At 39.3% G+C, this 72,089-nt stretch overlaps 3 protein-coding genes across 3 annotated transcripts; 2 read left to right on the forward strand and 1 right to left on the reverse strand.

Moving 5' to 3' along the window:
- Positions 1–6,035: 6,035 nt before the first annotated feature.
- LOC140232181 (uncharacterized) lies at positions 6,036–7,118 on the forward strand. The gene has a single exon (XM_072312320.1). It carries the CDS (start codon positions 6,036–6,038, stop codon positions 7,116–7,118), a length of 1,083 nt encoding a protein of 360 aa, XP_072168421.1.
- Positions 7,119–15,975: 8,857 nt separating this feature from the next.
- On the reverse strand, positions 15,976–42,148 carry LOC140231627 (uncharacterized). The gene is made up of 3 exons (XM_072311778.1): positions 42,069–42,148; positions 19,557–19,693; positions 15,976–16,313 (listed from the first exon to the last, which is right to left on the reverse strand). Exons 1-3 carry the CDS (start codon positions 42,118–42,120, stop codon positions 16,164–16,166), a joined length of 339 nt encoding a protein of 112 aa, XP_072167879.1. The 5' UTR covers positions 42,121–42,148; the 3' UTR covers positions 15,976–16,163.
- Positions 42,149–62,026: 19,878 nt separating this feature from the next.
- Positions 62,027–64,317, forward strand: LOC140232182 (uncharacterized). Its single transcript, XM_072312321.1, has 2 exons — positions 62,027–63,367; positions 63,967–64,317. Exons 1-2 carry the CDS (start codon positions 62,098–62,100, stop codon positions 64,311–64,313), a joined length of 1,617 nt encoding a protein of 538 aa, XP_072168422.1. The 5' UTR covers positions 62,027–62,097; the 3' UTR covers positions 64,314–64,317.
- Positions 64,318–72,089: the final 7,772 nt, after the last annotated feature.

Raw genomic sequence — 72,089 nt, forward strand, 5'->3', positions numbered from 1 at the left:
ATTGAAACAAAACACTTAACGAGAGTCAGGTAGTTGTTCATGTAATCTGTATACTCTTGCGCAGCCGTGAGCCTTCCACGGCATTATTTGCTATGCGGTGGAAATAAGCCCCACCACTGTAGAAATCATGAGGAAACACCGTTTGGTGGGGCCGTATTCACGAGTATTATACTGTGGAAAGAAGCCCCGCCGCAGTACTGAAGGTACGTTGAACACCATAAGGTGGGGCCGAATTCACGAGTATAAATAATACACTGAGAGTTTGATATCCTTGTTATACTGTAGTCTTTTATCTAGCGCCATCTGTTGAGCAGCTAGCTGATCGAGTGAATCGAGTAAATCTACGTAATCGATCATAATTCAGCGCTACGACTAACCGATCCGACCAAGGAGCTGGCATTGCCAGAGGTAGGTGGAGGGAAATAAGCCCCCCCATTACATGTAGTACAGTGGTGGGGCCTATATCACGACTGTTTCTCTTCGATTGTGATATCAATGTGTTCCCTATATGTTGATAATCATGTAACCATATTTCATTTATAAATCCTCTATCAGCTGCAACATGATATCGAGTTCCTACAAATATCTAGTTTTGACAAATGACGTTTCAGTATTGGGTTTTTTCGACCTTTATTTAGAATAAATAACACAAAATGAAGTACTATGTTTCTTTTTCTTTGAAATATCTCATCATGCCGTATTCCTCTGGGTTTTTTTTTTTTTGTACGATTCGAATATTTTTTTTTTCCTTCGCTCATTTGATTTTGGGATAGGTCTTCGAAGAGTTATGATTCATAGCTGAGAGTTTCAGATAATGTCGTCTTATTCTATGAAACACAATGACACTTTGACAAGACATTTGACGGGTATACTCGTTCTGGGGACTATTTTAGGACCACTTTTTAATCATCAGTTTTATTATCATTATTGCTATTTGCATGGTTCTCAAGGGTTTTTTTTTTGCGAAGGTTAATCAATCGTCGAAAGCCTGCGATGGTGGTGCGAGCTTGTCAATAATCTTCGCGAAATTAAGCCCAAGTCATATCTCACCTTTCACCACACGGCTACAACTTACTTAGTAATCAAGATATATATACCGACATGCATTGCATTGGGCAACCGTTGAACGAAGCATATCCTATCTCGCGATCATTAGCCCTGACAAAAACCAGAGCGGATGTTAGCTTTTAAAAAAAGGCGGCAGGCGCTAGTCGCATCGACGCAGAATTTTGGGCGGGAACGTACGTCCGAAGTATACAGGTGGCTTGGAAGGGACGTGCTGTAGCTGCTGCTTATCCCGTTCCTTTTACGGAAATCCTATACTACAAGCTGAAACATACACAGACAGGCAGGAAATTGTTGAGTCGATGAGCGGGTAGTGCACTCTCACTGACTTAACAACTGTTTTAAATGATCTCTGTAGAACGCCACTAGTAATAAAGCGCCTCTGTCACTTCCTTTATCGTACCTAATGTATTAGGCTTACATCGCAAGGGATTTTAGATGTTTTTTTTTTTTTTTTGGGGGGGGAGGGGGTTAGTCAAAATATTTAACCGTACATAGATTTAAAGAGGTATACAAATAAATAGTTATAAAAGCATACGATGATAAAATGATATGTTGGTGGAATAAGGATCAAATAAAACGCACTGAAAGATGAAATGCAGCGTTGCATGAGGAAGAAATCCAGATGTTCTCATTGTTTCGATATTTTGAGATCACGTTTGTATTCAATGACATTTAACCGAAGCATGATACAAAGTAGTAAAACAAAATAAATGGTTATACATGCATTTGATAATAAAATGAGATGTCAGTGAAATAAGGAATTGAATAAAACGAGCTGAAAACCCAGATACAATACATTTCGTTGTTTCGACATTCGAGATCACGTTTGCATGCAATGATGGGCTCTGATATTTAGGGTGCGTGTAACTTTCAACCCTCGTTCAGTATAGGTGTAATTGATTACAACGTTACTATTACGTCAGTTGGTATATTTCCCCATACCTTATTCAGGATGCAAAAGCAATACGTGCAGGACGTATACGTTTACATAATAGTACATGTTGTGGTAATGGCAATGCCCATATTTACAATATTCCGAAACATTGTGTTTTAAAAAGAATTCCGTATAGTCAAGCAGCGGGATAAGAATGATTTTATAGTTGTCCTTTACTCATGGCTGTGCATAAGATTAGCGAAGAAATTCTATAGTGAAATTAATCGGAGTCTCTTATTTGAAGGTGCCATGACAACTGAAATGTCGACAGTGCACCGTCTATTATAAAACAAGATTGACGACGAAAAAGAATACTAATACTACACTACCTCTCTACTATTGCTACTATATACTACAAAAACAACAACTAATACTACTATTACTACTACTCCTGCTGCTGTTACTACTACTGCTACTACTGTTGCTGCTGCTGCTACTACTACAGTGTACTACTACTAGTACTACTACTATCATACTACCACGACTACTACTACTACTACTACTACTGCTACTACTACTACTACTACTACTCCTACCACTACCACGACTACTACTACCACTACTACTACTACTACTACTACTACTACTACTACTACTACTACTATTACTACTCTTATTATTACTACTACTACTACTACTACTACTACTCCTATTACTACTACTACTACGATTACCCGAGATAACAGACAATAAATCTTTAATTGAGCATGTACGCCCATTGACGAGGATAGCCATAGCACCCCATGCATAACTCTCTTGTCTGTTTTACTTCCTGAGTGGTATTTTAAAGGGTTACTCGACTTCATGATCATAATATAGCGACTGAACTAATACTGTATACGAAAATCGAACGAACTGAATGGATTAAGTTTTATTAGATTGAACCTGATAAAATCAAGAAAGCAATGAGACTAGATCTCCGAGTTGAAAATGTGTCCGATAAACAGAGAGAGCAGTCGCAAAACGCATCATTTGTTTGCAAATTCACGCAAGTCTCATTCATACTTATACGCGCATAAAAATCTCACTAAATTTCCACTTATTACATGAAATTAAAATGAAAATCTTGCTTCCTTGTATCTCATTATCATTATTATTCATTTATCTATTTTTTTTTTATTTTTGCTTATGCTGCAATAGCTTGGAAGAGATATACGAAATGGTGAAAGTTTTGTAGTTACTGAAGTGTTTTACCAGAACACGTGTGTGTGTGTGTGTGTGTGTGTGTGTGTGTGCGCGTGGTGTATGTGTGTATGTGTATGTGTGTTGTGTTGTGTTGTGTTGTGTTGTGTTTTGTTGTGTTGTGTGAACACAAACCAATTGCGGATTTGTGAGTCATTGGTGGAGTATGGAATTACACTTTTTACAAGAGAGAAACAGGTGCAGCGTGCGTGCAAAATGTCACCAAACGTGAGCACACTTTTTCCTTTTCCCGTCAAAATATCGTACACCAAGGCTATAGTGTTGACATCGTCATTAAAAGAATGTGATAGAAAGAAAAAGGTCTATTTCAAAACTGCGTGGGGCACAGTGTATTTTGATGAAGCAAAAATGTTGTTGGAATGAAATGTTGCTACAATATTTTTCAACGATCTAAAAGTTATTCTCAACTCAATTCAATTCAATTCAAATTTCATTTCATTCTTTTTTCTCGAAAAGAACATGAGACATTTCACTTTCCTTGGTAACAGAGAATAAGCTTTCATAAGCAAAACAAAGTAAACTGAGAAAAGTATTGATTGTGGAGCCATTGTGACTCACATTTTTCTTACCTTATCTCTATCAAAACAAACAAACTAGAGAAGAATAATAATACGATGTGGTTTCGGAAATGCATAAACAATTATCTTGGTGAACAGAGGATACGTGTGCATAAAAACAACTAAATCTCTATTAGTTTTTAGGACAGGATTTCCGTTAGTCTGTCGCTTACCTTTGTTTATGCTGATGATATAAGGCATCGATGTGCACAGTGTATTGCAATTCATAATCGAATCAACGTTTTGCATGCTGACCGACATGTTAACGTAAAGTGTGATTATGAGACAGCTTACATTATATCAGGTTGAGTACTTGTAATTTTGAGCATACACGTGTATACTGAAAATACAGTCCTTGTACGAGTGATGTGAGAACTTTTCGATCACATATATCGTAGTCTTGTGCAAGCATCTCGACAATGTAACGCCCGTCTATATAACGAGTTGTACATATAATTTTAAACTGCAGCAGCACATTGCTTTCATCAATGAGATTTCACCGAAATCATCATATTTCAATCAAACATACAATTACATGTAATGAGCGATCACAGCGGAAGCAAGAGTTAATGACCATCTTCCAAACAAAATGGTTTCGTTAACGATGAATGCTCGTGTTATCTTCCACTGTCCTCGATTTCGTTTAAAGGACAAGTTCACCTTCATAAACATAAGGATTGAGAGAATGCAGCAATATTAGTAGAACACATCAGTGAAAGTTTGAGGAAAATTGGACAATCCATGCAAAAGTTATGAATTTTTAAAATGTTTGTGTTGGAACCGCTGGATGAGGAGACTACTAAGGATCGTGATGTCATATGAGTACAACAGTATAAAGAAAATGTAAAGAAAATTCAACATATTTTAACTTTTTTCGCATAATAAAAGAGCACTTGACTTGCCTCTTTCTAAAGGCAATGGGAATAATATTACCCATAACATATGTTAGTAACGAGTCAAGGGAATGTTTACTTTTTTCAAAAGATGAAATTTTGTGAAAATCTCTTTATATTTTCCTTATATTGTTGTACGCATGTGACATCATACACTGCAGTAGTCTTCTCATCCAGCGGTGACTGCACAAAAACTTCAAAAATTCATAACTTTTGAACGGATTGTCCAATTTTCCTCAAACTTTCAATGATGTGTTCTACTAATATTGCTACATTCTCTCAATCCTTATGTTCATGAAGGTAAACTTGTCCTTTAATTTTGTTTTGCCATCATTATACTCCTTTATCAAAACAACAACAACGAAGATGAAAAGCACATTAGCTCACATTAACAGAGATATCCAGGCACAGACATTTGTAAATAAGGTATTTCATGTCAGTTTTAAAAATGGTGTTGAAAAATGAAAAAGAAAGGATATGATTCACATTTGTGTCTTCTCTTTGCTGTCAATGATTACGTGCTGCCTTCTTTCTGTTCATCATGAAGAAAGACAATTTAGCGACATCCTTAAGACATATCAAGTCAGAAAGATATTCTTGGTGATGCTATGATCTTAAAAAAAGTTTCCTGTTATACGAGTCACGTTGATTTAAACTGAATCAGCAGCCATGTTGAGGGAGCTCCGCTTGTGTAAATGTTTGTGTTTATAAAGCTCAGCCCCTGCTACACGTCACCCCGTTGAATGACGAAAATTTCAGCAACACAACAAGCGCGTGGGGGTGTCAAGGCCCGCCTATAGATACGCTAGATATCAGTCAAAGTTTTACACGATTCCCCAGACGCAGAGCTTAGATCGGTCCATGACACCGACGACTAAGTCGAAGGCTGAATGTCAGCTGAACTACAACTTAATATTCAGCTGACATTTCGACGACATTATGGTATTACCCCTATGAGTGTATTTGCTGGAAGACAAGGAGACGTTTCAAATATTAAATTGTTTCGGTATAATGATGAGCTCTGACCTACCTATACTATCTATCACCACTCATACATTTTCATTATACATTTTATTTTATTACTTTTTTGTGTGTTTCATCCGGAAGTTACTACTTTTTTTATTCAAGGAAAACAACTAGCTGTAATAGGAAGTGTCTCTCCCCATGGTGATTTCCTATGTGAAACCTTAGGCTCTATTTTGGTTCGGCCATAACCTGCCCGGGTTTCCAACCATATTGCTGACGAATGTGATTCATCGCTTGTAAATTTGGTAGTTTTCTCTCTCTTTTTTCCCCCTATTTGAGAGCATTAATTTGTGAGTTACCCATATTCTAACCGATGGCACGGCTTTGTCCCGTTTCTAATTTCAGATGATGACAATGGCGGCAACAGACATTATCACAGAGATCGTTACCACCATGGACGCCACAGAAAGCATGGGACCCAACATCACTACCATTTCATCGACCTCTTCAGCATCCGCAATACCGGCTAACGATTTTGAGATCTCAAAAGTGGTCACCATAGTAACACTGGGCCTACTCACTCTGGCCATCATAGTTAATCTCATCGCTCTGGCCATCTCGATATTCGACCCACGCAGACAGTGCTCCCGGGCGAACATCTGGGCTGGTTCTTTTTTCACTGCCCAAGTTCTCTTCAGTCTGAACACCATGGTCTCGCTCTACCTGCGCACTTTCATGGACGTGACCGACTTCGACAAGCTCGTCACCCACGGACAACTCTTCGTAGAGTTCATCAGCCGTGGTGCCATGGTGATCGCCCTGGGAGGTGTGGTTGTGGACCGCTATCGCGCCATTTCGGACGTGAAGTCGTACTGCGGCAGACGAAGTCTCCGCACCAGCTGCTGCTGGGCTGTGGCGGGTTGGCTGCTCGCCGTGTCGCTGGCCGTCCCCGTGCTCGTGGGTCTGACGGACTACTGGTACGCTACCTACAACTCTCTGCGGCCTTTTGATATCTTCACAAGCATCCACACGGTCCTAGTCTACTTCATCCCCCTCGTTGTCTTCTCTTTCATCTACAACGGCCTGATGTGCCGCCTGATCTCCCGCTCGAGCCGTCGCTCTCTGGACAGCTACGCCGCCACCGAGGCCACAGAACGCCATCGCGCCACGCAGCGTCGCCTCACCGCCGGCATCATAGCCACCGTGGTCATCTTCGCCTTCAGCTGGCTTCCCTATCTCACTGTCCGTGTCGTCGCCGGCTACTTCCCCGATGCCGACTTCCAGCCACTGAACACAGAGGAAATGCGCCTGGTCGGGAACTTGGTTGCTTATCTGGGACTGGCCGTTTGTCCAGTTCTCGTGTGCGTGGTGTGCGCCAACTACAAATCACTTGAAGTAGGCAGACTTTGCTCTTGCTGCCCGGACAGTCCTGGCATTCAAAAGAAGAGCGAAAAGGTGTGGTCTTCAGTAAAGCAAAATCCATACTATCTATACTAGCGAAACTGGTCATATCGTTCCATATCATGTAGGGTGCACTCCTGCTATAACAAAGTCCTCGAGACCGGCAGTTTTCTTTTGCTAGACATCGAAATGTCATTATTACCAAAGACAATTTAAGTATATACTCATGTAATATATCAAACATTGATAATTTTGGGACCTGAATTTTTATTTCGTTGTAACGAGAACTTTGTTATAATCGTGGTCGTTGCAAAGCAAATGCACATGTGTAAATGTGAAACATGGAGTCTGAGCTTCAAGGAACATACGAATAACCGATATGTGTAGGAATTTTTTTATTTTTGTTTACAAAGCACGTTAACAACTACTGTTATCATAAATATTGCAAATTGTCACATTGTAGAAGTTGTACGCGGTATTGTCATGAAACCATATCAGTATAATCTGTCACGATATTGTAGTGCGGGCATGGAAGCAATTTACCATGTAGTGTTACACTGCTGGATTTGTTTTTGGTTGTTGTTTTTTTTTTTCAAAGGAAAGCAGTGATATTATTAATAGCAAAGATCTTTGACCTATTGCTGTGATATAACATGCTTTACAGGGATGCCAACTGTTTGATCGTGATGTGAAAATTGTAAATAGCACACAGTCTGTACAATATGTAAATAAGTAAATAAGTAAATTAATGTATATAGATACGGATGAAATCATATAGGTAGTACATTGCATATAAAAAAAATCATGAATATCATGTAAGGACTGTTCAATGATCCACTGATGTAGATTATGATGGAAAGGACTTGTGTATAAAATAATTTCCACATAATCAAGGAGCACAATACAATCTGGTAGTGTTCATGGACGGATGAAGTTGGATGATTATTGTCATTGTTTGATACCATTATAGCTATTATCATTGTTATAACCTTTATTGTACTATTTCATGCTTACTATAGTGCCAAACCCGAGGAACCTTGTCCCACTGTATAGGCCAAGAAAACGCATGATTATTATTTTAATGCTATAAGCATAAGGAAAAAAATGGCAACGTTTCATATTTTGGGGATTTCTGTTTATGTTTTTGTTTCTCACTGCCATTCATCACGATGTCTAACATTAACAAATGTGTTGCTGGTCGACAAGACAGTTTTCATAATATATCAAACTTTCGGGGTTAAAATAGTGATCACGTGACACAGAACGGCCTATCATAAACCATTATGCAATAATGATAAAAGCAATAATAATAATGGTAAAAGTAACAGTAATATAATGGTGCTCTTAAAGCGCATATCACTGCCACTGATTGCGTCTCTGTCTGCTTTTAAGGTGATGGTCATGAAATGTTTCCTCTGCAATACCGATACCGGTCGGAGAGCGAGTGTGTATAAGCCTGCCTCAAGTGCTGAAAATACATTATTGTACATAATATTTTTTTTTATTGTAATAATAAAACAAAAATACAGTCCTGAGACGCTACTTCTGGATGATGTCATCATTCTAATGTGTGTTTCAACTTGTACAGAGGAGAAATGATATTAATTGCAAATAATATATGCCTCATTACGAGTATTCCGTTTATGAGTTTATACATTATGCATAATACATACATTTAGGTTTAAAAAAAGCAGTCAAATATAATGTACATATATATATATATATACATTATATATATAATATATATATATAATATATATATCTATATATATATATATGTATATATATATATATATATATATATATATATATATATATATATATATATATATATACACTCAAGATTATATATACATACATACACCGGTATGTGAATCTCTTACACATACACATGCATTGATATCATATTGATATCATAGTGCATTGATATCATAGTTGATATGTCAGGACGTGCAGGACGTAAATTTGAACGATAAGGCGTATGAACGATAGCTACGCTGTATGTAGATTGTCTGATAGAAAGAGGCACAAGAACTTGCGTTTTTGTGTGACGTGGCGTGTGTTGTAAAAGAGCGAGAGTTGGCTTTATAGAGAAGGAAAAGACACAGACAAGTGGAGTGAGCAAATGCCAAATGGCAGAGGGGGGGGGGGGCAAGATAGAGTCACTCAGATGGGGAGAGAGTTAGATTTTGACTTTAGTATATACACCGTGAAAGATGCTGCTCTGATGACGCCACAACATACCTCGGCTATACCACTCAGAGATGCCAAGAAAATCCAATGGATAAGCCGGAGATTCTACCCGACAAAAAGGCATCGCACAACGTTCTTCACTCGTCATCCTTAGTCATAATGTTCATGCAAGGATGAAGACATACAAGTTAAGATTTTGAAAGCATTACTAACTCTTCAAGAGCCTTTCTGTGGCTTTTAACACAAATTTCGTTGTTTAGTTTAAACTTTATTTCAACTGTTCTGCTCGTTGACGAATGGTATGCAAACAAGGCAAGTTAAAAAGAAAAATGAGTCATTTTACTTTTTCTTAACAAATTGCGCCTGATTGGGGGGGGGGGGGCAAGTTTCTGCCTTTGCACTGCTTTCCTCGTATACATAGTCATTCTCACGCTCATTCAAAAGAACAAACCAACAACTAATACGAGCAGAAAATGTCATGAAAAACAGAGTTCTAAAGAGAAGAAACTATCTTGGCCCCTTGGCAGAACAGTACAATTCCGAATGAGTTGAAAGGGCTACCCTGCTAAAAGAAAATACATGGAGATAGATAGATAGATAGATAGATAGATAGATAGATAGATAGATAGATAGATACATAGATAGATAGATTTGTAGAAAGACAGATATATAGATATATATATATATATATATGTGTGTGTGTGTGTGTGTGTAGATAGATAGATAGATAAATAAATAAATTAATCAATTAATTAATCACTCACTCACTCAATTATTCAATCAAGGAGTCAAATGATTGCGACTTCGAGTTGATTGTGCAACAAAACCACACTTCAAAAGGATTCCTCATTTCAATTTTCCAGACATAAAGATACATTATAATATTATGTATGCAGGGTATTCGATACTCGTATAAGACATATTATCATTATCATTATCTATCTACAAAGAACATTTACTTGTTTAACTTGTTAGTTATTCTTCCATGCCCCGTGTGAGGCCGCTCAAGAACAAAAGTCATTGTCCTTGTCATAGTCACTGGCGGCACAACGATTCTCGGACGGACGGGGCGGTGTGATGCCGTCACGGTGTCAAAGTCTGTGGGTGACACCGCTGGTGGATGAAAACAATCCCAAATTAAGCCCCAATGTTATCTTGCCTGAGCCCTGCGTGAGCTTTGCGGGAGCCTTGCGGGAGCCTTGCGGGAGCCCTGCGGGAGCCTTGCGGCGGAGGCGTTGATCTGCGGACCATCTCGTATCGAATTGGACCTGAAAGGAAAACCACCATAACCTCTTCCATATCCACTGAAATAGACGTTAAATGTGACAAACTTCTATTTCAGCATAAGAGTGTTTCCGATGGATTTCTCCCATTTCCCTTCTGCACCAAACTGGATTCTTCAAGCGGTGTTCAGTTTCCCCACATTCTCCTTATAAGTCGGTGTTGTAAGCCGTTTTTATGGCCGAGCCACTCCTTGCCTTTTGACAAGGTTCTGGCGCTGAGCACATCACTGAAACCCCCTCCAAAAAGAGGAGCAACAACCACGCAACAAAAAGAGCAAGAACAACAACACCAATAACAAAACAAGCAGAACACATTGCGGATGGTGTTTCTTGTTAAAAAGTGCTGTTATTTTTTTTATTTTATTTTATTTATCTATTTATTTTTTTTTTTCTTGGGGGGGGGGGGGGGAGGGCGATTTTTAATCAACCAGAATTTGTACGTCAGGACCGTTATTGATGATTCGTTTTACAACTGTTTTAGTAAACTCTGTTCTGTGGCTTTTCCTTGTGATGTATTATTTGGTTGATACTCCTCAGTTCATACAGGGAGGTGATCTCTTCCCACCTCCCAGATTTATATCAGTGTTTAACTGATTTCTTTGCCCTGCCCCGAATCCTTCTCCAGGGCTAATACATGGAGGCATATAATTTTGCTGAATACGTAGGATATACTCTTGTTGTTGTCATAGTTTTTTTTTTTTCACTCTCTCTTTTTTTTTTTTCCAGTTACACTTTTTGTTATTTTCAGGAAGGAAACAGAGAGAAGTACTTCATAAAGGAAAAGGATGTGGTGGTGCCATAAAAAATGCCAACCTGTGTTTATTGTTTGTCTTTCTTCCTCTGAATTGCAAGAAAACGAAAGTAAGAGAATGAATGTGCGATATTAGCATTATTTACCGACCACAGCGAGGCAGGAAATGAAAAATACATGAGGCATTATTCAGCATACAGGAGAGATAACAATAATACCAAAAAGACAAAAGAAAATAGCAAACGTGAAAAGGTATTTTGAACTCGAAGATACATTGTGAAAACTACAGAAACCTGAGGGAACACTGATAGTTTTTGTTGTTGTTGTTGTTGTTGTTGTTGTTGTTGTTGTTGTTGTTGTTGTTGTTGTTGTTGTTGTTGTTGTTGTTGTTGTTGTTGTTGTTGTTGTTTTTGCTTTGATTTGTTTGGGGTATAATTTATTTCTCTGTTTAAATTTGGTATAGATGACAAGTATAAATCAATGTATTTGAGACACTTCCAGAAGAAAGGGCGATGACTTTGAGTGAAAAAGTTCAGTATAACACTGATTTTGATAAACAGGGTACAATCTTTGAATATACCATTAGAAGTAACATCAGTATTGGACACAACATGAGGAAGTTAAGGAATATTGCAAATTTCATACATTTTCACGAAACAGTAATATCCATGGCAACCACTCAAATCATGTAACTTAGCTGAGCTGATAATTTCCTTAAATTACAGATACAATTCTCTCCCGCTGGTTTATGCATTAAAAGTACCTATGAAATAATGATAATATAATATTTAACACTAGTAATCTAGAAACTGAACCTCTCTCCCTCAGAAATAATCAATGCTGTAGGTTATTACCATGTACAACTGTGGGCAAGCTCATGTGTGCAAGCCCATACATTGCTATAACAATATCGGCTAGATTTAACCCCTCTAGAGATTGATCCTCACACCCCCATCCTAAAATGGATGATCCTATTGATTTCTTTGCGGCCGCAGCCCATAGAACTCCAGAGTTCGGGGGGTGTTTCATCAAAGAGTTTGTCGGAGGTTTTCACCGACCCGCAGCCCACAGAACTCCAGAGTTCGGGGGGTGTTTCATCAAAGAGTTCGTCGGAGGTTTTCACCGACAAATTTGAAAAGCTACTGAAATCCTGGCGTCTGATTGGCTGATTGCAAAGTTGTCGGTGAAAACCTCCGACGAACTCGTTGATGAAACGCCCCCCTGTGCTGCAGCCCTTATCTCTTCCACGGGGGTGAAAGCCTTGCTATTCACCACAAAAAGTCTGCGATCTCTCTCTCAACATTGCCAGAGTTGGCATGATTATGCTTTCTGGCATGATTTTAGACGTTTCAGCATTTGGCATTATGCTAGGCATAATTTGACTGTTTTTAAGATAATTCTGGCATAATTTTTACAAAAATGAATTCTCCAGGTGGTTATTGTACTGTGGTACCGCGTTTTGATACTGGTGGTTTGTTAGTTTGTTTGCTAATTTTTAGACGAAATTGACACTAAAAAGACATGTGAAACAATGCGATCGGGCACCACAATTCAACTCTATTTTCATTATTATTATTATTATTTTTAATTCTTATTTTTTTTTTTTTTTAATTTTTTTTTTTTTTTTTGCTTGGCAGGCAATCGGGCACCATAATTTGTAGCAAAAGAAACGTGAGGACCTTTTTTTTTTTGCTTGTCAGCTGATGAGCTCCACAATTGGTCGACTTGATGTAACGTAATTTCATGGCAATTTAGCATAATTTTAGGCCGCTTCAAGCACAATCCCGTGTTTCCGCTGGTCACACTGCTCTTTCTATCATGATCTATAAGGTCTACAAGTGTGAACGAGCAAGAGGTGGGGCCACAAAACTCTCTTGTCATTTGTTGTGATGGATAAAATTGATTTCTTAAAATGTAAAAAAAAAAAAAAAAAAAAAAAAACCAAGAAGAAGTTTGTGCAGCAACTTGGTGGTAGATTTGTGGGGTAGTCACATGATCAGCTCACATGATCTATGAATGATTTTGAAAACAACTTCTACGTTAAAAAGAAAGACAAAAAACAAAAACATGTGAAACTTTTAACATCCAAAACCTTTCTCGTTTAATGTCCACGTAAATGAAAGCTCTGTTGCACTATTTCTTTCTTTTACTCAACAAGTTTCACTCAATAAATCAACGTAATCCATTCTTTCACTTTCACACACTATCTCTAAGCTGCTATTGCATAATGATTCCGCATCAATTTCTTTCGAGTAATAAATAGCCTGTAACATTTATCAGAATGCAGTGTATGATTCCTATCAATATACAGTGTATGTTTCTTTTTTCTCTCATTTTATTTCATAATCACATCAAGTACAGTAAACATGTATGTGTGTATGTGTGTGTGTGGGGGGTGTATGTGTGTGCGTGTGTTTGCATGTATCTGTCAGGATGACAGCCTGATAGAATTTGACAATTAATTATCTGATTGCAAAATGTGTACATTTTACACAATCCCCAATTTTCCCAATTTCAAAAACCTACCACAAAAATAAAACAGTAAGGAAGCCAGCAACCATATAACCATGGTTTTTCAAAATCTGTCTTAAAAAGTTCAGATGCAATCAGGCATGAAGAGTTTAGTTACAAAAGTAACTTTCTCAAAGCAACTGAGTCACCTGCTTCCTCACACTTTTTTTAATGCCTTCAGAAATTTTAAAACATTCTCAGACTCTTAAATGCTTACAAGAGGTAATAAAGATACCAAATCTTCATTTTCATCAATTCTTAATGTCATTTTTATTCTTTATATGAATATTTCATTCAGATCTCTTTATATGTCACTTTTTGCACTTAACAGATACCATCATGGTAACTTGTCACCTATACCATGGTCCATGGTTGTAACATTTTATTAGTATTAAAGTAGTCAGCTTCTGAGATGTACTGTGTATAAATAATTTAGATACATAACACTAGTCCGTATTCACAAAGGCAGATGAAAATCAACTCTATAGTTTGCAATTCAGTCCATTGTCTGAACCTAGAATGAAATAAGCATATTTTGTCCATGTGTGTTTTAGCATACTTTCACTTTCGGATCTCTTTTAGCACACATGATGTGTGACACACATTTACACCATCGAAATTTGTTCATTCCACAGACTAGATTCACACTACTCCACTGAAATCCGACCATCAAGTGAACTTTCTGCAGCAATCTCATAAACCTCCAACCTACACGACATGGTACATGTAAAATACAAATAATGAATGTTTATGAGTACAATGGACAGAATGTTTCACGAGCTGAAAGATGAAATGATCCATTCAACGAGGCGCAGCTGAGTTGAGTGGAACAATAATGTCGTCTTTCACCAAATGAAATATTCTGTCCATTGCTAGGAAAAAAAAAAACCAAAAAAAACTTTCCTTACAGTAGGACCTTGATTATCCGGCCATCGACTATCCGGAATCTCTATTATCCGGAAGCATACTGGCAATTGTATGAATGATGACGAGTTAGCAGTAAAATGGAACAAATGAGTTGACTTTTAACCCATTGAGGACGGTTTGATTTTGCTACAACATGCATTTCCCATAGATGCTTGCCCGAGTATACTCGGGACTCGTTCGCAACGGGTTAACAGATAATACTGTCTGAGTTAAGAGTCTGTCTGAAAAGAGTATAATTTTACAAGCACAACTGTGAGAATTTATCCAGATTGGATTACAATAGCAAATATATGAAATTGTGAAGTTTCACTTATTTTCACAAAACAGTACGTGAACTGTCAATACGAATGTGCAAAGAGTGTATTGATGTGTAGTGTGAGGTGTGTAGTGTATGCCATCGTCCTCACAACTTGAATTACAGCATGTTCACAAAATTGTGAAATTTTCTTCTATTTTCTTTTTGTTTAAATGAAAGTATGCCCCAGCCTCAAATTGTAAAACTCTTCTGGCAGATCTCTATTTTGAAATAATTCAGCCAAAATAAACATGTTGTACACTTTTATGGCAGAAGAATTTAATTTTCATCACTTTTATTGTTGCTGTTGTTGTTGGCAGAGCAATGGAAAATTGTGATGTGATGACATTATCCACTCATTTCCATATGAATATCACACCATTTGAGAAAGGTTTTGCAAAATTGGCAAATCATCATAATATCATATCTACCTCACTTTCAGTCCAATTTTGATCAATTTTTTCACTGTTGTGCTTGTAAAATGAACTCTTTTTCTTTTCACACTAACTTTAAACTGGTCGAGAATTCCCATTCAGAGAAGAACCTGTACCAACTACACACAGTGAAGTATTGGCTGAGACAGACGCATCAAGAGGCAATTGGCTGTGCAAGATCTCTGGTTCGTTATGTCTCTCTGCCCCCGTATTTTATTCTGCCACTACAAATAGGTGGTGCCTAAAATGGTTTCTCCTGTGCTTACAGTTCAATCACGTGATTTAAAGGGATTGTACAGTTTCGGTTGAGATGGGGCTACAGGTTTGCAATGTTTTTTTGATGATGATTTTTGAGATAATGAAAAATTTCTTATGACATATGAAAGAGCATTTAATTCTAGAGGAATTCAAAGTTTATTTGATGAAAATTGGTTTTGAAATGGTTGAGATATCCAAAACAAAGCAATCCTAATGAAAGGTGGGACTCACCATTTATTAGGGTCGCTTTGTTTAATTTGTTTTCTAGATATCTCAGCCATTTTAAAACCCATTTTCATCAAATGAATTTGGAATTCCTCTTAAAATTGTATGGTCTGTAACATTTCATAAAGTGGTTTCTAAGTATCTTGCAAAAAGTGAATGGCTAAATCTTCACCTCAACCAAAATTACACCATCCCTTTAAGCGTGTAATCAAAGAATTCCATCAGTGACCACAATATCATTCCATAGGTTGCCGACGGCGACCGTCATCGCTCACTCCCCTCATCCGCAATCATGGAGGGGAAGACTGTCGCTGCGTTCAGCACCACCCCGTGGGCCACACGGTAGAGGCGTGGGAAGCTCGGGTCAAGGGGGTTGGCCTCCTCAAGTAAGTCAAGTACTGCTCCACCAACAACCTAGATTAAAAAAATGAAAAAACAACAATAACAAATAAATTTAGATAATGATAAAAGAGAGACACTGAGATTAACCTGTTGTGGACAGGCTGATTTTGCTACAACACCCATTTCCCATAGACGCTTGCCCGAGTGTACTCGGGACTCATCCTCAACGGGTGAATAGCTAAGAATTATTACATGGGCAGTGATTAATTCTCACACAAAAGAAAATAGGTTTGAAAAGAAATTTATTCCTTCCTTCACTTCTTTTTTTTGGGGGGGGGGGGCAATACCAAAAAATAAGACACTCTCATCTTGTTCATCATATTATCATACATGCAGAGACACCACATGGTTGAGCATCATGTGACATATAGGTTAAACACGTGCAGGATTTTCTATATCAATCTCCTTCACCATGGATAGAAGGAGTATAATGCCACAGCCTAAAGATCCTCACTGAGACTACTCGTAAATCCTGATTTGCCAGGGAAAAAGGAAAAGGAAATGGCCCTGCTATTAAAAAATGAAACCAAAAACAAACAAAACATGAAAACAACAACAAAAGGCATACAGGATGTCTGACATATTTATAAACATGTGTTAACACTGCATACACATTCACATACGCATACGCACACACACACACACACAAGCACATAAAACATGAAAGCGGATGTATGGAAGCCATGTGGTAAAATACAATACAGCAGCATTGATTGTAGTAGCAGAGTACACTGTTATCACTATAATTAGAGTTAACCATTTCAATTTCTTTCAACCAAAACTACTGTGTTACAAACAGATAAAGCAAAAAAGGAAAAAAAAAAACAACTTAAAGGACTGAAAAAAGCTTCTGGATTAGACCCCATACAAAAGTGCCTTCAGTTATTTCATACACACTCACCTGAAACACTGTCAAATCAGTTATATTCTAGACACACACTACATGTACGAACAAACACACAGATGCACACACATACACATTGATATAACATTACAAGGAATCTTTTCACTGGCATAGATGGGGGGGGGGGGAGAGAATTGATATATACCCCTGCTATTTTGATTAGGGGATCTGTATTATCCTTCGGTTGCTTTTTGGGTTAAATGAAACAAATAAAACATATCAATACACATAACTACATATTAGCCTAATTCCATTTTAATCATTATTACCATTTAATGTTATCTCTACTGTTATCGATACCATCATAACCATTATCACTGCTCCTTCTATAATTATTATCGTCATCATCATCATCATCATTACCACATGATAATCATAAAACTCATCTAAGCACCAGCTTGCCAAGAGTTAGTGCAAATGGGCATAGTTTACTGAAATGCCTTCCAAAACAGTGGAAGAAGCAATGGGCGGAAAAAAAGTTAAACATTTCCAGGTAAATGGGGAAACCCACTACCCTTTCCTCCATTTCCTAGCAGATGATTCCTGTGATCGGCCTTCAACATTATAAAATGAAATAAGGTGGCAAATTTTGTCTGCAGGAAAACCGCAAGGAATCCGGTCTTCACGGTTACAGGGTTTTGCAAACAGATGACAGCAAAGACAAATTTTCATGCTAATTCTTTCCCAGAAATGCACACTCACAGCTCGGAAGCCAGCTTCTTGACTAAAACCAGGAGTTGTTTGGCCATCTCAAAGATCAACGAAAACCTTAGTAACAGCAAGCACACGTGTGTCTCAAGAAAGTAATTCAGGTAAAATCGCAACCTGTACAGGCATTCAGAAAAGCACCTCCTATGAATTTATTTTTCAGACTGATTGAAATAAAGGTTATGATAGTGTGATGCAACAGCAACATACGCATGACAAAGTATTATTATGTCTTAGCCAATAACTTGTCTTAAAACTTTCAAAACTTAAATAAATCATGAAAATCACTGATTTTTTTTCAGCACTTTTTAATCACTACTTCCAGGTAAAGGGGGAAACCCACTACCCATTCTTACACTTCCTAGCACATGACTGTGAATGGCTTCATTTTGTACTATAAGTCTTTGGGAAGTGGACCAAAGGGGAGGATGTGGTGCTTTTGCACTTCGGGGGGGGGGGGGGGGGGGAGGTTTTGCATATTTTCAATCGAAAAGTAAGAAAAATGAACATTCAAGGCAATGTGATAACCAATGTGGTATTTGTCACATCTTTTCCTCGTCTGCATCATACAGTGTAACTCAGTCTACAGAAATGAAAAGATGGTGGGGGGGGGGGGGGCGGGAGAGGTGATGCGCTGATGCGCCCTTCTATGACAAAGGCCCTTGCTTACTTAGTGTTAGTTTCAAGATTACAAGACAAGTAACAATAGAGAAAGTAATTAGAACAACAACAGTAAGACTTATGTATTTACTCCATCCCTGTTGCATACGTCTCTTGATAAACACTTAACGACACCGTCCCATAAGAGGCAGAAGAAAATTGTATTTAGGGATCAGACGTATGGAAATAAAGACGAAGTGACCATGACGAAGATGTCAAGAAGGATAATGACTATGATAATGATGATGATATTAGATGATGATGATGATGATGATGATAATAATAATGATAATAATAATATTATTATTATTATTATCATTATTACTATTATTATTATTATTATTATTATCATTATTATTATTATCATTATTATTATTATTATTATTATTATTATTATTATTATTATTATTATCATTATTATTATTATCATTATTATTATTATTATTATTATTATTATTATTATTATTATTATTATAGTAATAATAATCACAATAACAATAATGATGACAAGAATGATAATCACAAACACGATATAAAGAATGTGACTAATAAGATAAATATATATTTTCCCTGAAACTGGGGGTGGGGGATGATTATACATGTCATCAAACCACCTTGTGAGCTAGGGGGGATGCATACCCCCCTCAACCACTGTCTATGCCCCTGCCTGTTTACACTGTGAAATGAATACATTTTCACTGCCAATTCTGCACAGCAATTCTGAGAGACCCTAATCTTTAAATCCACTTTCCTGGGTTTTTTTTTTTTCCATGAAACTGCACCTCCTACATGTGACTCTCTCTTATGTTAAGCCCTGTTTGAATGGGTTAGGATGATTGAATCTGAACAAGCCATGTATCATTTCAAAACTCGGAACTTACTCATTTAAACCATGGAGAAAATCAAAAATTCATTTCGGCACACTCTTTGTGGGTTTTGCGCTGATCGGTCACACGTACCCCAACTGCAGAGAGTTTGTTTACCTTTTGTAGTCTCCTTTCAAGCTGTACTTGTTGTACCTGGTGCAGGAGTCTGGCCCAGTCTTGCAGGTCCCTCAGCGAGGAATACTGAAGAATGTTACCACCGGACAGGCAAAGAAGATCCTGGCTGTCAAGACTATCTACATTAACGGCAGTATGAGTAACAATAAAATCATTTACACACAATCACACAATATACATCTAAGATATGCACAGACAAACAGACAGACAGAGAGATAAATAGATAGATTGAGAAAAAGACAGACAGACAGACAGACAGACAAAAGATAGATAGATAGATAGATAGATAGATGGATAGATAGATAGATAGATAGATAGATAGATAGATAGATAGATAGATAGATAGATAGATGTAAAAGATGTTAATTTGTCGCATGAAATTTTCGCAAATTGGAGCCAATGGCTTTTTTCGCAGCATGAAATTTAACTGCCACTGGCATTCAATGCACACAGTGTAAACAAGAACTTTTGCAAGAGTTTTAATTTTGGCAATCTTATCTATCTACAAATCAACATGCATGAAAGCATTTCCTGTTTTACAGTAGACAGATAGATAAATAGATAAAGACATAAATATCATTATTTCAACATAAACATGGATTAATCTTTTCTTCATTCATTTCAAATTGACTTTGTCACATCTGCTTGATATTTTTTTTCTTTTCCACTTGGCTATATACAGATATGGATGCTTGTCTTGGCTGTTCAAAGTGAAATCCACTCCAGGTCTTTACGCTGACTCTGTTAGAGCAAATGGAACAAACTAAAACAGTGACAGTTTGATTGCAGACGAGCAGAAAATGTGGACCTTACAGAACTTCAGTTTCACGTGTCTTCCCAAAACAGCTATACTGCTATGCACATTCACGTAGTTCTGCAAATTTGGTGAGCTGATGATGTCATGGCCTCACACATCTCCCTTTAACTTGTAACCAAATTTGTCCACCATATCATTTCCAGTTTGACTTTGCCGGGAAAATCTGGTGAGAAGGTCACCTGCCAAACTCCACCTATGCATAGTTTTCCCTCATTTCAGCACATGGCAAATTTTGACTGGAACAGCAGCAGTAAGCGGCAAAAAATTAAATCTCACATTGTTCTCTTTTAAATGATTCTTTCTTCCTCCTCGCGTGATCAAAATCGTCTCACAGTCCTACTGAACATTCCCCATCCTTTGACCAGAAATTGCAATTTCCTTTGGGGGAAAAAATCATTACTTCCTGTTAATCTCCCATACATGTTGAGCAAAATCATGCCCTACATGTATGACCATTAAAGACATACTATACCATTTGCAGAATGAAAAACAAAAACAAAAACAAAAACAACCAGCATTTATGCTTCAAAGTATTTTTCAAATGTAAGGATAGAAACAACCAATGTAAGGATTTGAACCAGTATAGTCGACGTTAAGTATTGTTAAATATGTACAAAATGTGAACAATAGTTATAACTAGAAATGTCACTACAGCGACTGGTTATACCCCCGCCAAACAACATTTCATAAGCTTTGGTCAAAAAACTGAGGAAGTAGTTAAATCCGCAAGATCTTTCCTTGATCTTCTGCCATTAATATGCCGTTACCATGGCAACGTACTTTCGGGTAGTGTCGAAAAATGCGTCTTGCACATCTACAACCAAAGGCACACATCTGTACCAAGTTTCATGGAAATTGGGCAAAAACTGAGGAAGTAGTTTGCAACACAAAATTTTCCATCATTTTGGCTCATAATATGTGAGCTGTTACCATGGCAACATACTTTTTGTCACTGTCAAGAAATGTGTCATGCTGACCTATATCCTAAGACAAACATTCAATATGAATTCCATGAGAATTGGAAGAACACTGATGAAGCAGTTTTGCCATGAAGCATTTTGCCCTATATTTTACCATGGTAACGGCATGTTATTGGTAAAATATAGGGCAAAATGCTTCATGGCAAAACTGCTTCATCAGTGTTCTTCCAATTCTCATGGAATTCATACTGAATGTTTGTCTTAGGATATAGGTCAGCATGACACATTTCTTGACAGTGACAAAAAGTATGTTGCCATGATCTTCTGCCATTAATATGCCGTTACCATGGCAACGTACTTTCGGGTACTGTCGAAAAATGCGTCTTGCACATCTACAATCAAAGGCACACATCTGTACCAAGTTTCATGGAAATTGGGCAAAAACTGAGGAAGTAGTTTGCAACACAAAATTTTCCATCATTTTGGCTCATAATATGTGAGCTGTTACCATGGCAACATACTTTTTGTCACTGTCAAGAAATGTGTCATGCTGACCTATATCCTAAGACAAACATTCAATATGAATTCCATGAGAATTGGAAGAACACTGATGAAGCAGTTTTGCCATGAAGCATTTTGCCCTATATTTTACCAATAACATGCCGTTACCATGGCAACGCACTTTTTGCAACTGCGAAAATATGTGTCTTGCACATTAACATATTCAGATGAACATCTGTACCTAATTTCATAAAAATTGATCAAAAACTGTGGGAGGAGTTCGCGACGCAAGATTTGTACCCATTTTTGCCCATAATATGCCGTTACCATGGAAACGTACTTTTGGGTACTGTCAAAAAATACGTCTTGCACATCTACAACCCAAGGCACACATCTGTGCCAAGTTTTATGGGAATCGGTTGAAAACTGAGGAAGTAGTTCGCGACGCAAGATTTGCAACGGACCGACCGACCGCCCGACCGTCCGCTGATTCCTATATACCCCCTTCAAACTTCGTTTGGCGGGGGTATAAAAAAACAAACAAAAACAACCAGCATTTATGCTTCAAAATAGTTTTCAAATGTGAGTTAAGGATAGAAACAACCAATGTAAAAATTTGAACCAGTATAATGGACGCTAAGTATTGTTAAATATACAAAATGTGAACTATAGTTATGATAAAAATGTTTCCAGACTAAACCGTCTACAGTAACGGTTTAATAAGAAAAATAGTGATATCCCCTTATATTCTCCAAATAGGCTTTGTTGCAAAAATTTGATATGGTAGGATGTTCTGTGATACAACTGACCTACACAAATGTATCAAAAGTGATATCTTGAACATTTTTTAAATCACTGCTCCCAAAGGCAAACAAGACCTTTCATATTTTGACACTCCTGCAGGCTACGTACTGCATAATATCAGAATTGGATGGGACCATTTAAAGTGATCTATTCAAGGAATGTTTCATAGATCATCTTTCTGAATCAAAAACACCATCGCCTACCTGAATTTTATCAATTTCTTTCCGGGTCATTACAAATTCTTCTTCTTCTTCTTCTTCTTCCAGGTAGAGTGCAGCTTCAAGTTTTGAAGATTATCGCACTGTGAAATGTGTGTGAGTGTGTGGACCCCCACATACATCTAAGGCAGGATATTGTAGCTTTTGTGCAAGTGTGTATATACAACGTGTAAGTAAAAATTTGTGTCCTCTGGAGACAAAACTATTTCTTCTTCCCACTCAAGACAAGCCGGAAGGCGTCGAGAGAAGAAGAAGAAGCTGGGTCCTCTTGGAGGCTGTTCCAGTCCTTACAGGTCCTTGGGAAGAAGGAAGAAGCATATGCCTGATTGCTACATTGGATCGTCTGCAGTCGAGAGCCGTGTCCTCTAGTGGCTGATGTCCGTTCGCTGAGGTAGGACTGCCAAGCGATGTCAACAAGGTTAAAGCGGATGCGATACATCATAGCCAGGCGGCTGTGAAGGCGTCTGTCCTGTAAGGAATGCCACTGCAGGTTGTTAAGCATGGCTGTCACACTGGACGTTTGGTTGAAGTCATCTGTCACATAGCGGGCGCACCTTCGCTGGACCATTTCGATCTTGTTGATGTTCCGCTGAGTGTGTGGGTCCCATGCTGTTGCAGCATATTCCACCACTGGTCGGACATATGTGAAGTAAGTGGCCTGCTTGATGTGACGGCTACAGTGTTTGAAGTTACGACATAAGAAGCCAGTAACAGAGTTAGCCTTCTTCACTGTGGTATCAACGTGAGAGTTGAAGTTAAGCTTGCAGTCGATGTGGAGGCCAAGGTATTTTGTGGAACTCACCACTTCGAGATCATGCCCATGGATGTTATACTGGCCAGTAACTTGCTTCCTCTTGTTGGTCACGCGAAGGATCTGGCATTTAGAAGGGTGAAATTCCATCTTCCATTTGCTCTCCCATTCCTGTAGCCGGTCTAAGTCTTCCTGAAGATTGGTACAATCTTGGGCTGACCTAATGCGCCTGTAGAGCAGGCAGTCATCAGCGAAAAGGCGTGTTGTCGAGTGCTCAACGCTATCTTCGTTGATGTAGATCAAGAAAAGGAGTGGGCCTAGGGCACTGCCTTGCGGTACTCCAGATGTAACCTTGATCTCCTGACTGATCTGGCCCTCAAGTACGACTTGTAGGGTACGGTCGCTCAGGAAGCTTTTGACCCATCTGAGAGTAGTGCCGCGTATACCATAGTAGTCTGCTTTGTGTAGAAGTCGCCGGTGAGAGACTTTGTCGAATGCTTTCGCAAAGTCCAACAGTATGCAATCTATCTGTTCCTTGTCATTGAGCCCTTTTGCAAGGTCATTGATGGTGAGGATGAGCTGGGTTTCATAGGATCTTCGCTTTCTGAAGCCGTGTTGTGCGTCTGACAAGATGTTGTGTTCAATGAGGTGATGGATGACAGCACAATGCACCACATGCTCGCATAATTTGGACAGGATTGCAGTGAGTGAGATTGGCCGATAGTTCGCCTGGTAGGCGAGGTGGTTAGGCTATCATGTCAAATGCCTTTTTTAGAAAAATCTAATCTATAAACCTATATCTGTAACTCTCTATATATTCTTTATCTATAAATTCATAAAAGAGAAGAAATAACTTCTTTTGTATCAGCTTACTACAGGGTTAAAACATCTCAGCAAAAACAACATCTAGGAGGAATCTATCTATTAAAATGACCTCTGCAATGCACACACATATTGACTTGTGTTGGTTTAAAATATCCTGATTATCTCTTATGTGGTCAAAAGAATAACTAGATACATGCCATGTATCTTCTAATGATTTTTCTGCTTTTTTTTTTTTTCTCCAGATTACTTGGATACGCCCACACAAAACCTTCAAAACCAAGGTCACACAATGACATCATCTGTCAATCACTACTAAAGTTTTGATATGACTGATAAAAGACACTGGAATGTGTCTTTATCTAGACTGAGCATAACTGGCATACAATGTACTTTATTAAAGGAGACCTCTGTATGATTTTCAGATTTTTACATTTGAATAACTATAAATTAGTTACTGTAAAAGTGGAATTTTTGCGGTGTTGAAATTTTCTTACATCTCGCGCAAACCGAAACTAGCGCGAAAATAAAAGCACACAAATATTTTTGTTTGCTATATGATCAAGCAGTTGATATCTTGATTTCACGGCATTAAAAACACACGAAACTGTTCTTACCCCGCTGAGCGTGAAAAATTAGTTGTGCAAAAATATCCACTTTTACAGTGCGCTGAGTACAGAGTGTCAGGATTTATGATGATTAGGATGAAGTATAAGACTGTTTTCAAAATCTATAACAAATTGCAATGAACAAGAATGACGACATGGCAGCCTTACCATAAGAATGCATGAGTTGGAGCAAGGCAGCATGCACATACATACTCAGGTGAACTTGCAAGCAAGCAGTGTTGTAATGGAAATACACTGCTACATTTCTGAAATATGTGAGCCTCCTATGTCATCATCATTGTTCAGTGTAATTTGTTTAAGGTTTTTCAAAGCATTGTTTCTCTACTCAAGGACCACAATAAATTCCACAAATCTACACATGGAGCTGTCGATTTATGTACTACATGATGTGAAATTATGAAAATCATTTGGAATGCCCCTTTTAATCACATGAATAACACAGAGACATGCAAGTTATACTCAGTTTAAGGGAAAGTGCATTTCACTGCATTTACTAATTATATAAGTACTTTGGTAATTGTCAGATCATGCTATTGACATAATCTTACTTTGAGATTGTTTTTTTTTTTTGGTTGTTTTTTAGTGGGCATATCCAAGTGATCTGAAAAAAAAAATCTGTTAAAAGTTGTATAAAATATATAGCCCATACTTAATCTATTCTTTTGGCCATTTAAGCGATGACTAGGTTATTATAAATCAGCACAAGTCAACATGCTTTTGCATTGCATAACACCTTTAAAGGTACAGTTTACCACTGGGAGCAGTGATTTTAAAAATGTTTGAGTTATCACATTTGATGCATATATGTGTATGTCAGTTGTATCACAAAACGTCCTACCATGTAAAAAATTTGCAATAAAGCCTAAAATACAAGGAGATATCACCATTTTTCTCACTAAACCAGATGGTTTAGTCTAGAAACACTTTTATTATAACTATTGTTCACATTTTGTATATTTGACAATACTTGACACAGATTATACTGATTCCAATTTTTACATTGGTTGTTTCTATTGTAAACTCACCATTTAGAACTATCTTAAAGCACTAAAGCTGAGTTTTTGTTTCATCTGCAAAATGGTAGATAATACCTTGAAAATAAACATGGACTTTCTGGGGGGAAAGTCACACTGCTCCAGAAGGACAAGCCAACAGAAGAATTGCAAGGGAGGAAATGACACTACCACTTCGCCTTCCTTGAAACATACTGCGGTAACTAACATCAATATGTCATGACATCTATGTGAAGCTTTCAAAGCTACCACTTATTTTACTCTTCATCCATTTCTTTCTTTCTGTGTGTGTGTTTGTGTGTGTGTGTGGTTGTGTGAAATTCTAACTTTTTTCTTCCGAGTTGTTTACTTAAAACATAGAGTGAAGCTTTTCCTCTCCATATGACGTATTTCCTAACTTCTTGACTTGCGAGTCTTATATGTCTAAGAAATAGTCATCTAGGAAAAAAAATACTGTGATGCCTGTGATTCACCTCTCACACATGGATGAAATGAAAGGACAAGCCAACAGAAGAATTGCAAGGGAGGAAATGACACCACCACTTCGCCTTCTTTGAAACATGCTGCAGTAACCGACATCAATATGTCATGACAACTATGTGAAGCTTTAAAAGCTACCACTTATTGTACTCTTCATCCATTTCTTTCTTTCTCTGTGTGTGTGTGTGTGTGTGTGTGTGTGTGTGAAATTCTAACTTTTTTTTTTTCAATGAACTGTTTACTTAAAACATAGAGTGAAGCTTTTCTTCTCCATATGACGTATTTCCTAACTGCATGACTTGCGAGTCTTATCCCTATGTCCAAGAAATAGTCATCTAGGAAAAAGAATACTGTAATGCCTGTGATTCATCTCTCAGACATGGATGAAATTTCATCCAAAAAGGAGAAAAAAAAAAATAGTCAGGAAAGTGTAGTCACAATGACAATGACAATGACATAAAGCAATGCTGCTCACTGCACTAATCCGACGGTCCAGACTGGTAAAAATCACTGTTAGACCAGTAACTTTAATTTTCAGAATTGGATCAGTAAAAAAGGGAAAAGCTGGGTACCTACTTACCTGGTAAGAATGGGTTAGTGTGCAGCCCTGCAGAAAGGGTGGGTCTACCTACATATCCATGACAATATGAGATTGGCTCATCCCAGGCCCATATCTGGGATTTTTAAGGGAGGGTTCAGAATTTAAAAAAAAAGTTGATCTTTTTAAAATAGTTCAAATTCTTTGCCACTTCTGGGTTTAATCAGCTGACAAGCAAAAAAAAAAAAGAAAAAAAAAAGAAAAAAAAAAGAAAAGAGAATTTAAGAAAAGGCTCCCCCAAGCAATTTTTTCATTTCTCCTGCCACTTCCAGGTTTCATCAGCTGACAAGCAAAAAAAGGTAAAAAAAAAAAGAGAAGAAAAAACAAAAAAGCTCCCTCATGCAATTTTTTCCATTTCTCTTTTTTCATGTATGTTTTTTTTCTTTTTGCTGCTTGCAAACAGGAAGTTCAGCGGAACCCCCTGAACCCCCTAATTATGGGCCTGCATCCACACACACTTTCAGGGTCACTTCAATTGGTCATAGCTGCTTTCAATTGATGACTGAGTATCATTTAAAGGGATGATTATAGTTTTGGTTGAGAGAGGGATTTCTGGTTTTAACTTTTTGTGAGATTATTAGAACCTACTTATATGAAATATTAAAAGAGGATATGATTCTAAGAGGAATTAATGGTTTATACCCCCCTGATGATTATTTGAAATGGCTGAGATATCCAAAAACAAAGCAAAACAAAATGGTCCTAAGAAAAGGTGAGATCCATGTTTTATTAGGCACATTTTGTTTTGCTCTGTACTAGAATATCTCACCCATTTCAAAACTGATTTTCATAAAACAAATTTTTAATTCCTATTAGAATCATATGCTCTTTGATATGTCATACACTCAGCAAAAAAAAAAAAGTAAACACTTTTTCCAGAAGATTTTGATAAAAATCAACGTGTCATATACCATATCAAAGATTATTTGATTGGCTATCAACCTGGTAGGTTTATACAAAGGGAAATTTTATGCATGAGTGAACACATTCCTTTTTGTCCGCCAAGACAGAAAAGTAAAAATTGCAGAATTGGACGTATTGAAATTCATTTGCAAATGTCCTCCAAGATAGCAATGATAATAAAAGACTAATTTAACGCAGTGAGAGGTATGAATGAAACAGCGGAAATAAGCTTCCGTTCCCTTGTTCAAGTACTGTCCTCGTGTCCGAAGGGTGCTGTGGCGGATCCTAAGGGTGCTATGGCGGGAGCGGATTGTTCCAGTCAGCTGGTGTGTGGCAGAAGGGGTATATATCCCAAAGGAGAGGGATGCCAAAGGCATTGGCCAGTTTAGACCGATTTCGCTTCTCAACGTGGATGGTAAGATCCTCTTTAGTGTCTTAGCAAGGCGGTTGTCAGGATTTGTCATGAAGAACAAGTTTGTGGACACCTCTATACAGAAGGCAGGGATACCAGGTTTCCCTGGGTGCACGGAGCATGTCCAGATGATTTGGGAGTCAATCCAGAGGTGCAAACGTGAGAAGGAGGATGTAGATGTCATCTGGTTGGATCTTGCAAATGCATATGGATCAGTTCCTCACAGGTATCTCAGCTTTGCTCTTGAGTTTTTCTGGGTCCCTAGGGTGATCCGGGAGATGGTGCAGAGCTACTACAGCCAGTTCAGGATGAGATTCACGACCCAGACTTACACAACAGAATGGCAAGCGCTAAAAATTGGCATCCCCATGGGGTGTCCAGACTTGCCGCTGCTGTTTGTCCTTGGGATGGAAGTGTTAACCCGGTGTGTGGCCCCGAGAATTGAAGGGTTGATGCTGGCTGCAGATGTGGTTGTGCCGTCGATTAGGGCTTTCATTGATGATCTCACAATCGTGTCTGGCAACGAGACCCAGGTCAAAGATGGCCTCCATAGGTTAGAGGAGTTGGTGGCCTGGACACGGATGAAGTTCAAGGCCAAGAAGAGCCGCTCAGTGTCAGTGCGGAAGGGGAAGGTGGTCGCAAGGAGATTTCAGATTGGGGGAGAAGATATCCCTCAGGTCACTGAGCAGGGAGTAAAGAGCCTTGGGCGGTGGTATGAGGGCAAGTTGAATGACAGGCACCGAGGAGTTCAGATCTATGAGAAAGTGGTGGAGTGGTTGAAGAGGGTGGACAGGACACTCATCCCTGGGAATGCGAAGGTGTGGTGCTGCCAGTTTGGCTTGCTACCACGGATCATGTGGCAACTGCAGGTGTACGAGGTGGCAATGTCCAGGGTTGAGAGGATGCAGCAGAAGATGAACTCGTACTACCGGAAGTGGTTAGGCGTTCCAAGAATGCTTACAGATGTGGCATTCTTTTGCAGATCAGGCAGGTTGCAATTGCCTATGACGTCAGTGGTGGAGGAGTTTAAAGCTGGCAAGGTTAGGCTAGTGATGATGATGAGGGAGTCAAAGGGCCAGGTAATAGCAGGAGTTAGGCCACCGATCCGCACAGGGAGGAAGTGGAGGGCGGAGGAGGCTGCGGACGAGGCAGTGGCAATGGCAAAGTGGAAGGAGATGCAGGGTGCGGTTCAGGTGGGTCGGAAAGGGGTCGGGTTTCATCAGGGTGTCAGATGGTACAGCAAGCAAGGCAGGAAGGGTAGGAGGGAGTTGGTGGTGGAGGCGGTTAAGGAGAAGGAGGAGGAGTACCGCTTTGCCAAGGCTGTACAGCAGGGAGTGCAGGGAGCATGGACCCGATGGGAAGGGGTGGAGCAGAGGAAGGTGTCATGGAATGACCTTTGGTCAATGTCCTCTGGAGCTGTGCGCTTCATGATCAGTTCCACCTTTGATGTTTTGCCGTCTCCAGTAAATCTCCAGAGATGGGGCATTGTGGAGGATGGTGGATGCAGGGTTTGCAACAAGGCGAAGGGCTCACTAGAGCACTCTTTGTCAGCATGTGGAGGTCTATTACAGGCCTATACATGGAGGCATAACCAGGTGTTGAAGGAGATGGCGGAGGTGGCGAGGGTGGCAGTGGAGGCAAGGAAGAAGAATGGGCCTCCTAGGGTGAGGGGAATCAGGTTTGTGAAGGAGGGTGTGAGATGCAGTGTGAGAAGGAAGGGTCAGAGGGATGATGGTGGGGGAATCTTAGCAGCGGGGGATGATTGGGAGGTGCGGGTGGATGAGGGAAACCGTACAGTGCCAGAGGAGGTGGTAGTAACTGCCCTTCGGCCGGACATGGTGCTGGTGGCTAGGTCTGTGCACAGGTTAGCAATGGTGGAGCTGACTGTGCCATGGGAGACAAGGATGGATGAGGCAAGGGAAAGAAAGCTGGATAGGTATGCTGAGTTGAGGGAGGAGTGTGAGAAAAGGGGGTGGAGAGCGGAGGTGCATACTGTGGAGGTGGGGTGCAGGGGATATGCTGGTCGATCGGTAAGGAGGTGGGTCAGAGGGATGGGAATAGGTGGTAGGGACGGACGGGGAAAGGTGGATCAGGAGAATTTGTGGGGCAGCGGAGACAGGATCTGCACGGATAGTAGGGAAGGCTTGGGGGGGTGGTGGGAATAGGGGGGTGTAGAGAGAGTGTTTCGGGAGTGAGGAGAGGTGATTGATGCCAAGCTTTTTCTTTTCTGTCTTGTTTTGTGATGTTGTGTTTTGTTTTGTTTTGTTTTTTCTTTGAAATGCCATGGGGGTGCTGTCAAGGGGATCCCAACGCAGCACCGGCCAGCCAGGGGGAGGTGTACAGCACTTAAATGGCTGAAACACTGGTGATCCCTGGTGTGCTGCTGACGACCCATGGCATTTGCGGAGTTAACATCTTTCCGTTTATTATCCAGACTAATTTAACGCAGTGAGAGGTATGAATGAAACAGCGGAAATAAGTTTCCGTTCCCTTGTTTCCCTTTATGTTCAAAACAAAAACATAGTGGGGAAACTGAAGGTGGAACATAAGCATTTTCCATCAATTCAAACTTTAAATGACATAGGGAGTAGCCGTAAAGATGATGAAATCAAAAGAATTTCTTCATTTTACCTTTTAATTCAGGAATTTAAGAATACATGAGACAAATTCAAAAATCAAATATTATTTCAAATTTTCTTAATTTGGAATAACATGTCAAATTTAACTTTCTTTGTTATCATAATTCTTTTCTCTTATGTCTTTTGACTGCTGATTTGACAGAAGATTCTTCATTTTCCTTCATTATTTTTTGTCTTTCTTTATTTTTGGAGGGTTACAGAGAGATTATAGCGATCATAGGTTGATTTTTGCAAATTGATTTTCATGTCTTTTGTGTTAAAATCGACGAGCAAATACGCTTGAATAACAACTTGTCCATTTTGCAATTTTTACTTTTGTGCCTTGGAAGAGAAAAACAAATGTGTTAATCTTTTCATTGACCTACTAGGTTAATAGCTAATTAAATTACCTTTAACATGGTATGTAACACACCATTTTTAGCCAGATATTCTATGAGAGAGATGAACTTGAAAAAGTGTTTACTTTCTTTTTTTGCTGAGTGTATATTATGTGGTTTCTAATCATATCGCAAAATGTTCAAACCTGAACCCCTCTCTCAACCAAAACTATATCATTCCTTTAAACATGGTAAGTGTAACAATATCCACTGCCACACAATGGAAGTGTATCCTTGGGGTCATTAAACTATAGCAGCTGAGATCATACCATGATTGACCTGCATACAAAAGTAATAAAAAAGTTACAAATTGTGGCCAGTGAGTAGAGTGGACACAAGTCGGCAGCCTAAATATGACCTTTGACCCGATGAAAGTTGGCACATTGAGGGCAGCATTATCAAAATTCTAGGAGTCTTGATTTGACCATCATACAAATGAGTACAAAATTTAAACAATAATTGTTACAAAATACTACCCGCATGGTGTACACAAGACATAAATCAAAATAATATGACCTTTCAACTCTATAAAAGGCAGAACTCTGGGAGCAGCATTACCAGCAATAATAGGGGTCGAATTTCCATCATGGTGCTGGTCCATATGAGTTTGGGGAGGAAAAAAGGCATCAAGAAATGTGGATGGTAGAGCACACACAAAAAATATATATATGACATGGTTGTGGCCTGTGATCCAAAGTATAAAGTATGGAACATTGGGGGCAGCATAACCAAAACTGTACAGGCCAAGTTTGACAGTGATACACCACTGTACAAAACTTGAACAAAATCTGTTGAGAAATGTGACCAGTAGAGTGCACACAAGGAGATCCTTAAAAAAAAAAAAAAACTAGAAATGTCGCTACGGCGACTGATGCCTCCGCCATAATGCATGATTCTCCCAATAGGTGTATAGTACAATGTCTTGACAATGTGTGATGACAGTTTCACATAACTGGCAAAATATCGAAATAACAGGTTTGTCAGAAATATCTTGAATGTTCACTTTCCACGAACTGGGTTTGCTATAATTGTCTATTAAAGAGTGCAGGTACACATATTTGGGGAATTGAAAATTTTTACTTGACTTCTGACCGACCTTATTATAAGTTTATGCATTGAGTTTAATTTTCAAGGTATGAAAAAAGAGTGTAATTACAGTACAAAATATTTTTTTTTTCATTTAAACCTGACCTTTGACCCTTAACCTTTGACCTTTGACCTTCTGGCTAGACATTTCCAAGGAATCTCCATCAAGTAATACATGTACATATATCAAACACTTTTAAAACTAATAATGCAATCATTGCATATACTAGTATACATTGTCACAAATGTACACACAAGTAGTTATGTACATGTATCAAGGCTGTATGCATGGTTGTTTAATGTGTATGTACACAGGGTGACCAGATTAATGGAGAACATTCTATATGATATAGATATACTAGTAGTACATACAGGCTGACCAGATCAGTGGAGAATTTTCTACATGGTATACAATGTAGCTACAGTACATGTATGCATGTGACAGGAAATACATTATAGCTCATTCAATCTAGAATGATTTCACCCATTCCAGAAAATTCTAGGAAGTGCTGGCTGAGTGAGGCACTGCCCTTGTAGCCCAATGTGATTGGTAGTTAATTTTGGCAATGATGTTATGCACATATTAGGCAGTGAGTCATCCAGGATTCCTGGAATTTGGACTTGCTAGTATGTTCAGGTATGTAGCCCCAGGTTGGAGAAAATTACAGAATGTACTAGAAAGGGGTGAATGAATATATAAGCCGGAGAAATTCTGAGGTAGGCAGAGTACCCAACACCTCTGCTCTGAGAGTTACGTCACTTCTGGCTCTGAAGCGACTTGTTATAGTCAGTCCTGTGTTACCTGCTGACCTGCTATACAAACTGTGTTTGTGGAGATAAGGCCTGGGAGACATTTTGCCTGCAGAGAATTAATTTGCCTACATTGGAGATAGACTCCATATTTTAGTGTCAACGGACATTATTACGGCAAAGCTGTGACGGGCTGGATTCCTTGCTGGACATTATAAAGTGAATCATTATTCAACGCCGCAACTGGACGTGGTCGTCATAACGTTTGGATTCTACACGTTTTGCTGTGGACATCTATCGTGGATTTTACCCCGGATTTATACTGTGGATTAATGCAACCTGTGCCTTTGGAGTTACGTCGGAGGAATCATTCATCGGTGCGTCAAGGATCATTCATCGGTGCATCGACCATCGTATCTGAACATTTTCAAAGGACTACGTGATAACATAATATGTAAGTGATTCTATTACCGATTTGTAATTGTTTCTATTGATCATGATTGGACTGATGTGAAAACCGATTACGAGTCTGTACCCACAATATCACTGTTAATAAACCGCCTGAACATTAGTTGATGGTTTCTTTTGTGCGATCATTCTCAGAGTGATTTTGGTCGTAACAAAATTGGGGGCTTGTGTCCGAGAAGTGAATTTAAAGCCAAAACTTAGAATTTGGAATGTTCCGGAATCCAGAGTATTGGTACAGAAAAAATACCAGTTGAGTTGATTGTTCAATTGTACATTGTGTGTAATACATGTGACAATGTCAATCAGTACAATGGATGTTCAGGCATTTGTTCAGAGGACAGATTTGTCCCTCAAAGATTTGCAAAGGTTACGCAAATGTGATTTGACTGCTATTGCACAGCATTTAAATGTTGATGTTCCACAAGGTGTAAGAAAGGCAGAAATCCTTGACGTAGTAGCTGGTCACATGGAGCTCAAAGAAGAAATTGACACTTCAGATCAAGCTCAAATTTCAGATCAAACAAGGCTTGAGCTTGCTAAATTGGAAATCAAGGAGAGAGAAAGAGCAAGAGAACTAGAATTGGAGAAAGAGAAGATGAGATTGGAAATGGAAATGAAGGAAAGGGAAAAACAAAGAGAAATGGAAAGAGAGAGGGACAGAGAACAAAGAGAAGTGGAAAGGGAAATTGAAATGAAGAAAATTGAAGTGGAGCAACAACTGAAATTGCGTGAGATGGAATTGACTCATGCACAAACTGTTGGAAATCGTGAAAGGGCTCCCTCTGAATTTGATTTGGCCAAGAACATTCGATTGGTGCCAAAGTTTGAAGAAAACAGAGTTGATGCATATTTTGTGTCATTTGAGAAGGTGGCTAACAGTTTGAAATGGCCACAGGAATTTTGGCCCATGCTCCTTCAAAGTGTGTTTGTCGGCAAAGCTGCCGATGTGTACTCATCTCTCTCTGAAGAGCAATCACGTGACTATGCTACAGTCAAGAAGGCAGTGTTGAATGCTTATGAGTTGGTGCCAGAGGCATACAGACACAAGTTCAGAAATTCGTACCGCAAACCAGGCCAGACACATGTTGAGTTTGCTCGTGAAAAAGAAATGATGTTTGATAGGTGGTACAGGTCCCTGAAAGTGGATCAGGATTTTGATAACCTACGTGAGGTTGTTCTCTTGGAAGAATTCAAAAAGAGTGTTGCTTTCAGTGTGAGGTCGCATTTGGATGATCACAAAGTGACAAGTTTGCATAAAGCAGCCTTGATGGCTGATGAGTATGAGCTGACCCACAGAAATGACAACAGACCACCTTTCAGGAATTTCTCTGGAAATAAGAGAGACAAAACTCAGTCGAGCAATCCAAAGAATGCTGGTTCTGAAAAAGGCACGAGTTCTGAAACTTCATCGGCACCAAAGCCTCAATCTGACAAAGGGTCCAGTACAAGTGCAAATGTCATCAAATGTTTTCACTGTAACAAGACAGGGCACGTAAAGTCACAGTGTTGGAAGTTGCAAAACAAAACAAAGAAGGACATGGGATTTGTCATGTCAAAAAGTGTCCTACCCGAAAACAGTGTCCCGTTCAGTGAAACACAGGCCATTGAAAGTCGATCTCCCAAATTCAAAGATAGGACTAAGCAGGTGGATGAGAGCTATCGTAGCTTTTTGTTTGATGGTGAGGTGACCCCATGTACTTCTGGTGAGGCAGGTAAACCAGTAGTTATCCTGCGGGATACGGGGGCCTCTCAGTCGTTGATGGTGGATGGTGGTATGACTTTTCCACCAGATAGTGCAGTGAATGCAAAAGTCTTGATTCAAACTGTTGATGGCAGTTATATGTCAGTACCACTGTATAGAGTGGATTTGAAGTGCGACCTAGTTTCTGGTCCTGTGACTGTTGGAGTTGTTCCTGAGTTGCCCATGGCAGGCATTGACTTCTTGTTGGGGAATGACTTGGCTGGGGATAAGGTGGTTGTGTCTCCAGTTGTTTCGGATAAACCAGTGGTGGTTGCTGAAACTGAGCAGTTGCAGGAGGAGTTTCCGGGGATTTTCCCAGATTGTGTTGTGACTAGGTCTCAGGCTCGTAGAGCTGTTCAAGATGATGCGGATTCTGTTGATGTGGAGGAGAATTCCGGTGTTTGGTTGGCAGAAACCTTTTTCAAGGATTTGAATGATGGGGTTGCTGTATTAGGCTCCGAGGCTAACAGTGATGGGCTGTTTAGCAAGTCTTCCTTGGTTGAAGCACAGCAGGCAGACTCTGAGTTGAAAGGCTTGTCTCAGACGGCGTGTTCTGAGGCTGAGGCTGAAAAGGTCCCTGAGTGCTATTATGTCAAAGATGGCATTTTGATGAGGAAGTGGAGACCTCCCCATAGGCCAGCCGATGAGGATTGGACGGTGGTCCGTCAAGTTGTTGTCCCTCCCTGTTACCGCGGTGAGATCTTGAGGATTGCTCACGAGTTACCTGTTGGCGGCCATTTAGGCGTCAGAAAGACAAAGGATCGGATCATGAGGCATTTTTATTGGCCAGGGTTGAATGTGGATGTGGCTGAGTTTTGCAAGACTTGTCACACATGTCAGGTGGCTGGTAAACCACAGCATTCAGTGAAGCCGGCGCCATTGATTCCGATACCTGCGTTTGATGAACCATTCAGTCGGGTTCTAGTTGACTGTGTTGGACCTTTGCCTAGGACTAGGTCGGGTCATAAGTACCTCTTGACAATCATGGATATGTCTACACGGTTTCCAGAGGCTATCCCATTGAGAAATATCACTGCCAAGACTGTGGTAGATGCGCTAGTGCAGTTTTTCACTAGGTATGGGTTGCCCAAGGAAGTGCAGTCTGACCAAGGGTCAAATTTCATGTCAGGCATATTTCAAGAGGTGATGTATCGTTTGGGTGTGAAGCAGCTGAAGTCGTCAGCTTATCATCCCCAATCCCAAGGTGCGTTGGAGCGCTACCACCAGACCCTAAAGACAATGATTAGGGCATTTTGTGAGGAGTATCCCGAGGATTGGGATAAGGGCATCCCTTTCCTCCTGTTTGCAACGAGGGACTCCCCAAATGAGTCGACGGGTTTCAGCCCATTTGAGTTGGTGTACGGTCATGAAGTTAGGGGCCCACTGAAGCTCATCAAAGAGAAATTCATGACTGAGGATGATGAGGTCCACCTACTTGACTATGTGTCAAAGTTTCGTGAAAGGCTTTCAAAGGCTTGTGAGGTAGCTAGGGAACACTTGAAAGTGTCACAAGACTCAATGAAGAGAAAGGCAGACAAAAATGCCAAAGCCCGAACCTTCAAACCAGGTGACAAAGTTCTTGTACTGCTGCCCATACAAGGTGAACCACTGAAAGCCAAGTTCAGTGGCCCATACTGTGTCAAAAAGAAACTCAATGATGTGAACTATGTGATCAGTACGCCAGACAGACGAAAAGATCAGAGGGTGTGTCATGTAAACATGCTGAAAGAGTACTATGAGAGAAAGGCTAGTCAGCCTGTAGGTGTAGCTCAGGTGGTAGAAGAGGAGGTAGATGAAGAGGGAGAAGCTCAAGATGAGAATGGAAGTGAGCCCTCTAGTGTCAGGTTGTCTAACTCAGAGATGTTAGGGAAAGTAGATGATGCACTGAACTACCTACCTGAAAATCAGAGGAAAGATGTGACTAGTCTGTTACATGAGTACAAAGAATTGTGTAAAGACAAACCAGGCTGCACCCCTCTGGCTGTACATGATGTTGATGTAGGAGACGCTGACCCTATCAAGCAAAACCCTTACAGACTAAACCCGAGCAAACTGCAAAAAGTAAGGGAAGAGGTTCAGTACATGCTAGACAATGACATAATAGAACCGAGTAAAAGCAGTTGGAGCTCCCCAATCGTCATGGTGCCCAAACCGGATGGGTCTCAAAGATTCTGTATAGATTACCGAAAGGTAAACGCCGTGACGAAAACAGATTCTTTTCCCATTCCCAGACTAGAAGACTGCATTGACAGGGTCGGAAATTCTGCATATGTCAGTAAAATAGACCTTCTAAAGGGATACTGGCAAGTGCCCTTGACCGACAAAGCCAGGGAGATTTCTGCCTTTGCTACACCAGATGGCTTGTTCCAATGCAAAGTAATGCCATTTGGCATGAAAAATGCTCCGGCCACCTTCCAACGGCTGACAAACCAAATCATTGCCGGACTTGACAACTGTGTAGTATACATTGATGACATCCTAGTGTATAGTGACACGTGGGAAGAGCACATTACACACTTGCGGCAACTCTTTGATCGACTCAGGGAGGCCGGATTGGTGATTAATCTGGCAAAGAGTGAATTTGCAAAGGCCAAAGTGGTGTATCTCGGGCATGTAGTCGGTCAGGGACAGGTATTGCCAAGAGAAGCCAAGGTAGAAGCTATACTAGGCTTTCCCATCCCCCAATCCAAGAAGGAGTTGCTCAGATTCCTGGGCATGGCTGGTTTCTACAGGAAATTTGTGCCAAATTTCAGCACTGTAGTCACCCCCCTAACAAACCTGCTGAAGGGTAAGGCAAAGTACACCTGGACTGATGAGTGTCAAAGGGCCTTCGAGAAACTAAAAGCAGTCCTTGCTAATGAGTCTGTTCTGGCAGCTCCTGACTTCCAAAAGCCATTTAAAGTGGCAATCGATGCTAGTGATGTAGGAGTGGGAGCGGTTTTGCTCCAAGAAGATGAAGAAGGCACTGAACGACCGGTTAGCTACTTTTCCAAAAAGTTGAACGCATACCAAAAGAAATACTCAACTATCGAGAAGGAGGCTCTCAGTCTCATCCTTGCCCTCCAGCAATATGAAGTGTACTTGACAAATAGCAAAGGGGAGATCACGGTCTATACTGACCACAACCCCTTGGTCTTTTTAGACCGGTTCAAAATGAAGAACAATAGACTGTTCAGATGGAGCATGATGACGCAGCCATATGCTCTCAAAATCAAACATGTGGCAGGCAAAAATAATGTCATTGCTGACGCTTTGTCAAGAGTGTAACATGAAGAGAGTATCAAAGGTGAAAAGTTTTCACCACATATCACTTACAGTGTACATTGTATGTGTTTAGCATATCCATTAATGTATGCAAAACAGTTTGACATGATTGTATAAGCTCCGAGAATCCAAGCAATATCAATGTAACTGGTATCCATGAAAAGAGAACATGGAATCAATGCAGCTTTTCAAAAGGCATGTGATAGTATGTGATTATGGTTGTTTGAGTTGGATTTTACCTCACATTCGTTGTAAATAACAATGAGAAATTGTGAAGGTAAAAGAAACCCTTGCTACGGCAAGGCTTTCTTTTTCCCATGGGGGATGGTGTCACAAATGTACACACAAGTAGTTATGTACATGTATCAAGGCTGTATGCATGGTTGTTTAATGTGTATGTACACAGGGTGACCAGATTAATGGAGAACATTCTATATGATATAGATATACTAGTAGTACATACAGGCTGACCAGATCAGTGGAGAATTTTCTACATGGTATACAATGTAGCTACAGTACATGTATGCATGTGACAGGAAATACATTATAGCTCATTCAATCTAGAATGATTTCACCCATTCCAGAAAATTCTAGGAAGTGCTGGCTGAGTGAGGCACTGCCCTTGTAGCCCAATGTGATTGGTAGTTAATTTTGGCAATGATGTTATGCACATATTAGGCAGTGAGTCATCCAGGATTCCTGGAATTTGGACTTGCTAGTATGTTCAGGTATGTAGCCCCAGGTTGGAGAAAATTACAGAATGTACTAGAAAGGGGTGAATGAATATATAAGCCGGAGAAATTCTGAGGTAGGCAGAGTACCCAACACCTCTGCTCTGAGAGTTACGTCACTTCTGGCTCTGAAGCGACTTGTTATAGTCAGTCCTGTGTTACCTGCTGACCTGCTATACAAACTGTGTTTGTGGAGATAAGGCCTGGGAGACATTTTGCCTGCAGAGAATTAATTTGCCTACATTGGAGATAGACTCCATATTTTAGTGTCAACGGACATTATTACGGCAAAGCTGTGACGGGCTGGATTCCTTGCTGGACATTATAAAGTGAATCATTATTCAACGCCGCAACTGGACGTGGTCGTCATAACGTTTGGATTCTACACGTTTTGCTGTGGACATCTATCGTGGATTTTACCCCGGATTTATACTGTGGATTAATGCAACCTGTGCCTTTGGAGTTACGTCGGAGGAATCATTCATCGGTGCGTCAAGGATCATTCATCGGTGCATCGACCATCGTATCTGAACATTTTCAAAGGACTACGTGATAACATAATATGTAAGTGATTCTATTACCGATTTGTAATTGTTTCTATTGATCATGATTGGACTGATGTGAAAACCGATTACGAGTCTGTACCCACAATATCACTGTTAATAAACCGCCTGAACATTAGTTGATGGTTTCTTTTGTGCGATCATTCTCAGAGTGATTTTGGTCGTAACAACATGTATGAGGAAAATACAGCAGTAACATTTTGAGGAGTTGACCTTGACCTTTGAACCCCTGACTATTGACCCATGACCCCTAAATTCCCTAGATAATCCCTGCCAGTCAGTACATGCATATGTACCATATTCCATGAAGATACATTGAACCATTTGGGAGAAAAGTGATATTGAAACATTTTCACCTAACCTTTGACCTTTTGACCTCTGACCTTATGACATGAAACTCTCTCTGGAGAATCCTTACGCAGTAGTACATGTCTACACTAAGTTTCAAGAAAATAACTGCTAGCATTGCATAGATATGGGGGAAATAGCAACATTTTTAGCATTTGACCTTGACCTTTTGACCTTTGACCTCTTGTCAATGTCACTAGAATCTACTCAACTAATTGTCCCATCATACATCATCCCTGGACCAAGTTTGGTGAAAGCTGCTTTATCCAGTTTTGAGTTATCACATAAACAGATAAATTTTAGGATTTGACCTTGATCTTTGACCTTTGACCTCTGTCCGATTTCACTGAAAAACTATTCAAGTAATTGTCCCATCATACATCATCCTCCAACAAAGTTTGGTGAAATTTGCTCCATACAGTCTTGAGTTATCGCGTAAACGGATACAATTTCATGATTTGACCTTGACCTTTGACCTTTGACCTTTAGCCGATTTCACCCAAAATCTTATCAAATCGTTGCCCCATCATACTTCATACTTGGACCAAGTTTGGTAAAATTCCAGTAAATATTACTCAAGTTATCGCGTAAACGAAAGCGGACGGACGTACGTACGGACGTACGTACGGACGTACGTACGGACGTACGTACGGACGGACGGACAACCCGAAAACATAATGCCTCCGGCACCACTTCGTGGCGGAGGCATAAAAATCAACTATTTTGTAAGGGTGCTACTACCAAAAGTTACAAGCACCTAAATTCTAAAAATAACGGATGTCCATTGTGCGTTTGAATTAAAAACCATTGAGAAATGCAGCCCACAGGCCACACAGAAAACACCAACCACAATAAGGCCCTTTATACATGACTACGTTTGACCCTGTGCATGGAAGAACACTGGGGGCAGCATCATTGAAAACCAACAGAGTGCCTATTAACTCTTCATGTGCCATGGTGGAAACCCCCTGTGTGCCACATTATTCTGAGACACCAACATAGTCATGCTTTGAGAAAACATTCTGTTTTTCAAAGCACATCAATATCACGTGGCGGCTGAACATAACACTGCTGAATGAAAAGTATCTTGAGATACACATAACAGGGATACAATAATATGTAAGACAATAGGTGAGCTTTTCCAGCTAGTACAATTGTTGTTCGAACAATTTTCGATGGCAGAAGTCACCATGAACTTGAAACAAAACTGAAGAGCTAAGTTCATCTTTGACCAGACAACCCACTATCAGTAATATCACAAATTGATACTAAAGTGACTATCCGAGTTCTAACTGAAGTATCGAAGCTGTGTCTTTTACGTGCGTGAGATGCAACTCCCTCGCACAATGGTCCTCCAGTCTTAGATGTCTTTATGCAAGAGACAGTGTTTTTACTCTTCCTGCAGGAGATGGTATGTTTATACACACCATAGCCTAGCTAGACTAAATGGGACTTGAACTTGAACCGTTTGTTAGCAGACATATGTGCCACTGTTTGAGCCAGAAATCCCTGCTCTGTCACTTTTCACATCATAATTTCCATTTAGCAATCGCCTTCCTCAGGTAAACATGCATTCTACGTGTGTGTGCGTGAAGGTCTGTGTTGAGAAAGGGGTAATGGCAGTACCTAGCAGGAACTACAGAATATTACACAACTCACCATCTACTGGCCAGATAAAAGGCGACATACAGGTGGATGATTTCTCTCCCATCTGAGAGGGTGCACCATCATACAAAACTGAGAGCTCATCTCCACCCTTTTCTGCTGAGGATTAATGAAGAAAAAGACACAGAAAGATTTCTCTCCTTGACATGCAGGTATGCCATATTTAAGAGAAGAACTATGAATTATTAATGCAAAGTTTCTACAGTCCAACCTCGATTACGCAGCCATCTGTTATCCAGACTTCTCTATCTTCTGGACATGTTCACACAGTGAAGATAAATCAAAAGTTATTTTAAACTCAATTAAAACTCCCACAACACTCACAAGATTTACCTATAATATTACCTACAGGAACATGTCATGAATTTGACAATAAAATGCTTCAATTTCTGGAAAAAAAGCAACAAGGCATTAAGTATGCTGGCATAGATTACACCACAGTTGTGGTGTACACTACCAATAGCTACCCCTGGGTTGGCAGCTATATGTACAAATATGTTAACATTCTTTTTCCCATATCTGGCCAAATCTCTGTGTCTCTGTATCTTAAACTGAATATATCCCTTTATTTCTTAATCTGTACTTTATACAACCTTAGCTATGCCACTGCTGTTTAGCCACCAATATCATCAACAGCTACACTCATTTGATGTGCAAATCAGATTAATGCTTAAACATTCAGATCTGTGGGATGCTCTTAAACAGTGCTAAGATAACCCATGGCATAACGGACAAAAGTGATACATTTGGAGAGATTCTGTTGGTGAATACCACTACTCTTCAACCATACACATGACATTTTTGAATTTACGACATAATCATCTTAAAAAGGCATGGGAAAATTGTGAGCAGGGCATACAAAGAGTTGCAACTTTGTGATGTAATAGAAATGTATTCGTCTTCACAGCTTCATTATAACACTATGAAAGAAAATGTAGCATACAGAACAATCCAATGAGAAAATTTTGTGGATCACCGCAGATGCAAATATCCTCAGTATCATCAATATCAATTCGTGTCAAACGACAATTGCTGGTAACTTTGTAACTATTTTGACACAGCACTTTAAACAGATGACCAATTGCATCCTTCACTGTTATTCCTTGTACCATACAGAAACTTACCTTCCCTCAGCTGCTGTAACTTGGCCCCTAAGTCTTTGGATCTCTCCTCTATAGCGCTTGCCATGGTGTGGAGATAGTACAAGTCTTCCCAGTGAGGAGACTCTGTCGAATAAGTCATTAAGAGATAAAGCATAAAAAGAAAGATGCCTTAGAGAGAAGAAAATTGAACAATGCAGCAAAAATGCATGTCTTTGAACATTTTGGGTAATTATAAGAAACCTGAAAATCTTTTCGTGAACAGAAAATGTAACAATGAAAGAGTGGAACACACTGCATAGAAGGGGATATTCTTTTCAAATAAGTTATATCAGCCCAGTTTCAACTTGCATCAAAAACAGAAGAGACAGAACTAATAAACCCCGCATTCATGCTGAGTCCCGTGTCAGAGGGTCAGGCAGGAAAGATCTTATCCTTCTACAACTGATTGTCCACACTACCACTTATTTTGACTGTCCATGAGCAGCAGGGGCGATCAGGGTTGAGGCAAGCCCTGCCATTTGACACCAGATTTTGCACATTTGATGAGTACAGCTAGGCACTCATCACTTACTGTACGAGCTGAAATTTTTGCGGTGGTTTTATTTTTGCGAATTTCGCTAATCGCCTTTGAACCGCGAAAATAACAACACGCGAAAATAACAACGCGCGAATAGCTTAGTTCAGTTAGACCCTCGCAACCGCAAAATTAACAACACACGAAAATGTCCTCCATGTAGCAATTCGCGAAAATATCTGTACACGAAAATTTCAGCTCGTACAGTATGAGCACAAGGTTATTCTCCCTCCAAATTTTGTCAATGGACCCGACAAGCTTCACGGGGACACTGGGAGAAGTGCCGGTGAGTGTTCTGAAGGAGAAAGTCCTGCAGCACGGGGCCCAGTGTGAACATGTAGTATCAGACCTCTCACGAGTAGAAACTATGCTCAGGTAAATATGCACCACATTGTAAACTTCAGAAATAAATTTCTGATTTTAAAACACACACACAAACACAAACACATTATCATAAATCTGGTATCTAACATTTTTCATTATTAATGGGGTATTAAAGTTTGAAATCCACCTCCCATATTTTGTCTTCTTAAGCTCACTAAAAATTACATTAATGATGGTGCTGTTTATCACACATGGAACGCAGTCTATTTCTTCTCTCTGCAATAGCTCTGCTCAACTGTTTAATACTCATACTCAAATTAAATTCACACATATACATATATCTGGCTGCATTGAGGTACACAAATTTCATGAAGGAGTACGTTCACAAAGGTTCATAATTACCACCTATGTTCATACCAGTGACTAATCATACAATGCTATATCACACCACAGATTGATGTTGCATGCTTACCATGAGATACGATATTCTTTGGGGTATTTTACAGCAGTGTGTGAACATGTACTGTGAAATGCTACCTACCACATTGGTTCATACTGGTGTCTCACCAAACCATACAACAATCTACCCAACAAAGGATCAATTTGCATCCATTGGCACACAATTGCTTTTTTCTGGGTTTTTTTTTTCTGTTTTTTTTTTTTTTTCTTGTGGGGGGGGGGGGGGGGCGGCTATGTGTGAGCACATGGGACTTGCAGGTGCTACCTACCATGTAGATTCATACCGTCTGGTGTCTAGCCATACAGCAATCTATCACACAAAGGATTGATGGGCACCCATTCACACACATCAATCTTCTTTTTTTTTTAAAAACTTTCTTTCTAGTTTGGCGCCTTGCAGAAGCTACCTACCAGAGAGCAATGCCTGCTGCTTCTTGCATTCCTTGGTGAGTTGAATGAGATGACGGAACTCAGCGGCAAGCTGCCTGGAAGAGAGCTTCGGGTCAGTGCGACTGTCCTGCCAGCAACCAAGGTATGGGAGGTACGGTCAAGGAATAGAATTCTGCAGGAGGCGTCACATTTTGTGTCACATGTTTGTCTGTTACATGCAGACATATGATAAGTTGTTCCAGCTATAATGTAGGACTTGCATGGCAAACTTTCATAGTTTTAACTCAGCCTAAGAAATCTGTGATAAATCTGTAATATATTATCTGATATCACTTCTTAAAATTAAAAAAACATGTATTCAAATATTGTCCAATTATATATATACAAGGTTGTTTTTTTGTTTTTCTTTTTGCTTCAATTTTTTTTTTCACCCAACTTCTTTTTAGTTGAGGGTTTCAACATTAGATTTGCAATATAAATGTCTCCACAAGATGTACTAGTGTATGCTAAAACAAACTACATAAAAACAACTACACTACTACTACTACTACTACTACTACTACTACTACTACTACTACTAATAATAATAATAATAATAACTAGAGAAGCACTCTGAGAGTGCAGACCTCCACCAAGCTCATTTCCACCACTGATCTTGTTCTTCCATAGAGATATCAGTGATTTCCACCCATACGTAAAATAGCATTTGTGTGCTGAAAGTCGCCCGATTTCCCAATATAGAAAGCTTTGTTACTTCATAGACCCTCAGCTGCACGGCGCGCCTCACCCTAGCAGAAACTAGAGCAAGCACTTTAGTGCGCGCATGCAAACCTCAAATACGCGCAGCCTGAACTCCCAAGTTCATTGACCCTACCTGCCAATATATCAAAAATCCATCATAAATTCCCCCAAAATTCTCGGATCACTACCAAAATTTAATCATCTCTTACTTGTATCATTCTAAACCTTTCCTGCAAGTTTCATCCAAATCCATTTACTTCTTTTTGAGTTATTTTGCACACAGACAAACTAACTAACTAACTAACAAACAAACAAACAAACCAACGGTAACGAAAACATAACCTCCTCCCTTGGCGGAGGTAAGAAAATGATGTTTCCACTATTATAACTTCTACTCCTATTACTACTACACCACCACTACTTTTACTACTACTACTACCACTAAATACTTCTCCATTACCATTACTATTACCACCAAATCGTAAATGCAAAAAGGATACATCCTCCTCGTCGTGCTGACCTAAGAACCACTCTGCATGGCTGGACCTTTCCTCCTTCCGATAAGATGCAGAAAGCTGCTCCTGGAGCTTGGTGACCCGTTGACACAGTTTCTTCAGCCTAGATGGGAGTGACAAGCTGGACCTACAAGATTACAAAAGAGGTAAGTGAACGACTTCATTTATCAGACACATTGTCACATATGGTGCGACTGCTTACATTAGCCTGTTGAGGATGGACTGATTACGCTACAACACCGTCAACACGCATTTCCCATAGACACCTGTCCGAGTATACTTGGGACTTGTCCTCAATGGGTTAAACGTGTTTGGTGCTGTGGACTGCATAATGAAAAATTCTTTGAGGGGTTCAGACTTTTTTGTTCTTTACCACCAATTTCTTATCATCCATCAAAAATGTGGCTTCTAAGGTTACGTATATTATGTCTTCTATGACACAAACCAAATACAATCACTTTCTTGTCATTGCATTTAAGCGTAATCTTGCGGAATTTATGGTAGCATTTGTAGAAGTGAAGGGTATTGGATGAGCCATGGCAAAGATCTTTATAATTTTAGTTAACCTGACTGGCCCCTTTTTGTGTTAAATTGCAGAGAGCCTTGTTGGAGATAGCACCAACGCAGCACAGAACTTGACAGCACCCCATGAGTGTGTATTGCTTACAACAGAGACTCCAACTCTCCCGCTTTCGACAGGAGATCTCCTGCCGAAAGCCTATTTTTGCAAAATCTCCTGTTCTCCCGCCCTGGCTCTGTGTCTCCCGCTTGAAATGATTTCTTACTTAGTGTCATCATATGTTGCAAAATAAGCCTCAGATAGAATGAGAGAGCATCTAGAACCCCAGAGCTGGACCCCGGCCGCAAGGAAATTCGTGCTTCGCGCACATCAAGTTGGAGTTTCCCGTTTGCTAGGGGTTTCAGGCGGGAGAATCTTCAGATCAGAAGGTGCTTGGGGTTGGAGTCTCTGTTACAATTCTGGGCAATGTTCCTACTGAGAAATAAGTGCCTTTGCATCTTACCCATCTTTGACCAGCATAAAATGAGTACTGCCTTCCCCTTGATCAGAATCGCCTTGTTTGGTCGACGCTGAGTGAGGTGACTTGGCATCCACACGTTGGGTCCTTGACAAAGAAGATAATTGTAACTGATCCAAGCCGACCACTGCTGTCTCAGTCTCAACCGCTTGACTGTGCAGCTCACGTGCCGAGTCTTGCTTCTGCTGATGTTGAGTTCCTCTGTTTGTGTCTTCATGTGCCATGCTGCCCACGACTTTGGGGGCCTGCTTTGCAGCCAATGCCCCTCTCTTTTGACCCTGCTGTGGGTGTTGCTGCTGCCTGGAATTGTTCTGATTCTGGTTCCTGCCGGCATGATGGGGGACCTTGCCACCACTTGCTGGATGCCTCGTTGATAAAGTAGACTGCACCTGTCTACTGGTTCCTCTTCCTCCGCTGGAACCTGGCCTTGAGGCGTGCCTCCCAATCTCCGAGGATGACGTTCGGTACTGGGCTGCCTTGAGGGAAGTCGCCCTCGCTTTTCCTCCCCTCCCAGCTGCCGATGTTGGCCGCTGGGATCTCGTTGGCTGCAGTGGCTTTGTTCTGCTTGCAGAGGGGCGAGACGACAGTAGTTTGTCCCCCTTACCACCTACAGTAGTGGCAGCGGTGGTTTTGGGCAGGTCTTTTCTCAGCAGCCTTTCCAGGTCCTTTGCTGAAATGATGGCTACGTCTGAAGGAGCACTCACTGCAAGCTCAGACTCAACTGAGGTGTTCGTGGGCACAACACTGGCATTTTCTGAGTTGGGGTGGGGTCCTTCAGAAGCACTGCTTGTAGGTGCTGATTCTGCAGTTCTGTTTGCATCGTGGGAAGGTTTGGTAGACTCCGCCACAGTCTCTTTCAGTGTTTGCTTCACTTGGTTCTGACATGCATGGAAAAAGAGGGAGTGTATGAAATAATAAATACAATATTCCTGTCTGTAAACAAAATATGCACGGTATGGACAGTCTGGACTCACAACATGGAAATACAGTGCAGATACATCCATGCCTATTATACATTACTCTTTTTGCTTCTCTGTTTTTTTAGGTGATACTTGCTGGGATAGTCCTATGGTGAATTGCCAAACTGTATGTGTAAACAAAACATACACATACAAACAAGTTCATAGATTATACTCTTCACACACACATATGACACGCCCATGTATGTTTAAGTCAGTTTTCATGAGGAATACTGAAAACTTCCCATCTAGTCCATTACCTAACTTTCGCACAATATAATGTAAAACACAATATTTTTGCGGCATGAAATTTTCACGAACGGGAGCCAACAGCCTTATTCACAGCATAAAATTTTAATTTCACGAAATTTCGCATTTTAATTTCGCATCTTAATTTTGCGAAACCTGGCTCTCGCGAAATTCGCGGAATTAAAATGCATGCGAACATTGCTCGTTTTACAGTATCATTTTTAAAGTGTGTCAGGTTTGTAAGTTAGTGTTAGAACCGCTGGATGGGGAGACTACTAGAGGTTATAGCGTCACATGTGGACAACAATATATAAAGAAAATAAAAAGGGAATTCCAAAAAAATAATTTTTTTAATGAAAATTAGATATTACATGAGCTTGATATTGACATGTTAAGGGTAGCAATTATTCCCCCTGCTTTCTGAAAGTGGTTAGTCAAGTGCTCTTTCATTATGCTAGAAAAGTGAATTTTTGTGGAATTCCCTTTATATTTTCTTTACATTGTTGTCCACACATGACATCATACCCTCTAGTAGTCTCCTCATCCAGCAGTTCCAACACCAAAACTTTAAAAAATTCATAAATCGATTGTCCTATTTTCCTCAAACTTTCACTGATGTGTTCTACTAATGCTGCTGCTTTCACTCAATCCACATTTCTCTTTGGTTTTTTGTTTCCTTTAAGCATACAATTTCATTCAAAAGATAATGCACTATTTCTGACATACAAAGACAAGTTTAAAAAGCACGATCATTATCAATGCTGGTAGTGCATTCATACATCTTTGATTGTCTACTGAGATAGCAAGGCAGCAGCATTGATGACATGAAAGGAATCAGTGCCATTACTTTCTTCTGGAACTGCCGAAGTTTCTGAGCCTGAGCCAGGGCGCTGTCGACCTCGGCCAGAACGGACTGCTCCTCTTCCGAAAATATTTCATCACTCTGGCAGAGAGCCTTCTTATCTGAGGGTTTGCTGCCCGGCTGGACGTCTGGATTGCTCTCGGGCTGCTGGGGTGTTTTCGTCGGCCACGGCTTCTTTACGAGCAGGGCAATATCTTGGCAGATGGACTCATTCAGATTCCTAACTTCCTCGATTTGGCGGCGCACCTCCTCCATGTACTGGAGTGCCTTGCAATGAGACCAGAAATAACAGTATTTAGCGATAACGAGCAGCTGCTTTTTACAAATAAGTTAATCGATCACACCATGTTGTGCTGAGTTGTGTTCTGTTGTGTTGTATTGTGTTCTGTTGAGCTAGGATACTAATACATTTGTTATGTTGTGATGTGATAACAGTGTCTGTTCTAAAGGAAAGCAGTGTGCTTTCTCAAAAAGTATCAGTACATACATACACACATGTGTACATCCTCCATCTGGTAAGTACTGTAAAAGTGGATATGTTTTTAAATTTGCGGAATCGAAACATTACATAGTGATACATACAGTGAATAGCAGAGCAAAAATATTTGCATGCTTTTATTTTCAAGCTAGTTTCTAGTGCGCAAAATGTGTGAAAATTTCCACACCAAGAACATTTCCACTTCTTCTTCTTCTTCTTCCCAGTACTGGAAATAAGAATCCACAGCTGGGATATTTGGTTGCAGGTGCAAAGGTGGCTAGCAGTGCATTCAGGCAGGCACTGTTGTCAATGTCATCATGTTCAGTACTCTTGCTGGCATGGGCACATGTCAAAGCTCTAGGGTAAAAAAACACAATTGCCTGCATGCAAAATCAAATCAGTGGGTGAACAAATGGTTGCTGAAGTAAAAATTAGCTTGTAGATGTAATGGCAAAATTATGATGTGGTATGTCAAATACTTTGCATGTACTCCCTATCAATCTCAGCTGGATTTGCAATGACTGATGAGGGGATTTCCCTGGCCTTGTTGTGTTTTCTTCTTTAGCTTTACTCTGCTGCATTTACCATTTAAAAAGATAGAAATATGAACCATTTTTAGAATATGACAAAAGTCATTCATGGGCATTAAAGACCATCAATATCCTGACAATTCAATGCAGCTAATTTCAGCCTTACAGGCTGACAGCTACTCAGTGACACACATCTACCCTTATACAGAATGCAGCAATCATTTGCAGTGCCATTTCTGTTAAATGCGTCTGGTATTGTTTGTTTTTGACAGTTAAGAAAATATGGCTTAGAATAAAATCCTAAATCAGAGGTGAGCTGGAGCAATCAAAACCCCATCCTATGCAAAATCTACAAGGTGTCATACAATTGTATGAAACTGGCAAGATACCTATAAAAGGCTGGCGTCGGGCATATATCGTCCCTATATCTTTAAGAAAGGTGAGAGATTGGGCCCTTCCACCTATCGACCCATATCACTGACCTGCATTGCCTGCAAAATAAGAGCATGTACTTGGCACTAGCAACATCATGAAGCAGTCAGATGAACAGAACATCCTCTTTCTTCTGCAATACTGGTTACAACAAAACAAATCCTGTGAGCTCCTACTCTGTTGGATCAGGGCCGGCAGAATGATGCCTTGATTTTGATCTTCAGCCAGGCATTAGATAAAGTAGGTCATCAGAGAATTCTTCAAAAACTGGACTGCTAAGGAGTGAGAGGCAAAATCCTTCAATGGATCTCCAACTTCCTCCTTCATCGAAGCCAGCAAGAAGTCTTAGACAGGCATTAAAATCATCTCCTGTTGATGTCGGCTCAGGTGTCCCACAAGGATCTGTCCTGGGCCCACGCCTCTTCTTCCACTATATCAATTACCTACCTGACAAGCTTTGTTCAACAGTACTGCTCTTTGCGGATGATGCCATCATCTATCTCACCACTGAGAACCAACATCAAGCTCAACAGCTTGGAGAATGGGCTTCCACATGGATAATGGAACTGAACACACAATAATGTGAAGCGATAACAATCTCCAGGAAAAGGGAGAAGACACAGCACCAGAACACTCTGAACAACACTTCCCATAGATCTGTCAACTCAACAAAATATCTTGGGATCACAATTACACCTGACCTGAAATGGAACCATTACATCAACAGCAATTGTCAAAAAGCCAACAACATTCTTGCCTTCCTCCGACTCAACCTACATATTAACTCCCCAGAACTGAAAACAACAGCCTACAAAACTCTCGTCAACCCTCTTGTTGAATATGGAGCCACAGTAAAGTGTGGGACCCTTCCACAAGCATGAGCAACCACCAACTAGAAATGGTTCCCAGATGAGCAGCCAGATTCACACTGAACAGATACCACAACACGTCTAGTGTGCAATCCATGCTGGAAGAGCTTCAATGGCCGTCCCTCCATCCAACAACACAGGGAAGAGTCCAGACTCACAATAATGTACAAACTCTACCAACACTGCATAAATTTCCCAACCCAATCCTTCATCTCTCCAGCGGCCGCACCTACAAGACTCACAAGCTCTTCATGCACAAGGATATGTCATTCCATGCTCCAGAACAGAACATCACAAAATGTCTTTTCTCCAGAACACTAAGAACATGGAACATCCTCCCACTGAACACTGTAACCACACTGTCCCTGCAAGCCTTCCGCCATCAACTGATGGAAGGCGGTGGATTTTACTTGCACCGTGTAGGAGGAATACTCCACACCTAGTTTCTAGACCGATGGTATCTGTCTCTTTCTTCACGGTGGGCTTATGTGACGTTGGGACATGCATGGTCAGCCCTCCAAAATGAAACGGGGGGTTGACCATACATGTCCCAACTTCAGATAAGAAGCCCACTGACACTGCACTGTGAAGAGACAGATACCATCATCGGTATACTCCGCACCATGCACCTCAACCACTGCTTTTCACACACACACACACACACACACTCACATCCACAGTTTGAGCAAGAACACAAGAATCTTCAAGTTTGAAGGAGGCAGATTGAACCAGAAGACGAGAAGAAGAAAAAGAAAAAGAAGAAGAAGAAGAAGAAGAAGATCGAATCTAGAACTCTAGTTTAAAGCTACAGAACAGATTGTCAGTGACCTACGTAAAATTACATCTAAGGCCTACGTAGGTACCGGTAGAATCTACCTATTTTATAACATGATACGAGAGGAGAGAGAAGACTTGAACTATTCCCATCTCGAATAGCTATGTGTGGGACTACACGAAGAAATCGGCAGGTGAAGGGTGACTGATGGATGACATCGAACGTTGCACTTTTAGTATTCAGATACGTCAGTTGCTTGCTGTGGATCTCACCTTGGTGAATGCATCATGATTAACAACCGTCATTCTCTTTTGCGGGATCAGATGTTCGGCGAGGGCGACCACGACCTCAACCGCGAGAGAAGAGAACCATCCTCCAGTCGAAATAGTTATTTACCCACATGTCAACACAGAGGTACTAAGCGCCCCACCCTTAGCGTTGGTAGCGACCAGTGTCCGCAGGGCGCTCACTCAAATTCGATTTCCTTTTTTTCTTCTTTCTTTCTTCTGTTTTTTTTAAACACGCAACAATGGCCGAATCTGTTTATCATTTATAATTATTATTATTATTATTATTATTATTATTATTATTATTGTTATTATTATTATTATTATTGTTGTTATTATTATTATTATTATTACTATTATTATTATTATTATTATTATTATTATCATTATTGTTATTATTATTATTATTATTATTATTATTATCATTATTATTATTACTATTATTATTACTATTATTATTTTTATTATTATTATTATTATTGTTATTATTATTATTGTTATTATTATTATTATTATTATTATTATTATTATTATTATCATTATTATAATTATTATTATTATTATTATCATTATCATTATCATTATCATAATATTATTATAGGTTTTCCCGGCCAATTTCGCACTTTTGTCAGTCCATTTGATAAAAGGTTCGTTCAATTTAGCGAAAATCCTCGTCACTGCACATTCTGTCATTCAAAATTGCAACTTGTTCGTTCAATTTAGCATTTCGGTCAATGAAATTCGCACATGTGCCTTTCGAATTCGTAAAACGGGCATTCAAATTGGTACGTGCTCTTCAGTCATTCAAATTCGCCAGCACTGGCGGAAAGTGGTATTTCAGTCATTCAATTTCGCGTATGGGCAGTCAAATTCCAAATATGTTCATTCAAATTGGCGTAATGTTATTTCTATTTTGAAAAGGTGAGAACCGTGATTTATATGTATTTAAATGTGAATTTTTGTTTCATCCACACACTGTTAAGTATATAGTAAAGGTATCTTTGACCCTAAATAACTCAAGTTTGTTGTTCTGTTTGTTGTTCTTTCATACACGTTATCAGAACTATACATGCCATGCTTGCACCAGTTATACCATAGATTCACTTCACTTTCTTATGTCCAGTCATGGCAGCACGAGTTAGTACAGGCGTATCTCTCAAGAAGACGGGGAAAGAATCATAGAAGCATTTGAGGGTAATATCCTTGACAAATTGATGGCTAGAGTTGATCCAAGCCACTTTTGTTTATTCCTAATGATAATTAACGTAATCTAGCACCCACCAAATGAAAATAATGAAACATGCAGATGAAAGAAATAATCACGATGTAAATTGAAACCTCCTCCCAATTATTGACAAAACAAACTTAAGAACAATGTATCTGTGAATGGAATAGTGCTATCGAACATTATAAACACATACACATATTTTGAAAGTACTGTTGCAAAGGTGATATCAGAATAAAAGCATAAACGTGTCTGCTAAATTGACTGCAGTAAATGCGAAATCGGATGCTCAAGAATGAATTCGAATGAACGAGCGCAGCGTATACGTGATCACGTGACTATATCGTGCTAAATTGAATGAACGATTTGCGAAATGGTGCTTGTCTCAGGAATTTGAACTGAAAAAGTGCTGATTCGAATGATGTAATAGGTAATTTGAATGCTCCAAAATGAATTTGAATGAAAAGATTATAAAATTGAAATACCGAACGTGCCGTCTAGGCTAAATTGTGCTAAATTGAATGCACCAATTAGGAATTGGACTGAAAAAAGTGCGAAATTGGCCGGGAAAACCTATATTATTATTATTATTATTATTATTATCATTATTATTATTATTATTATTATTATTATTATTATTATTACTACTACTACTACTACTACTACAGTACAGATGATATTATGCCCCTATACATTTTAATGAGATTCACAGCAGCTTTTCACGATATTAGACTTCCATAAATCGCAATAATAATATAATATAGGCCTATATAATAATAATATCTACTTACCGGAAAACACTTACTGCTGTAAACACTTACTGCCCTATTTACTGTGCGATGAAGTATTAGTATGTATCTCGAATTGTTTTGAGAAAAATCAAATTAGTCCGAATCAAACTAAATTTTGGTTTTGGTGATACGGAAACATTAATCTCATCCTCGCTTTGAACTCGTCCTATGTTGGTTTTTGCTTTTATTCAAACTGTGACGTATAATGCAAGCTTTGTATTTTGTTTAGAAGTTAGATGAAAATAAATGAAAACTGAATTGAATTTATAGAATTTAACTGAGATTAGCGTCTGACATCACTGCATCCATTGGTCAGGCACAATCCCCGTACTTCTGAAAATCGAATGGGAATGTTGACGTACATGTATATACACATAGGCCTATAAATACATAAAAATGTATATAGGCCCCATATTTATTATATCATATATATGTATATATATATATATATATATATATATATATATTTATATATATATATTGACATCTGTCCAGAATTGCTAAGCTTATTTTCAATTATATGAATTGATCGCTGATAATTCTTAAAATGAATTTTACACAAACCATACACATATTCTGCCGTTTTCTTTTGATTGACAATTTGCTGATAGGCCCAGGCCTACATTTTTTTTATAAGTTTCTCGTCATTGCACTGTCCATTTTCAGTTTGTTTGCTTTTCGAGGTCAGGCTTTTTTCTTTCTTTCTTGAAACGTATATACAATGAATCCAAACATCAGAAAACAAAAACAAAAAACATATATGTACATGTTCAGTCACACATTTGTGATTTCAAACACGTATACACCTAATCACAAAAAACATATTAGCAACAGTACAGCTTGTCGATTTGACCATTAAAAGTAACTGTTATTCTCATACAGGGGATTAATCTAAGAAACCCCGGCCAAGAAATGTTCAAAAACTAAATTTACTTCTTGGAATCTACACCTATAAATATAAATATTGTTCACGTGGGTGTTGTCGGCTTGCATTTACGAATGCGAGGCCGGGTAGACATAGACAGAAAGATCGGCCGTCTGTCCTCCGGAGTCTTTTATTTATTATTATTATCATTATTATTATTATTATCATTTTTCTTTTTTTTTTTTTTTTTTTTTTTTTGGGGGGGGGGGGGGGGGGACGTTATCGCTCTCCTCCGTATCCGTGAAGCCAGACACAGTCTCCGGGAAACATATCCCCGACGACCAGATACAGACCGATCTTTCGGCCAAGGTAGACTTTTGACTTAAATAGCAAAACCGGCTAGGTACACATAGCGAGTATCAATAACACCTTTTATGCTTGCGCAAATCGCTGTGATAAAGCTTGATCTATTGTTGTGCTCATCATGGAATTAATAATTCCATGCCATATTGGCATAAGAGAATTCGATAGCGGTTATGCATGCATGAGCCCGCAAATATCATAAAAGCGTGAACACTGATTAATGAAAGACAACATCTGGGTGATTAACTAACGTAAGGAAAGTTTATCATACCTATACATGGACATGAACTTAGTACATGATGATTCTACTGTTCCTGCAGATGTCGACACCAATTCTGGATTTGTAGCGTCGGTAGGTGGCGCTGCATAAATAAATATAACGGGTGACTTTCAACAAATATGTTTGTTTGAAGACGTTATATCGTTGTCACAGGTAGAGGGACTTGAATGGCTGATCCTGACAATCTTGCCCCGAGACTTGCCCGACATAACAATAACAAACACACGCACGAACCGGATTTCGAGTATATGCTGCCGTGAGTGGAATATTATTACTGTAGTATATAAAAACATGCGTCTTTGAGGAGAAGGCTCATTTGAAACGTATGAGTTAGGCTTTTAAAAATCTGTTTGCAATAATAACAAGTGGCAATATTTCTCCCCTTCCCTTATTGCTCTTCCTCTCCCCTTTTCTCTATCCCTCCCTCTCTGCTCCCCCCCCCCCCCCCCCGCGTTGCAGTGAAACCAGTAATCCAAAACTGGCTCTTTCAAACTCTGAAAGTGTCGAAATCCAGTTTGGTTTTCGTGAAGACGACACAGCAGAAAGTACAGACACTTATGTGATGGTGAGAAGGCTACATACCACGAGCAAATTATTTCCTCGTATTTTGTACAGCTAATGAATATCCTGCTTATAATAGGTATCCATCTGAATTTCTCATTTTGTTTCTCATTTCTATTAGCCGTAATGATTACTTTTGATTTCCGCTCTCTTCTTAATGACGTGAAAATGTACATTATTTTGTTTCAACACCATCTCATTCTTACATTCATACAGACTAAATATCATTTCTACACCTTTTTAAGTGTACTTATTTGTGCTCAACACAGTCATGAGACTTAATCAACTAAATCAGTTTAAAGGTCCTGTTTACCTTTGGGAGCAGTGATCTAAAAAATGTTCAAGATATCACTTGTGATGCATGAGATGCGTAGGTCAGTTGTATCACAAAACATCCTACCATATAAAATGTTTGCAATGAAGCCTAAAATATATGGAAATATCACTATTTTTTCCACATTAAGCCATAATTGTAGACGGCTTAGTCTAGAAACATTTTTATTATAACTTCTGTTCACATTATGTATATTTAGCAATACTTAACATCAATAATAGTGGTTCAAATTTTTACATTGGTTATTTCTATCCTGAACTCACATTTTAGAACTATTTTGAAGCAATAATGCTGTTTTTGTTTCATCTGCAAATCATCTCATAAATCATCGTTGATAACAGATTTGTAAGTTATGTTTGCATTGTTTTCTTTCGTCCGCAATGTTGTAAAATATTATTGATGATGTTATTTTGTATTGAAAATGTTAAAAAGATATTATTCATGATTTTTTCAATCGAAATGATGAAAAATGCAGAAAATAAAAACCAACCAAACAAACAAAATAATACCTCTTTATTCGTAGGAACGGATCTCTCTCAAGATTTCATTCAGCTGGTTTCTCTGCGGTATAAAATACATGATGTCACCACTATGCCACGTAGGGATACGATGTATAAGATGATTAATGCTAGTAAGTGTGTATACTTGTTTTGATGCAATAATGGTATTTCAAGAAAATAACGGTGTACTTAAAATGAGAAAAATAAGGGGAAATAAGGACGTTTGACTTGAAATAAGAATAAGGAGGAGGGGAAGAAGATGAAGAACAGTAAGAACAAGGAAAAGAATAAGAACAAGAATTAGAAGCAGTATATTAAGAGTAGTATACTCTACTTATAAAAGTTATCTTTAACAAAGGAAGAGTTTCAAATGAAGTTATTTATTAAGTATTTTATTTTACGCTGCTCATATGGAAAAGATACCTCTTTTGTAGGTTTTCTTGGGGTCATTCCACTAGACCGACACCCACGAGCCATACATCCCACGAGTTCGACATTGAAAACAGGTCCATGAGTCATACAGCTCGTGAGTCATACAGCCCATGAGTTCGACACTATAGGTAAAAACAGCCCACGAGTTCGAAAGATACAACACGGGTCGGTCTCGTGGGCCTTGTTAGTTTATCATAGTGTCAAACTAATCTGCTAATGGGCTGTATGACTCGTGAGCTGTACGTATAACTGATGAGCTGTATGACTTATGAGCTGTATAACTCATGAGCTGTATGACTTGTGAGCTGTATGACTCGTGGGCTGTATGACTCATGGGCTGTGACTCGTGTGTGTCGGTCTCGTGACGTCTGACGTGCAACCTTTTTCTTTAGCAGTTTCCCTTACACTCAACATCATCAACAACACTGAACCGCCACTAAACATGGAATTAATATGCCAAAGGCCACTCTCCTGCAGACCTCAATAATTACATTTCTCTCTTGCTTCTGTTTTAATTCATTTTATGCGACTCTTATACTGATGGTGTTATACCAATCCTAAAACTGTTGTTGTTTTTTAGATTATGTTTGAGCGTGTTTTTTTTTTTTATTATTCAAGAGACGATCACATATTCTGCATTTTCTTTATCACCATTTTTGATTGGACTTCTTTTAAAACGCCACATGAAAGTGATTATTCCTCCATTAGCAGAATTTAACATCACAAGTTTTTCTTTCGTTTCAAAACCAAAATAACACTTTACTAGCGCAGTCGAACAACACTGTCATTATCTGTGTGTCAGCGAGGTTCGTCAGTTGCCAAGAAGATGGACGTCTGTTGTATTGTATTGTTTTTCTTTATAGCCACAAACATCTTTTCAGGACCATATTATTATACAAAGATGTACATCTCCGTGGGATGCCCTCAAAGGACAATACTCTTCCGGGACAAAGATCCGTGTGTTCCGCGAAGGGGTATAATGGTGCTTCCTTGTCTCCTCTTTTGTAACGTGTTCAGCCAGCGGGAAGTGACAGTGACTTGACAAGTTCATTCTTTTGAATCTTGAGGGCGCCATTGTGCGTATAGATTGCACTAATTGAGACTAATGCGACTTGATTGATAGAGAAGTGGGGATGGGAGTGAGAAAGTAAATAATGTAGGGGTATAATAGACGAGATCCTTAGCAAGTCATTGGGAGAGGTTGGGAGGGGGCGGGGGCGGAGGGGGAAATAGAGTAGTGCCAGAATTTGTGGTGTTTCGTAACATTTTAATCCTTCTCTGCGAGAGTCATTTCAGATCGAGCGTTTAGTGCATTTGGCAAACTTTCACTTGTGAAAGCTGGCACCAAGTTCAGTGCATTTTGCTAGCTTTCAGTGTTGCAAATTCTCACTTTCGTAATGAAATTGACCACGATAGAACGTCAGAGGCAGTATGCAATATCATGTCGCGGTCTCACAAGTCAACCAGTTGCTGCACAGAAATCTTAACGGGATTTTCTCTTCAGATTTTATGACTAAGTAGAAGAAATTTAAAAAATCATAAAATTCTACTCGAGTTGTTAAGAGTTCACCATGATGGATTTGTAGGGAGAATGAAAACATAGTTGCTTAGCCATTTGAAAAGAATTATTGATTTTAGAATATCATCATCTGGCATCAAAGTATGAGAGTTTGCAATTCCATGCCATGTTCAAGTTAGCTATAACGAACAAATATTTCATTTCATTTATTGTATTTCATGTTCATTTGATAAAAACATGTATGCATAAAAAGTGACAATTATATCATGACAATGTGACACACACAAAAAACACAACAACAACAACAAACCAACAAAATAATAAGCAAACAAACAACCGAAGTTTCAAGTGAAGGGGTTAATAACAAGGCAATGTTATGGACCTTATTTAAAACCAACTTCGGAAAAGTAAATACAGTGTGTTGTCTGTTCTCTCTATAAACTATAACTGACACAAACTCCGCACACACACACGAACACTCACATTCATACACAAACAAACATACACAAGCACATTAATACACGAAATGCCATTTTACAAACACACCCCTATCGTGCTCATCTCGTATTAATTCAGAATCATATACCGGTATGCCTTTCAATTTCAATTCAATTTCAATTTATTCGGCAACTGTATGATACAACATAAAAAATTGCACATTATAAAAGACATAAGATTCAAAGGCCGGGACCCCTTGTAAGCAACTAGTGCTTGTTATGGGGCCCCTTTGCAGCAATTAAACAATCAATAACAAAAATGCAATTAAGCATATTTAAGTATATCGAAATTTCTGTCATAAGGAGTAAATTAAAAAGTACAGAATTACGTTACAATATACACATAGACATACGCAAGCATACACTCAGTAAAAAATGCAATGCAAGAGATTGGTGAGAGGGTGAAGAAACGAAGATAAAGAAAGAAGAAAAAGTACAGCTGTTGAAGTCTACTCAGTCAAGGATGATATTTTTTTTTAAATGTAATACGTTTGAATAGGGTTCTGAAACGAGTAAGTGTATAGTACTGGATTTAAGATCAGAAGAAATTAAATTCCATTCATGCGCCCCTGTGAATCGAATAAAATGAGACCTTGTTGTTAAGCGACAACTTGGAACTCGAAGATTATCTTTAAAACGGGTTGAGTATGCATGGAATGACGAATTTGTTCTAAACATGTTTTGAAAAATGGAAGGGAGTATCCCTTTATGATACATAAACATGAATACCAATACATTAAGTTGCACAAGTTCAAATATAGGAATGATTTTATTTTTAATGAAAAGAGGTAGACTCGGTCTTCGAAAATCACTTTTTGTTACAAGTCGTACCGCACGTTTTTGTAATCTGAACAGTTTGTCAATATGAACTTTGTATGTCTTGCCCCAAATTTCACTGCAATAGTTAAGGTGAGGTAATATTAAAGCATTGTAAATAAAAAACAATGTTTTTCTTGGTAAAAAAAGATTTAATTTTAGATAGAATTCCTATACTTCTCGATATTTTAGCGGTGATGTTTGTAATGTGACACTTCCAATCGAGAGACTCATGGATTAAAATACCTAAAAAATTTATTGATTCAGTTCTATCTATAACAGCACTTTCTATTTGTATTGGAGAAAGATTTTGTGGTAGTTCTATCTATAACAGCACTTTCTATTTGTATTGGAGAAAGATTTTGTGGTATTTTCTTTCTTTTGGAATGGAACAAGACATACTTTGTTTTCTTAAAATTCAAAAACAATTTATTGCATTTAAACCACTCATTTAACATACAAAGTTCTTTATTCAATGTAAGTACAAGTGAAGTAACATTTTCATGAGAGTAAAATACCACAGTATCATCTGACTTTCAAGTACAATAAGCTGACGGAGGGATTATAGGTACATGAAATCATGATAAAAGAAACTGCACTGGAAATTGGTAACGTTTCAATAAGCACTCTGCAAGTTAGCAAGTTATACGTGAAGCGATGATGCCTTTTGACAAGCCACGCACACACATTATTCCTCGACAGGGTCCCCAATTTTAGAAAAAGATGACTGACAACACTGTCATGTCTCAATTCAGAGGCACGTTAATCGCAATTTCAAACAGCCTCCTCGTATGCAGCGATCTATCTGAATGGGAATTAAGTTTGCAGTGTCAATTCACCTGAAGATAAGCCAGTCAGTCATTAACAGCAATGCCAGTGGTATGTATCCACGCAAGTGTGACAAATTACCTGTCACTTCTCGCGTATTGACAAAGGTTCTACTTTACAAGGGTGTTAATGACTCCATTCAAGTATTAGTCTTCCTCAGTTCTCAGCTCAAGTGTCAGTAACACTTGCTTCTTCGGTGTTCATTGTTTGACCAGTGAAAAGAAAATCTTTCGTCTTTTATTCTATGTGAGTAAGTGGCAGGTGGAGTTCTTGTCTTTGACACTGACGGATTGTAGGTCAAGTTCGTCTCTCGGGGTTATATAGGGAAGGACGGCCACTGGATTTCTTCAGACTAAATCTAATTTCTTGTCTTGTTAAACATTCAGCCTCTTGCGTCAAAGGTCGTTCTGTTCTCTGCTTTCCTTAAAATGTTTGAATATAGCATGGACGGCCACTACGCGTTGCTGCGTGCTGTGTCATCTGGAAGGCCCCGGCAGGTCCGGCTTCTCCTGGACTCTGGCATCGGTGTGCACCACACGGATGCATGCGGACAAACCCCGTTGATTCGTGCGATGTTCATCGAGAACTCTCGACATCGGCACAAGATAGTACGACTCTTGCTCCGCCGCGGGGCACTGGTCTCCCATCAGGACTACGTCGGGCGGAGCTCTCTGGCCTGGGCGTGCCTGCGCGGACTCGACGACGTGTTCGAACAGCTCATGAAGCACGGCGACGGAGAGCTGGATCTCAACGACACCGACATGAACGACTGCACCCCGCTCTTTCACGCTGCGACGTCCGGTAGCGCTGCCATGGTGAAACTCCTCGTCGAACATCTACAGAAATACGGACTCAGCATCGATGTGCCAAACAAGGATGGTATAACGCCACTCATGCAGGCCATTCGGCTTGGGAACGATGTGTGTGCGAGTATCCTCCTGAATCAAGGCAAAGCATCAGTCACAGTACGCGACAATAATCATCGGAGCGCGCTAGACTGGGCCGAAGCCACGACGAGGCAGGGGCAGATCAGGACCAACTTCTTGCCGCAAATCAAACAGTCAAACAGAAAATCACAGTCGGGCCGAAGACCCGCTCGCTTGTACGCCTACTGTGGGAGCGACAGCGATTCCGACGACATCTTCAGCGGCGGGTCTGTGGACAGGAGGAACGTTGATCTCGATGGCGGTGAAGGAAGCGAATTCAGTGATGTAAAGTCTACCTGCAGCTCCAGCTACAGCAGCCAGACTTCCGGCTCCTCTTCGTCCTGTGACTCCTCCCCGGAGGTTTTCCGGAGGGTTTTCCGCGACTTTCCGACTACACGCGAGGGCCGCGCGGAAGTCCTCTCGTCGGCCCGTCAGGATGACTGCGACCAGTCATCGCAGCCAGTCAGCAACAGCCCCTCAGCACCCGGTCAAGATCAGATCAAAGAGTACAACGATCTACCCGAGATCTTCCGTCTCTTTTCCGGTCAACTGACGGACACATTTCGACCTGGGGTTACCCGGCATCAGAACTCTTTACCGGAGCACCCCTCCTCACCGGAGCACACTGACTGCCAGATGGAGTGTTGCGTACCCCAGGGTGGCGTGAAACTGTCGGACGAGGCGCTCCAGAGGATGGTTCTGGCCAACATCAAGGCGAAGGATGGCAGCAACTCGAGTCGTCTTGACTCTCCAAGATCAAACTCTGCTTCTTGTAAGCATAATGTATTGATATACATTGATAATGATATACTACAATCACATTAATATGGTGTTCTTTGTTCGGAGTAGCCTCTTCAGTGTTGACATTGTTCTACCAGAGGGCCCTGCCATTATTATCACCATAGCGTTGCCATCTACCCATTTATACACACGGGTCTATATCACCTTGTCTGTAAGGACGTAAGCACTGAAAAAAAGAAATTTGAATTCTCTTATGCACTGTTGTATTCTTCTCATCGCACCGAAACTACAAAGCGAAACAAAAAAACAACAACAAATGAACAAAGAAGCATAACGATTCGACGAATTTTCCGATTTCCCCAAACCTGACTGATGTGTTCTACTAATAATTATTGCTCCGTTATATACTAAATCCACACGTATATTTAGGGAAAATTCCCCCAATAAATTTATCAACTTTCTGTAGTTTCCTAGCTCTCGAGATGAAAACGAATGCATCGTTGCTTACCTCTTGGTTCTGTAGAGCCCAACCAGTGCTCTAATACATTTTTTTTTTTCAATGACAGCCAACATCTTATACGTCCTTCATTACTTTTTCCCCCTCTTGTTCATTATTTTGTTGGCATACAGCGAAGAGATCGACCCAGTCATCTCGCTTTCCCAGCTTGAGGCGACAACTGACCCGGAAGCGATTCATCGAAGCCAATAGCAGGCCTGATGGCAACAACGATGACCTCTCCAAACGCGACGTCGATGCAGGAAAATCTACGTATTCCCCGCGCAGCACCGCGGACAGCTCGGTGACGCAGTCAGACGACATGGGCAGCGCCGCTTCCATCTCGTCGAACTTTCCCGCCATCGTCCAAGGGAAGACGTCATTGGTCAGCGCAGATGGCGGTGCGGAGAAATCGAGTGGCACTTTGAAAAAGGACATTGAGAGAATTCTGTCCAGTAATGTGCATCATTTGTCTCTCTAGCAAAATACAGAAAAAAAGAACAAAATTAAGTGAGAGAACAAAAGAAAATCAGACAGATTTTTAGGCATTCCGTTACATTTTTGTTTGCATCCAATGCATGTTACTGCTATGGAGCAGTGTGCACTCATTACTCTATCATGCAAATAATCTAATATGCATGTTTTATATCTTTTATTTGTCTTCAATATAGAGAATACAATACGTCATTTAGATTGCACTCACGTGGTAAAGATGTAATGAACCAAGTCGTTGGCTGTTCTGACATGTTAGTCACCCTTTATGCTTCTATAGTCAATACCAATGGACACACAACCATATCATGCATATGGTTTATGTATAGATAATCATGCGCGTTAATCTGTGTAAAGCATGTTCAATGCTTCATGTATAATTGCGAAAATAAATGTATGTCATACTGTATCTTTTGAAGAAAATTCGACCTTCAATTTTCACCGACTTCCTATATCACTGTACCCACCGTATGGATGTGTCTTCTTTTAAGAACTTTATTTATCAATATACCCCGGCACGTAGCATGCGCTCCTCCTCACAAAAACCTATCTGTGCAATCCGTTAAAACACAAACATTGTGGCAATAAAGCCTCCCCAGCACCTGCCCCTGTTCACTGGAACTCATTATCTGCAGAAATAAGGAAAACACCTTCAACTGCATTATTCAAAATTACACATTTTCATAAATGTAGAATGCGAGTAGAATTTTCATTTGCTACTTTAGAAATAATGTACGAAACTTTGTGACTTCCTTAACTCTATAATAATAATTATTTTAGTGCTTTTATATATATTTCTGATTTCTATACAACTTGCAGGTAAAAACATGGAGAACTGACTGATAGTTGTTTTTTTTTTTTTGCTGTTATAATTTTGATAATGATAATGATAATGATAATAATAATAGTAGTAATAATAATAATATTAGTAATAATAATAACAATGAAAATAATAAAAAAACAATAATAGTAATAATAATAATAATAATTGTTGTTATTATTATTATTATTGTTATTATTATTATTATTATTATTATTATTATTATTATTATTACCATCATCGTCATCATCATTATCATCATTAATATAACATTTGTGCATGCTACGTTTTTGTTCATTTGGCTGTGTGTTGGGAACGCCTCAGATTTTCGCCCTATGAACAATGAAAAAACCGAAAAAAAAAACACCATAAACTGATAAATCAACTGACAGTCGCGAGATTCCGATAAAAACTCTACATCAAATCTACCCATACGTGCTATCATCTGGACTTGCTTTTAGTTTCACGCCTATCAGTCATTATTTTGAGTGCATTCTGCGATTCAATTGAGATAGAAAGATAGAAAGAAAGAAAGAAGTAGAGAGGAGGAGATAGTGAGGGAGAGATAGGGAGAAGGAGGGAAAAGAAGAGAGAAAAACCGAAAGACACCCACAAAAGGGAAAGGAAAGAAAGACTCATAATTACCGCAGTAATTTACGATTGCATGAAAATGGCATAATGAGTCTTAGAAAGACGGAAAACAAAGGGAAGACTATACATCTAATTGTAGATCGAGTGCTTTCCCCCTTTTCTGATTCTGTTTTATTAGGTTTTGCTTGTATTTTAGTTTCATATTCGTGACAATAGTCATCATCATGACTTCCTAAGTTAAAACAGTTAAAAGGCCGGCTATTTGCCATAGTGCTAAAATAATGGTAATTGATACACATCAAACTGACTGACGTCTAACACGTGCTATATTTCTTCGCATGTCATGACTGTTTGATACAAATATGGTATTTTTTTTTAATCAAACAAAGGGATTCTAAAGATTACGATACATAAATAATACTATAACCATGTAATGCGTGCCTGTGTGTGTGCGTGTGTGAGTGTATGTGTGTGTTTGTTTGTGCGTGTGCGTGTGTGTGTTTGTTTGTGTGTGTGTGTGCGTGTGTGTGTGTGTAATAGAAACAAAGAGAGGAGGAGTGCAAGGTAACAACAAGAAATTCGAGTGAGGAGAGTATAGTCTATTTGAGAATGAACATTTCAAGTCTCGTGGATGGAAATGATTATCGTCTTTTCTCCTCTTCTGCGAGGGACAAGTTTGGTTTTTGTATAGATTGCAAAACTTACTAACATTTTGATTCATATCTATATGGGATCCAGAGCTGGGTTGAGAAAAAAATGAAGAATAAAAAAAAACATTATCTTGGGATTTCAGTTATGCACTGAAGTGAATTGATTTGGTTTACACAACTGAGACACATCTGAAGGGTTTTTGTTTGTTTGTTTGTTTGTTTTTTTACAACTTTATCATTCATTTCTTTTTGCTTATTATTTTCGGCCGCATTTGTATGTTAGTTTGTTTTTTTTTTTTGCTGAAGAAATTATTTGAACACAGATGATCAGGGCTACCTTTTTTTAAGCGTCTTGACGATACAAACTAATGGGGGCTTCGCACACGCATTGATTTTGTGAGATGTAAGGGCAATTACGGTTCTGCTTCTGCGACAATTATTGCTCCGGTTTTATTTTCTGCAAGGACTTAGTACAGGGTTAGGGTTGTGATATGGTTTTAGGTTAAGTTTGACGTGAGGATTAGGATTAGGGTCGGGGTTATGTTTGTGGGTAGTTTTTATGCTTGGCTTAGTGCGCAGATATTTCATGGGAGCAATTGTCGCAGAAACAAATGTCATGGAACCCAGTTGACTATATGAATAAAAAAAAGATACAAAACAATAAGGAAAGAAAGTGAGTAAAAGTGAATAAGATAAGAAATGAAACTAAAAGTTATCACAACGTGAACCACACACCGGTTTTGCGATGTGTCTAGACCATCATGGTGCCTGTCTTATTCTCAATTGCATGAGGGTAAAATCACTTTTCACGTGTTAAAAGCTCTTTACGATTATTTAGGGTTCATAACGTGGGTGCTTGTGTAGGAGCGTGAGTGAATGTGTTCTATGTGTGTCTGTTGAGAGTGTCACGATATTTGAATGTTTCAATTTCATTTTTTTTTTTTGGTTACAATATCCTGAGAACACGTATTTCGCCACAACCTGCAAAGACGTTGAGGAGGGAAAAAATGTATAGGAGTTTGATTGGTACTAGTATGCACTGCATCATTCGTTTGGAAACGGGTGTTCCCTTAACAAGGAGAAGATTTCATATTCATGGCACAATTTATTGTTGAGTTGACACCCTACAATAAGCACAAAAAAGTAGGTATTGCGAACTTGCACTCATGAGTCGAACACTGGTCCTTAACTCGTCTGTTAAAATGCCAAAACATAGTCTTTATGAAGGACTCAAAATTGATCTTCCACTATTGAAATTTGCTTGCAATAACATCGAAATGGTCTTCAAAGAAACTCGTCTGGCTGATGCGATTTGCCAGGATATTGAGTTGTTTTGGAGTATTTTGAGATCAAAGGTATAAAATCATTTTGATCTTTAACACACGGGTATTACTCCCGAAGCGTCCTCCCCATTCAGTAGTAGGCATAAGTAGAATGTTACGTGATGACCAAGCGTGCCATAATATCCATATTTTCCAACAAGCTGCATGCCGTTCACTCTGTTATAGCGCAGAAGATCGGTGCTGTTGCTATTTTGCCGATTATCGACAATGGATTATAAAACATTACGTAGCAACCACGATTGGGTATGCTCTGAGATTGTAGTATACACTTTCATCAAGCCTTATTAGGTAATCTTATCGCATTTTCGCCGTTCCCCAACAGAAATCGTAATAGATATTTCACACACTCACATTCACATTTACGTTTAAGATAAAAAAAAAAGACAGTTGTGCAGTTGTGCTGATAACAGCAGTTTTTTCATTTAAAAGGGGCATTCCAGACGATTTTCATAATTTCACATCATGTAGTACGTGAATTGACAACTCCATGAATAGATTTCAAAGGATTCACAAAAATCCTTTGAGTGGTTCACAATTTACAAGCATGCTTTTCAGTGGACCTCTCAATTCTTTCTTTTTTTTTTCTCCAGACATAACTTTGTATTTTGCCGGTTTATGCATGTATAATTTTGTATTTGTTAACCATTATCTACCACGTAAAGTTGAATACATGCCTATGTTATATCTTCTGACTCATTTCGTGTTATGTTTGCCGAAAAGAAAGAAAGAATGAAATAAATGAAATGAATTTAATGAATGAATTCGTGGAATTTATTGTGGTCCTTGAGCAGAGAAACCATTACTCTGAAATCTTAAACAAATTACACTGAACAGTGGTGATGACGTAGGAGCCTCACAATATGTAGCAGTGTAATTCCATTACAATACCGCTTGCTTAGCAATTTTACCTGTGTATAATCTATGGATGCCTTCTTCTTTTGTTCTGTTTCCTTGATTCCCAACTCATGCATTCTTATGGTGAGGATGCACGTCATCATTTTTGCTCATTGCAATTTTTTTTTTCATAGATTTTGAAAACATGCTTATTCCTCATCCCAATTGCTATAAATGCTTAAAGGGATGGTACAGTTTTGGTTTAGACCTAATTTCAGGTTTCTAACATTTTTTGGTGAGATAATGAAAAACCTGTTATGAAATATGAAAGAGCATGTAATTCTGTTAGGAATTCAACTTTTATTTGATGAAAATTGGCTTTGAAATGGCTGAGATATCCAAAAAAGAGCGATTCTAATAAAGTTTGGGACCCATACTTTATTACGATCGCTTTGTTTTACTTTGTTTTTGGATGTTTCAGTCATTCCAAACCCGATTTTCATCAAATAAACTTTGAATTCCTCTTAAAATGGTATGCTCTGTACTATACACTGCAAAAAGTCCGGTGTTAAATATGAAACACCGAGCTGGTGTTAAATTTTCGGTGCTCATTTATGGTGTTAGATTAACACCTCCGGATGTCATTTCAAAATGTGAAATTGTTTTTTGAATAGTTTCTTAAATTCTTAGTTACTGCACTTCTTGTTGATTTTGAACTTCAACAAGACAATCAAGAATTTTCCGATAAAGTACTTGATTTTTGAAAATTGTGTTAACACATTTACACCATAGTAACACCAGTTGGTGTGGTCTCCTATTGAAGCTGGACGGGTGTTATACCATTGACATTAACACCAGCAATATCACATCAACATCATGCGGTGCCATTTTTGAATAAACACCAGCGCAGTGTCAAAAATATCACCAGATACAGTGTCAAATTAACACCACGAAGTGCCAGGTGAACACTTTTCAACACCATCACAATACATTTTCTACACCTGTGGGTTTGGTCCTCTATTGAAACTTGATCGGTGTTGGATTTAACACCCATGGTGTTAAGTCTAACACCGATGTTTTTACAGTGTATCATAAGTGTTTTCTTGGTATCTCGCAAAAAGTTAAAAGCCTAATTCTCATATCCACTAATACTGTACCATCCCTTTAAACTCTGTACTCAGTATAACTATAAAAGTTGTTCAAATGTAATACTAGTAGTCTGAAAGTCATCCGGAGGTCTACGCTTCATCACGATCTGCACCCAAGCCGTTATTCCAAACATTCGATAATCCGAAAATGAAATACTGCTCGAAATCATTCACCCGAAAATGAAAAGAAGGTGCGTACTGACGAACCCTCAGAATGTTGTTCAGAATTTTCATAGACCTGATTGAAGAACCTTGGGAATAACGAACTGTGTAGGCCTAACCGCTCAAAAAAAAAGAAAAAAAAAAGAAAAAAGTCGGAAGAGGGCACACCACGCCCTCTCAGTTTACCCAAGGGTGCAAAGGTTTGTGGGGTTTCCCCGAGACACGCATGCGCACTATTTAGCACGACTGGCCACGTCCGAGTAACCGAGGTGCAGTCATCGAGGGGCATTGCGCAATGTTGTATCGCATATCACAGGAAGTGAAAGTTTACACAAATCCATGCGAAGTGCTAGCTTCTCAGGATTGGGCGCTGAACTCGATGACAGCCACATAAAAGGGCTGAAGGGCAGGCACAGGTACGCATTCGCCAGACGCTTCATCAACCGCAGACCAGGGGCCGCGTGTGACCGAGTATTACCGGAGGTTTACCGAGGTAATTACGAATAGCCGTGGTTTCTATTCATGTGCAGTGTCATGATTGTGTTGATCCAGCTTATCAAAGAGCTAGCGTAAAGATTTGTGCTTTAAATTGTGGCAGAATAACTAGTGATAGCATCTCGTTTTGTTTGTCAAAGACAAACTTAGATAACCAACTGTCAAGGCTCCATTTGATAATTATTATGATATTACTTTGAAGGATTAAGAGATGTAGGAATGATTGTGCTGAGCGTAGAATACTATTATCATTTTGTAGGCAACCCTACTGTTTTCACAACGGTGGGGTCTCCGTTCGTACCCAGAGAAATGATTGTGCTGAGTATGTATCATACTTCAGGTGCTGCGAGTATGTAGCGACGTTTCTATCACTTACATGTTATACCCCCATCACTATAAGCCGCCCACGGACTGTACAACGTATCAGATTCACTTCTTCAGTTACTCAGTTGCTCAGTATAACAGATCGAGGCGAAGTCATCATGAAGCGCATGCAAGATGACCTCTCCTTGACTTAATATTGATTTTTTTTTTTTTAACGAGATGTGTGTGCGTTCACATTGATTTTGAAAGGGATGCACATGTTGTATGCATCTTGCACCGTGTTGGAGGGAATGAATGGAACGACGCGCTTGTCTGATCTAAACAGTAGGGAGAAGTGTGGGAGAGCATTGGTGAATTACTGTTTGCAAATGATTGATCGACGTTCACTGCATTGTCACTTTATACGCCATGAAATAATTTATCAATTCCCTTTTTCTTTAAATGAGGGAGAGGAATGGGTCGTTGGATGGAGATGGGGGTAGTAGAAATGAGAGTGAGTTAAGCCTTTCTGCGGGTGTGGATGTGTCAGGTGGAACAGGGACCCTCTCACCTCCCTGGTTGGAAATAGAAAAATGATGTTTCAATGGAGGTTTCCTGGTTAATCCATTCATAATGTCTTCCATCTTCAATGGACAAGAACTCTATCAGTAGGGTTGTTAAAGGAGACCTCCAGATGATTTTCAGACTTTTACATTTGAACAACTATAAATTAGTTATGCTGAGTACAGAGTTTCAGAATTTATAGTGACTGGGATGAGGAATAAGAATGTTTTCAAAATTTATAACAAATTGCAATGAACAAGGATGATGACATGCAGCCTCACCGTAAGAATACTTGAGCTGGGGCTCAAGGAAGCAGATCAAAAGAAGAAGGCATGCATACATTATACACAGTATTGTAATGGAATTACACTGATTATATAATTTCTGAAATATGTGAGGCTCTATGTCATCAACACTGTTCAGTGTAATTTGTTTAAGTTTTTTTTTTTTTTCAGAGTATTGGTTTCTGTGCTCAAGGACCACAATAAATTCCACAAATCTATACATGGAGCTGTCGATTTATGAACTACATTATGTGAAGTTATGAAAATTGTCTGGAATGCCCCTTTAAGTCGTTCATACTGCATGGTCACAGACCTAACGCGTATACGTTTGAAGAAATAATCTACTCCATGATAAAGTTGACTGGTTAAAGGACTATATTAGAAACAAACAAAACGATAGAAGTTGAAATGGGACATAGGATGAGAATTAGCAATGGAATTCTTTGTCGATTGTTTCTACTTGTTTTCAAGAAACGTTGATATTAATTACAATCAGTTAAATGCAGTTTTAAAACAAGTGAATATGCAATGAAATGAGAGATATCATTGGTTTGCCACGTTTTTTATTGAC

This window comes from Diadema setosum, chromosome 8 (genome assembly GCF_964275005.1).
Source record: "Diadema setosum chromosome 8, eeDiaSeto1, whole genome shotgun sequence".
Lineage (NCBI taxonomy): Eukaryota > Metazoa > Echinodermata > Echinoidea > Diadematoida > Diadematidae > Diadema > Diadema setosum.

Excerpts from the sequence above, each read along its gene's own strand:
- LOC140232182 (XM_072312321.1), top strand. The coding sequence starts at position 62,098 with ATGTTTGAATATAGCATGGACGGCCACTACGCGTTGCTGCGTGCTGTG. Across the intron at positions 63,368-63,966 it reads AAGATCAAACTCTGCTTCTT|CGAAGAGATCGACCCAGTCA; the intron begins GTAAGCATAATG and ends GTTGGCATACAG.
- LOC140232181 (XM_072312320.1), top strand. The coding sequence starts at position 6,036 with ATGGCGGCAACAGACATTATCACAGAGATCGTTACCACCATGGACGCC.
- LOC140231627 (XM_072311778.1), bottom strand. The coding sequence starts at position 42,120 with ATGGGAGAGAAATCATCCACCTGTATGTCGCCTTTTATCTGGCCAGTA. Across the intron at positions 19,694-42,068 it reads TTTTATCTGGCCAGTAGATG|ATAGTCTTGACAGCCAGGAT; the intron begins GTGAGTTGTGTA and ends CCGTTAATGTAG. Across the intron at positions 16,314-19,556 it reads TTGAAAGGAGACTACAAAAG|GTTGTTGGTGGAGCAGTACT; the intron begins GTAAACAAACTC and ends TTTTTAATCTAG.